The sequence below is a fragment of the Capricornis sumatraensis genome, chromosome 23, assembly GCF_032405125.1.
Source record: "Capricornis sumatraensis isolate serow.1 chromosome 23, serow.2, whole genome shotgun sequence".
NCBI lineage: Eukaryota > Metazoa > Chordata > Mammalia > Artiodactyla > Bovidae > Capricornis > Capricornis sumatraensis.
In genome coordinates, this window is record NC_091091.1 from 14,607,889 (window position 1) to 14,664,274 (window position 56,386).

Genomic DNA, 56,386 nt, shown 5'->3' on the forward strand with positions numbered 1-56,386 from the left:
AATTAAAAGAACTTTAAAAACACATTTTAATGTAAAGAAAAATCAAACATCTTGCGGCAGAAATTAGGCATAATCAGGGGAAAACTACCAAACGTTCTACCAATCACAGCACTAGAGAACGCCACAGGTCGTCAAAAGACTCCTTCCTTTTAGCCAACAGTTCTTTTCCTCCCGCCAAAGCTGTCCCTAGAGCATCAGAGAATAACTTCAACGAGCGATTTATGATTTTTTCCTTTTGATCTCTCCTGCACACACATCCACCTGCTTGGAGGTGTCAAGGCGACTAGAAATGGTTAACACTGACCAGCAGCAGACAGAGAAACAAACACCCCTGACAACCCACAGCTGAGTAAGCAAGAGCTGTTTATTCACGACCATGTTCCATTTGGAGACTATTGGCGAGCCCTTGAAAGCCCAGGCACATTTTAGAAGGTTCCTAGAGAGGGAGGGAATAATCTCCCCCCGACACACACACACGCACACACGCACACACACACATACACCCCCCACCCCTCTCCCCCCGCCCTGAGAAACATACACCGAGAGGTTCAGGTGGGAACCATCTGGTCAAGGCAGCCCCTGCCCTTCCGACCCCTCAGGAATAACCTCACGCACTAGAGCATCCGACCCCTTGCAGGGGTTGTGTAACTCCCCAAAATGGGCTCAGACGCCGCAGAGGCTGGCCCCAGCGCTGAGGGCTTCCGAAGACGCTTTCTGCCACCCCCACCCCCTCCACGGCCCACCCCGACGCCGCGTCCGGGACTGGAGACCCTGCCGAGAAATGGCCCTTTAGATCCCACCCCTCACCTGGCTCGGTCCCACCTGAGCAGCAGAGCTGAGAGAAAACAGGCAGGGAGAGCTGACCTTGATGCTACTGACAGTGGAGCGGCACATCCTGCTGCTTCCTGGAAAGCGGCCCGCAGGACATTTTTCCCCCTCGAGGAAGGAAACGGGAGGGCGCCGGCCGGGCGGCGGCGGGCGCGGCGGCGGTGGTCCGGGCGGGCTGTGCAGCCTCTAGCGGGGACGGTCCGAGGACTACATCTCCCAGGCTGCTCTGGGCCGCCTTGCGTCGTGACCCCAGCGCGCACAGAGGCGGTGACTCTTACCTCACAGAGGTAGCTCCTCCGCCGGCAGCAACTCGGCGCCCGCGGTCCATGGACCGGAACCCCGGGCCGACGGGCAGGAACCCCGGCCGCGATTGCCGTCTCCCCGCCCTAGGCTCCTCCTCCTCGCTCCCCACTGCCTCCTCCGGACGCCCGCGGGCCGCGCAACGCCACCGCCGGGCTCGCGGAGCCGCCCCGGGAGGCTGGGTGGCGGGTTCGCGGCTGCCGCCGGACTGAGGCCTACTCCGCCGCCTCTCAGTGCTATTGTCCTGGGCCCGGCCCTGACCGGGCTCACCGGAGAGGCGAGTGCGCCGGCTCCGCCGAAGATGCCGGACCAAGCCCTACAGCAGATGCTGGACAGGTACGGGCAGCCTTTGGGGAGGACGCGAGCAGCTGATCCTCGTTCCGGCCCTGCCGCGCCCGGCCTCGGGGCTCTTCGGAGCGGAGCCCAGCATGCCGGGAGGAGTTCTACGGCCTGGGGGCCGGGCGAGGGGCCGAAAGTTTGGAGTCCGTACTTGCGGGAGGACGGAGCGGGCGGCCTGGATGCGTAGACTTAAAGCGAAACTTAGTTAAGGAGTGGCGTCTAGCTTCGTCGGAACGCCTTTGCGAAGTGAGAGGGGCTTCTATGAACCCAGAGAATTAGTTTCTTTTTCTCACTCTTCTCCTCCCCTCCCCCCAAACTGTGTTGTAACGTGTTTGTCCGAGATGTCACTGGCAAGAAGAGCCAAACTAATTTTCTGAGGAATGATCCTCCTCCAATTTTAACTCTTTCCAAAAGCCGAGGAAAAATAAGCATTCGTTTGGAAAGCTTCATAGGCAAACTTCATTCTTCCTTCCTCCGCATCCCCAACCCCAAACTATAAGATCAAGAGTATCCGCAAGGGACTTTAACGGTCAGACCAGAGTAGAAGTTATGGGAAACACATAAATCCAACCCTGAACATTTCGTGTATTTTACCATGCGTTAAGTTCCCTGAGAAAGTTTCATCTTGTCATGGGGCAAGTTCCTGGGGGCGGGGGCGGGGGGGGGGGGTCCGGTCGGTAAAACTTTATGTGAAATCGGCTGCAGAGCCCTCTGCTGTTGCAATTCTAGTCTCTGGGTTCTACCACGAGTTTCTGGAGACCCCTACTCCACATTTTCCACTAAGGACATAACTTCCTGGCAACGCCAATGCTATTGGGTAATGTATGTTTTCGTTGCCTACAACTCTCAGTAGACCACTCGCTACCCACTTCAGCGTGTGATATAGCTCTATACTGAGAACAAATCCAACTGGAAAGTGTTAAATGAAGAGGCTCCCGTAAATGAAATTATACCCAATGAAATTATGCTTGGATCACACCCAGAACACAAATCACTCAAGAGTACCTCTTCTTTCAAAGTGACAGACATTTCCTTTGGAGCTTAGAATTTTGGGACGTTTGCTGCTGCTGCTGCTGCTAAGTCGCTTCAGTCGTGTATGACTCTGTGCGACCCCATAGACGGCAGCCCACCAGGCTCCCCCATCCCTGGGATTCTCCAGGCAAGAACACTGGAGTGGGTTGCCATTTCCTTCTCCAGTGCATGAAAGTGAAAAGTGAAAGTGAAGTCGCTCAGTCGTGTCTGACTCTGCGACCCCCTCGACTGTAGCCTACCAGGCTCCCCCGTCTAGAAATCATGGTACTGACTTTTTTCAGTTGGGGTGACCCAGTGATTAATCCAACCCTTGTTCTAGGAGAGCATTCAGATCAAGTTGTATTGACTACTCCCTTTTTATATAAGTAGTTTACAAGCTCCTGAAAGGCAGAAGTCATTATTTCAAATTCTACAACCCCCTGTACAAAGCAAGTCATCAGTAAATACTTTCATGAACAAATGCATGAACTTCTTTGTCATTCTCTCCAGTTCTGTAGTGGTCTAATAATTTACCATACTGGCAAGTTACATAGGACAACTGAAATATGCCCAGAGGAGACCATTTTCTGCCACTGCCAATTCCAATCAAAGACCCTATTTTGGTGCTGGGTATATTGTAACTAATTTTTACCCTCTCTGAGGGCCTACTGCTTTCCACTTATATGTAGTTGACTTTTGTGTCCAAAAGCTGATCTGGCTTTGGAGATTTCCATAAAAGTAAAAAACCCAAGGAGTGCCAGCAAGACATTTACAATTGTCTCAACAGAAACTTGGAAATTCTGGCTGCATATACTGAAACAGGTGACTATAATACTGGCTTCCCTCATCTTCTCTACCTTTTTGACATATCTCTTTAAGATGATATTCAAAGATCATTTTGCAACCTGGCCCCCTGTTGGAATCACCTGAGGAGTATTTTAACATATGGATAGATGCCTGACTGTACCCACGACCAATTAGTTCACAGATTTCTGGAGAATAGGGCCTGAGCATGGGTATTTTCAAAAGCTTTTCAGATGTTTGTTGTGGTTGAAAATCACTTTTAAAGGGTTTGTTTGTTTGTTTGTTTGTTTGTTTTTAGTAGTGCCACATGGCTTGAGGGATCTTAGTTCCCCAACTAGGGATTGAATCTGGGCCTCCTGCAGTGGAAGCAGAGTTCTAACCACTGGACCACCAGGGAATTCCCACTACCCTAAACCCTAAGTGATTATTTCATGATAAGGGATAGTACTTTTTAGTGAGGTAAGCTTGGACAGAAATCTTGAAATTCTCTTTGCCACTTACCGGCTATATGACTTTGGATTTAAATTCTGAGGTTCTACATCATCTTTAAAAAATGATAATGTCCTACTTTACAGGAGTATATAAATGAGAACAAGTATAAGTACTTTGTTGTTGTTCTTGTACAGGCTCTCTGTTGTATTTTATACAACAATAAAATACCATTCGTATGTTAGGCACACAGAAGGTACTTAAGATCCTGGTATAACCGGGATTTCCCTGGTGGTGCAGTGATTGGGAGTTTGCCTTACAGCGCAGGGGACGTGTGTTTGATCTCTGTTGGGGAAACTTAAGATCCCACATGCCACAGGGCAAGGAAGCCTGAGTGCCGGAACTAGAGAGAAGCCTGTGTGCATTGTGCTAAGACCCAATCCAGCCAAATAAATTAATATTTTTAAAAAAAATTCTAATGTAACCAATCAATTAGCAATTTACACACACACACACACACACACCCCTCCCTCATCTCCTTTCTATTTACTATCATCTTAATCTGGGCTAGCCCCCCTGCAAGTTGAACACAAAGATACTTGATGGGTTCATTTGAGGAATACTGACAAGTTCAAGAGACTAAAATATGTCAACCTGTTAGGACCCAGAATTCTTGCTTGAATTTGGCTCCCCCCAGCTTGGTCTTTGGGTGGCAATTTTTGAGCTACAGAATTTACTTCAGAAACTTGCCTTTATATTTATTTCTTCAGTACAAGTTCTATCCTTGAGAAGATGAAGGAAATGTATATAACATATATTGTTTCACTTCTGGGTTAAGATTAGGTATATTTTAATAGTTTATTAAATTAGTATTCACTGAACTGATTTGATAAATATTGATCCATTTGCCCAGTACCATTCTAAGCCCTCAGTATATGGTGGTAGTGAACATAAGCAGAAATACTCGTGTGGAGCTTTAATTCTAGTGAGGTTTGTGTTCCACAAATGTCAAATAAAATAAAGATTATATTTACAAATATGATGGTATGTTCAGTTTATACATTCAGTCTTCCATGGTTTTTTAATTAATAGCAGCTTACTAAGAGCTGAAGTTCAATTGCTTGTCCTTTGTGAATAAGTCTAGTTTAGCAGTTGTTTACTTAATAAATTTTATTCTTGCCATATTTGCAGCTGGAAAGAGTATATATAGATACATATTTTGATTGCCTTTCATTTTTATAAACAGTAAGCAGCTCTTATATGTAAATTTATCATTTGAACCTTTTAAATTGAGAGTGGTGGAAAGGGGGTAGTTTTCTAATATCATGAATGATTGGGGATCACAGATCATTGGCCTGAAATTATAACCATTCATAAATTCAAACCCTTTACATCAGGCTCTCTGAATCTTATTTTCTATTCTTTCCCTTCATTGCCATACTTTTTTAAGAAGTCTGTTATGTCTACTCTGTCACTATTATACTTTCTCATTTTCTCTTTTACTTCTCAAAATGAGGGTTAAATGTATAGAGAATACAAAGAATACTATAAACAAACGGCAGGAATGGACCTCAAGTTTAAAGCCTGGTGAGAGATGCTTCTGGAAACTTGACTTTTGTGTACCCCTTTCATATTGAACACTTAGGAATTTGTTGAGGTTGTTTTGCATCACTTAATTGCACATGGTGAGTAGGCAAGGAACAGAGCCATTCTCGCCGGAACAGTCAGATGGAAAGAACAATGGAAGAATAATCTGCTCCTCAGAGGCCTCCTGCAATAGCAAGTGAGTTAGAACCCCATCTCACAGGATGTTACCGACCATATGGACATCTCTTTAGAGGTTGTAGATGTCCTCATAGGACCGAGCTGTATTACCTTCTGAGTTATAAACTGTCTCTAGCTTCCACTGAAGCACCTTGTCACTCTCTTTGGCATCTTTCCTCAATCATATTACAATCCCATTTTGACATTTACAGAACAATACCTGGAGTTAAGAACCATTAGCAATTAGTTGTATTTGTTTCCCTCTCTATATAAAAAGCAGAAACATTACAGATAAAGTCCCCTTTGGGCATTATCCCCCAGTCCCATATCTTCTCCCATACCCAGTTCACTATCATATAAGTGGGTTTATGTTCTTCCAGTCTCTGTTTAATGCTTTTATATATACTATATGTAATTCACAGTTCTGTTTTTGTTTCTAAAATTTAAACATATCAGTCTACAGTTTACTTTTTAAAATGCTGAGTTCTGTGATATTCAGCAATTAAAGAGTATACATATATAATCTATTGTATTAACATACTACTTGTACTATGAGTATGGATACTCGTAGTATGGATCATCGAAAAAGCAAGACAGTTCCAGAAAAACATCTATTTCTGCTTTATTGACTACGCCAAAGCCTTTGACTGTGTGGATCACAATAAACTGTGGAAAATTCTGAAAGAGATGGGAATACCAGACCACCTGACCTGCCTCCTGAGAAACCTATATGCAGGTCAGGAAGCAACAGTTAGAACTGGACATGGAACAACAGACTCGTTCCAAATAGCAAAAGGAGTACATCAAGGCTGTATATTGTTACCCTGCTTATTTAACTTCTGTGCAGAGTACATCATGAGAAACACTGGGCTGGATGAAGCACAAGCTGGAATCAAGATTGCCAGGAGAAATAAAAATAACCTCAGATATGCAGATGACACCACCCTTATGGCAGAAAGTGAAGAGGAACTAAAGAGCCTCTTGATGAAAGTGAAAGAGGAGAGTGAAAAAGTTGACTTAAAGCTCAGCGTTCAGAAAACGAAGATCATGGCATCTGGTCCCATCACTTCATGGCAAATAGATGGGGAAACAGTGAGAGACTGTATTTTTTTGGGTTCCAGAATCGCTGCAAATGGTGACTGCAGCCATGAGATAAAAAGACGCTTACTCCTTGAAAGAAAAGTTATGACCAACCTAGACAGCATATTGAAAAGCAGAGACATTGCTATGTCAACAAAGGTCTGTCAAGTCACGGCTATGGTTTTTCCATTAGTCATGTATGGATGTGAGAGTTGGACTGTGAAGAAAGCTGAGCACTGAAGAATTGATGCTTTTGAACTGTGGTGTTGGAGAAGACTCTTGAGAGTCCCTTGGACTGCAAGGAGATCCAGCCAGTCCAGCCTAAAGGAGATCAGTCCTGAATGTTCATTGGAAGGACTGATGTTGAAGCTGAAACTCCAATACTTTGGCCACCTGATGCAAGGAACTGACTCCTTTGAAAAGACCCTGATGCTGGGAAAGATTGAAGGTGGGAGGAAAGGGGGACGACAGGATGAGATGGTTGGATGGCATCACCAACTCAGTGGACGTGAGTTTGAGTAAACTCCAGGAGTTGAGGATGGACAGGGAGGTCTGGCGTGCTGCAGTCCATTGGGTTGCAAAGAGTCAGACATGACTGAGCAACTGAACTGAAATACACTAGTGACATTTAGGTTCTTATTATCTTGTTATAATTTGACTTTCACCCACCTTTCTTATCCGTGGCTCTACTAAAAGTATATTAAATGCTACTAATAATTTCTTAATCGGTAAACCTAATGACTTTTTCCTTTGTCCTCATGTCCTTGACATGTATGTAATGAAGCCGAAACTGGTGACCTCCACTCCCTAACTTGAAACTGTGTTCTAGTCTACTACATTATTTGTCTGTCTGTCTTTTTCCCCCTCTTACATATCACCTTATCCTTACTCTCTTCAATCACTTAAGTATGGTTCAATTCTCAGCCCTTATTCTTTGAAAAGTAGACACTTTTATCACTTACCATCTCACTTTCACCTTTGAATGACTCCCAAATGTCTGTTTTTATTCTTGGCCTCTTTCCCGCATTTTAGTGTCTGCTCTCCAGCTCCTCAGTAGACAGTTCCATTTGTGTATACACGGTATTACTAGTGTCTTCACGTATCTAAAGCTAAACAACTGCCATTTCCCTGGTTTTTACTTATCTTGGCTTCCCAGTTTCTGGCCCATTCTTCTAATCCACCAGCCATAAAACCTACATCTTTTTTTTTTGCTTTTTGCTTTTTGCTTTTTTTCCCCCCTCTAAATCCACCTGCTTATCAAATACTATAGATTCTTCATCTGACTCCAGTTTTTCTCTTCCAGTTTGACGTACAGAGTGGTACCAGAATTGGCTAGAGCACAATTATAATCATGTCATTCCCATGCTTTAAAACATGCCAGCCTCTACATTGCCAATAGGATAAATTCTCAACTTTCAAGACTTTGTGAAGAGACTTAGCTCTATTAATCCAATCCAGCCCTAACCTACTTTAACCATACTCTTCTGTACTGCACTTCATTGTCCTCTGAATATATCCTGCTGTGCATCTTATTTTTTGCTTTAGAGTCCTTCCTCCCTTTTGACACCTGGCTGACTCTGAACCATCTTTAGAATTCAGCTCAAATATCACTTTGAAGCATTGTACATCTCCTTCGGGCAGTGAGTTACTTCTTCCAAAATTTCCAAAGAATCGCTTTCAATAGAACTCATTATAGTACATCGCTCTTAATTGTAATTTTTTTTCAATGCATCAATCCCGTGTCTCAGAGCCTTTATCACCACCACCATGCACATTCAAGTGGGAGTTCACTGAGAACAGAAGCTGTTCCATTTCTTGAGAAGGGGAATGTACATTGCAACACTGTTGAATTGGAACAGTGTTGGAATTGGAAACACTGCCGTCTTTTCACTATTTATGACATATCACTACTTAAAATAATCTTGCTGAAGCACCATTTTAAAAATATCTCATTTGTTCAAAACCTGTATTTTTTTATTGCTTACTAAGCTTAAGTTCAAAATTTTTTAACTTGGCCTTCAAGACCCTCCATCAGTTCAGTTCAGTTCAGTCGCTCAGTCGTGTCCGCTCTGTGACCCCATGAATCGCAGCATGCCAGGCCTCCCTGTCCATCACCATCTCCCGGAGTTCACTCAAACTCACGTCCATCGAGTCAGTGATGCCATCCAGCCGTCTCATCCTCTGTCGTCCCCTTTTCCTCCTGCTGCCAATCCCTCCCAGCATCAGAGTCTTTTTCCAATGAGTCAACTCTTCACATGAGGTGGCCAAAGTACTGGAGTTTCAGCTTTAGCATCATTCCTTCCAAAGAGGATCACTCTCCTTTAGAATGGACTGGTTGGATCTCCTTGCAGTCCAAGGGACTCTCAAGAGTCTTCTCCAACACCACAGTTCAAAAGCATCAATTCTTCGACACTCAGCCTTCTTCACAGTCCAACTCTCTCATCCATACATGCATGACCACTGGAAAAACCATAGCCTTGACTAGATGGACCTTTGTTGACATAGCAATGTCTCTGCTTTTCAATATGCTGTCTAGGTTGGTCATAACTTTTCTTTCAAGGAGTAAGCGTCTTTTAATTTCCTGGCTGCAGTCACCATCTGCAGTGATTTTGGAGCCCAGAAAAATAAAGTTTGACATTGTTTCCAGTGTTTCCCCATCTATTTGCCATGAAGTGATGGGACCGGATGCCATGATCTTCATTTTGTGAATGTTGAGCTTTAAGTCAGCTTTTTCACTCTCCTCTTTCACTTTCATCAAGAGGCTTTTTAGTTCCTCTTCACTTTCTGCCATAAGGGTGGTGTCATCTGCATATCTGAGGTTATTTTTATTTCTCCTGGCAATCTTGATTCCAGCTTGTGCTTCTTCCAGCCCAGCGTTTCTCATGATGTACTCTGCACAGAAGTTAAATAAGCAGGGTGACAATATACAGCCTTGAAGTACTCCTTTTGCTATTTGGAACGAGTCTGTTGTTCCATGTCCAGTTCTAACTTGCTTCCTGACCTGCATATAGGTTTCTCAAGAGACAGGTCAGGTGGTCTGGTATTCCCATCTCTTTCGGAATTTTTCACAGTTTATTGTGATCCACACAGTCAAAGGCTTTGGCATAGTCAATAAAGCAGTCAATAAAAGCAGGAACTGTCTTGCTTTTTCAGTGATCCAGTGGATATTGGCAATTTGATCTCTGGTTCCTCTGCCATTTCTAAAACCAGGTTGAATATCTGGAATTTCATGGTTCACGTATTGCTGAAGCCTGGCTTGGAGAATTTTGAGCATTACTTTACTAGTGTGTGAGATGAGTGCAGTTGTGTGGTAATTTGAGCATTCTTTGGCATTGCCTTTCTTTGGGATTAGAACGAAAACTGACCTTTTCCAGTCAGACCCTCCATAGTCATATTTATTATGCTCTCTATTATGTTTAAGACACAGAATACATGGCTGGCACTAGGTACCTTCTTAAAGCTCTGCTTCTGTTTAAAAATGAGTATGTGAGTATACATCTTTTGCCCAGGCCAGCTTGATATGCACACTGTCCCCTATTCTTTTCAGCATCTTGTCTTTCAAAATTCTACTTACTCTTCAAGATCCAGTTTAGTTTCTGCCTCATTTATAAAGCTTTTCTGACTATTTCAGCCAGAAATATTTCCCACTGTTCTCCAGACTCCTATAGCAGTTGTTTACATACCGTATATGCATACATGCCTCCCAGTTCCTTATATGCCATAGTTATAAGATGAGAGGTAGTAACACTTATATGGCACATTAGGGAACACTGGAAGAGGTTTAGATTTCTAGTGAAAGCTCCTTATGGCTGCTTAAAGGTACCCTAGCAAAAATGAAACACATAATGACTTGCACTAACCATAATTTCCTTAAAAATGAGAAATGGAAAATTTTCTCAGAATACACTATCCATAAGGCAGCATGGTGCAGTGAAAAAAGCCGATTTTTTTTTTTAATGGCATATAATTTACAAAAATCTGATGTTTAAGAGTTGAGGCCTAGGTTGCATTCATGCCTTTCTATTTAACCATGAAGCCTTGGGCAGACTGTTTAACCTTTCTGGGCTTTTGTTTCCTTATTTAAGGGGGGAAATAATTATGTTTGCAGACTTTATGAAGATCTGAGATAAAGAGCATGGCATGAATATATGCTCAATAAATGATTGCTTTCACTGTGGTATATTTCTCTTCCTCTCTTTCATAATGTATTAATAATTATGGTAACTCTTTGATAAATTCAGGTACTTTTTAACTTCTATTCCACTTGGGTGGACAGACATATAAAGAGGTTTTTAGTCTTGATGGTATAGTTTTTGTTTAAGAATACATAGGATATGATACTTTAAATCCTGAGACAAAGCAAACAATTTGCAGTTTTTTTCCATTGTTAAATTTAGGCATTCCTCGCATTAACCAGAGCATGGTTCGCTAAACATGTTTTGAATTAAGGACATGTTCTCTTTCCTTAAAACACTCATGCAGATACATTGGTAAGACACCATATATAATAACAACAATAACAATTTAAAGCCTGTTTCATTCCTCTCACTCCTGTATTCTGGAACTCTTCTGTTCTGCTACCCTCCATTTTTCATCAAAGTAATCTCTAGGGCAGAGTTTCCAGATCTTTCTGATAATCCAAGATAAACACCTGCAGTCTAAATCTGCAAAGATAGACTTTACTGTCAGCTGTTTTATTAGATAACCATACTGGTTAATTTATGTGCCAGTGAAAAAGTATTCTATTGATAAGTAAAGTTTGCTCCCCCTTTTTCCCCATATACTTTTTAAATAATTAACTTAACCATATAAACTGGTTTAGTCACATATGAACCCTATGAAGTAGGTTACCTTTGTCATCCATCCTGTCCCAACTGGTTTGTAATATCTAGCTTTATTTTAAAACTTTTCTGCTCCAATTACATTGGTTTTCTCATGGTCCATGGCCATATGCTCATTTCTGTCTCTAAGCTTGGTTATGCTGCTTTCTTACTTCAGATACCCTTGTTCTTTTCATTCCCTAATTGTCATCTCAATTGTAGTTCTGCCTTTTCATGAAACCCTCTCAGCTGTTTCATCCTGTGTTTCTTATGGTCATCATCACATTTCTGCATTAGCTGGACACTTAATGCTCTGTATGGTTGTTTTTATGTGATTCTTCTATGCGTATATTTGTTCCTTAACTAGACTGTAAGTTCCTTAAATGTATTTCTTCTGACATCAAATAGTGAACATACTTAGTACGTTCAAGTTAATCTCGGAGAAATCTTGAATACACTTAAATTTAAGACAAACTAGATATGTATTCCTCAAACTGTTTATAAGTTTTGCTATCAAGAAGGACTTATAATTGGAAAATGTTTAAATTTAAATTTAAAACCCCATAGAATTAACTTTTTTTAAATAAAGAGAGCCATGTTATGCATATAGATCAGTAATATTACCAGTACCAATAAGGCCATGCATTTATTTTAAGGAATAAGTAATAGACTTTAGAGTTGTCTACTTTAGTTCTTTCTCATGTCTTCATAGTATAATAGTGATTTGTTCTTTGATCTCTGAACCAGTTGTGATAATTCCTAGACCTCCTTTTAATCTGTAAACCGATGAGCCTCAGCTTGGCTGGTAGAAAGGTGTGGAAGTATTATAAATTGTGAGTGTAAATTGCTGATATCAGCAAGCAAGAAGCATTTACAAAACCTAGTGGAAGGAAAAAAAAGGATGGAAGAAAGTGAAATGTGGCTTTGAATGAATATCTTACTCAATGGTGTTGGCCTACTGAAAAACTAAAGAATGGTTAGGAATCCAGGACTTTTCCCACTGAATACCAGGGTGCCAGGCAGAACTATTTTATGAGCTGATTTAGGTAAGAAAATGCATCCATAAAATCTAGGCATAGCTATAAAGTTGATAGCATCTTTCTTGTCTATCCGTGGCATTATTGCTACTATTCATTTGGTGGTTATATATATGCCAGGCAATTGAGCTGTTTCAAAATCACTTGTTTAATCCTTTACAATAGAGAATCTTTTTTTAATTTACTTTATTGAAGTATAGTTAATTTACAATGTTGTGTTAATTTCTGATGTTCAGCAGAGTGCCTGAGCCACACACCTACATACAGTCTCCTTTTTCTAGCACAGATTACTGAACATAGTTCCCCGTACTATACAGTAGGGTCTTTATTGTTTATCCATTCTGAATATATATCAGTTTGCATCTGCTAGTCCCAGACTCCTAATGCATCCCTCCCCCTTGGCAACCACAAGTCTGTTCTCTATGTCTGAGTCTGTTTCTACTTTTTTTATAGGTAAATTCATTTGTGTCATTTTAGATTCCACATGTAAGTGATGTTATTATGGTATTTGTCTTTCTCTTTCTGACTTACTTAGTATGATAATCTCAGTCCATCCATGTTGCTGCAAATGGCATTATTTCATTTTTTATGGCTGAATAGTATTCATTAGATAACCATACTAGTCAATTTATGTGCCAGTGAGAAACTATTCTATTGATGTGTGTGTGTGTGTGTGTGTGTGTGTCCATGTACATGTGTACACATATCACATCTTTATCCATTCATCTGTCAGTAGACATTTAGGTTATTCCCATGTCTTGGCTATTGTAAATAGTGCTGCAATGAACATAAGGGTACATGTATCTTTTTTAAATTATGGTTTTGTCAGGAAACATACCCAGGAGTGGGATTGCTGGATCATAGGTCAACTCTGTTTTTAGTTTTTTGAGGACCCTCTATACTGTTTTCCATAGTTGCTGCACCAATTTAATTCCCACCAACAGAGTAGGGGAGGTTCTACAATAGGGAATTTTAACATAAAACCTTTTTTTATCCTGAGAACTACTTTGGCAGTAGTTATGTTTAGTTATGCATATGAGTTCCTTCTCAGAATGTTTTGAAAGAATAAAACAAAATAGGTCAGAAATGAACCAATTATGTAGAAATACACCTGACAAAATATTAAAAATCTGATGTAGTAATAGGAGCTTTAACACAAATGCAAGATCTATTATTGGTGACTCTTGATAATTAATTTCAGATTAGTGATGGGTTAAATGTTATTTGGGGACCTGGACAGCTATAATATGAAAATTACTGGTCACTGTTCTAATTTCTAATTTCTGTACTGCTGATATTACTATGATTTACTTAGATTCATAATTGAAAGAAAATTGAATATCATTCATTGGTTAGTGAAAATTTTTAAAATGTTATTTTTGTCCCCATCCAAATTTACTAACCCCATAAATTTTTTGTGGACCCCAGATTAAGAACCCCCCAACTTAAAGAAGTCCTGAAAGAGACTGTCATTAAACCTAAAATAAGCAGTAAGTAGGGAATTTGAACTCAAACAGTCTGGCTCCAAAGCCCAAATTCTTTAACCAGTTAGAATATCCTGAACTCACAAAATCTTTTTCCCAAATTTAGCTAGCTTTTTTCCTTTAGAATAAAGAAAGATCTGAAGCATTTTGTTTACTTTTTAAGTTAAAACCCATTTACATTGCATATAAAATCAGATTTCATTTTTCTATTATGGTGAGTTGAGAAAATTTACAAAGGGAAGAAATATGGAAAAAGGAAGAATGACCAAAGCAGAGGTTCTCAAACTTTAGGTCTCACAATCAGTCACATGAAGGGTTTGTTAAAGTACAACATTGATGACTCCTCAAAAAGTTAAAAATAGAAATACTATATGATTTAGCAATTTCACTTTCTGGGTATATATCCAAAAAAATTAAAAACAGGATCACAAAGAAATACTTGTACACCCAGGTTCATAACAGCATTATTCACAATAACTAAAACCTGGGAGCAGCCCTACTATCTATGACTGAGATAAGCAAATGTGGTGTGTATACATACAGTAGAATAGCATTCAGCCTCAAAAAGGAAAGATAATCTGCAGATTAGCTGCTACAATGTGGATGAACGTGGAAGACATAAAAAGACGAATACTGGATGATTCCACTTGTGTGAAGTTCTTAGAATAGTCGAAGTTATAAAGACAGAAAACATAAGGGTAACTGTCAGGGGCTTGGGGAGTTTAATAAGAACAGAATTTGTTTTACCAGATGAAAAGAGTTATATGGGGATGGGTGGTGGTAATGGTAGCACAACCTGTAAATGTGTTTAATGCCACTGAATTGTGCACTTAAAGGTAATTAAGATGGAAATTTTATATGTTCTACCAAAATCAAAAAAGAAAAATAATTTTTGAAGAAATTTAAAATAAATAATTGTTTTTAATGTGGGGTCCCATCAGAGTTTCTGATTCTGCAGGTCTTGGGTGGGACCTGAAAATCTGCGTTTCTAGCAAGGTCTCAGATGATGCTTGTACATCACACTGATCGCTGCTTTCTGAGAGATGGAGGATTGAAGAGAACAAGGGTAGGAAATGACTCAAAGAGAAGCTCTTAATTAGAGTTTTGTCAGAAATTACAACCTCTCCTTGGGTGTGGACTTGAAAAGTTGTTGGCTTTGTCTTTTGAAATCACAAATAGCCAATTGTTCTCTTTTTTTTTTAATTATTAAAATCCAGTGCTCAAATTTATTAAGATAATAATGGGGGAGGGGGGTAGGGAGGAGAGGAGGTGTGCCTCAGAGCAGTTGTTCTTACTTTTAAGGGTATTAAAATTGCCACCCCATAAATTATAACATTAAAATATAACTTAAAGTAAAATTATAGTTAAATTGATCCTGCAGTGGAAATATTATAGCGCTGTCAGTAAGAATTTTTAATTTCTTAAAAATGTTTGGTTTTATCTTTGTTGTCTGTTTCTAAGAAATGACCTGATCTAATGACCAGAATCAGGAGTGTATTTTTGCTGTGTGAGAAACAGAAAAACTTGCACGACTCAGAGTACTTGGCAGTGGAAATCAGATTTATTTAAGTCTTTCCTGCTCAAGTCTGGTCAGTAGGAAATAAAGCCATTGACAAAAATACCTGTGTGTTATTATAAAAGCTGTTTAGGAGTTCACATCATATAATTGTTCAGGGCTATCTCTTTATTTCCAATTTCTCACACTCTATAACAAGATTGTTTGGGTTATACCTGAAAGATCGCCCCCAAACAGGTTAAACCAGGAAAAAAAAAAAAAAACTATGGGTTTATGTAAGTGAACAGTGCAAGGGTATATTTAGCTTTAAGCACAGCTTGATCCATGTCTCAGACAAAGTCATCAGTTTCTATCTTTTAGCTTCCTCTGGGTTCTTCAGGCTCCACGTTGTGGCTTTCCTGGCAGCAAAGCCTCAGACTCCTTTAGCTCCTCATTTTTCCTGCCTTCAAGCCCAGTGGAAAAGAAAGTCTGAGTACCAACGTTCCCAGCAAAAATTCTGAAGTGCACTCTAATAAAACCAGCTTTATGGGCCCAGACTTGTCACTGTAATCTAGGATGTGGGATACTCCCCTTAAACCAATCTAAGGATTACTCTTCCTGGAGCTGGGGATGTGGGACTAACTGCCTAAAGAAACCACACACATGGCTGATGCTGGAGGGAAGAGTGATTTTCCTTAAAAAGTGTGGGATACTTTTTGCTCCTAAAAAAGAGAAATCATGCTGTACATTAAACCACAAATTTCTATTTTCCTAAGATGCTGAGAAACTATAAACCCATCATTTTCAAACAACCTCTTTTCTCCTTAAATGGAAGAAGGAAAGGAATTGGGGAATATATAGCTGAAATAGATTGCATCAAGGAGAGGGTAGGGTATGGGGAAGCAGAGAGTGAAAGCATAAAACCTTCTTAGGTGATATTCCTGGTCAGACTATTATAAGTCTTTTTTTTAATGAGGGAAGAAAAGATTTCTATACAGACATTGTTCCCTCCCCTCATTTCCAGCCCTAAAGACTAATAACTGTCTTATAGGCTGTCTGCCCATGTGACCATTTTTATACTCTTTAAGTTAATTTCCCACATACCTGGCCCTTATTTCACAGACTAATGTTCTTTCCATAGTAGGTTAAACTCATAAACCTATTAAGGTGGTGTATCAGTTAATAAATTCTTTAGAACTTAACATTTTCTGTATTGTTATTTATATTAAAAATATGTACTCATCAGAAGCTATTATTTCTACCTTAAGTAAGTCCAATAATTATCCCTTTCACACAGTTTGCTTTCTGCAGTCTCTTTGCTTTTTTTTAACCTGCCATTTTTCTGTACTAGTGGTTCCCAAACTTTATTTAATACCATGTCACCTTGAGGGTTTGTTAAAACACGGATTTCTAGGCCCTTTTCCTCCTGAGTTTCTTATTTACTAGGTCTGGAGTAGAGCCAGAGAATTTGCAGGTTTCCTAGTGATTCTGAACTGCTCATCTCAGAGAACTGTGTTTTGAGAATCCCTATGATAAAATCACTTGCTCCTGCAAATTTCTACTGTCAGGCCTTCCTGAAGCCTTCTCTGATCTATCCAGATTGATCCATCCTTCCTTAAAATAGGGAAGGATATAGCTATGGTAATTTCACTAGAACTTTAAATATCTTTTATTTACTAGATGTAGCCTGAATTAATTTACAGAGTTTTCCAGATGGGTACAATCTTCCATTTATTTTGTTTATGCAGCTTCATGGAACCAGTGAAACTACATGGAATCAGTGAATACACAGTGTATGTTACTGACAATTTCTTTAGTTTTCAGTTGCTTGCTTGTTTTGTACTATTAAGTTACAAGTCTTGATTTCATACTTATTTGCATCTAAATTATAATTTTTAGATGCATTAATTTGGTGGTGTTAGAAATTTACACATTGTGGGCAATACTATTTGGTCTCAGATGACCATCATCAGATGTAATGTTAAGTGATTAGAATAAATGGAAAATGTATGTGGTAAGTTAGTAGATGTTGAAAATCAGCAAACCTTTTGGGCGTATTGTTATCAATAAGGGTTCTTTTTTTAAGTATCCGCTCTATAGAATAATTTCAGTTAATCTCTAACAAGCATTACCTTAAAAATCCAAATTTTTAAGCTGTATACTATCACTATGAATTAAACAATGTACCTAATAAGTTCACTGTAAATCATGGTTCAACTGTCTTATCTACCATAGCCGTAAAATTAGAAAAAAATCCAGAAGTGCCTCTGACCTGAGTACCTTCTAAAAAGTAAAACTGTAAATGTGTTTAGGGGTGAAGTGCACTAATGTCTGAAATTTTGAAATGCATCAAAAAATAAGATTGGTGAAAGAATATGTAGCAAAATGATAGAATCTGGGTGTTAGGAATAAAGTTTGAAATTTTTCATATTAATTGAGGGGTGGTGGTGGTGCAGAAATAGGCTTATTCTTATCCAGAATTTGTAGGGATTATAGCTATACAAATATTCCCATTAGATTGATGTATGAAACTGCCATTTAAATAAAAGTTAAACACATAAATATAGGCAGTTTCATTTGGTTCAACCTAATTAATACTTCTACATTTTGTTTTTTCCTGATGACTGGAAATTGGCCTAATTTAAAGTTCAGTTTAATTTAGCTACATATATGTTCCATTGTTGATATGAAAAACTTACAAGAACCTAGAAGTCTACTTTCTAGATATTTCTGCCTATATTTTGTTACCAAAATAATACATCTCATTCTGTCAGCGATGTACAAATATATTTACAAAATTACCTTGGTTATGGGGAAATATATATACTGCTGTTGCTAAGTAACGTCAGTCATGTCTGACTCTGTGCGACCCCATAGACGGCAGCCCACCAGGCTACCCTGTCCCTGGGATTCTCCAGGCAAGAACACTGGAGTGGGTTGCCATTTCCTTCTCCAGTGCATGAAAGTGAAGTCGCTCAGTCGTGTCCGACCCTCAGCGACCCCATGGACTGCAACCTACCAGGCTCCTTTGTCCATGGGATTTTCCAGGCAAGAGTACTAGAGTAGGGTGCCGTTGCCTTCTCCAATATATATACAAATACCACAAATAACTGGGATATTTGCTCTATACTTGTCAACTGAATTTTTATGAAAAAAACTGGTTTAAACCCAGTCAGATCACAGGTAGTAGTGATGGTTGGACAGCAGTGTGAATGACTTAGTGCTGCTGAATTGTAGTCTTAAAAATGGTTAAAGTATTCAGTTTTATGTTATGTATATTTTACCACAATAAAGTTAAAAAAAATAAAGTGAGGAGGAGACATTTCTGTTTAACCATAAGATAGCACGAGGGCCCAGACAGCTTGGCTGAGGTGAGTCAGAGGGTCAAGCATGCTTAAACAAATGCTACCTCCCTCCAGTTTTACCTAGGTAGGTCATATGAAATCTGACTGATTTTGAAAGCTAAGTAAAAACACAATTTTGGATATTGTTACCATGTATTCAGTTCAGTTTTTTCCCCCTATTCTAAGAAGTTTTAATTGGTGCATGCGATTAAAATTCACGTTGATCTACAAAGACTGGAGACTTATCTACAGTACCTGACTATATAAGTCTTTCCCACTAAGCATAGTTAAGCTAGTTATTGTAACAGAAGCCAACTTATCTAATTAAAAGTGCACAGTAGGTGACAAGCTTTAATTAGCAGTTGTTTTCCTCTTGTGCAATGGTAGTAGAAGGGAGTGAATGGTGTCATTGAGTTTAATTGTAATATTTGCCCTAATGGAAATAGATGTCAAAACTTGTGTCAATAGGGAGGAAAAAATAAGGAATTGCAACCTAATTCCACAAGAACAAATTAGAGTTCATGAAGCACCCTTCAGAGCACAATAGGAAGAAGTTTAAAAATTAACCATCTCAATAAAGATTCTTTTTATAATATAGGCATCCCAGACTTGAGACTTCTAGGTTTCAAATATAATAAATATAATTTAATTCCCAGAAAAAAGGAAAGCCACTCATACCTATAATATCTCACTATCCAAAAACAATTTATCCTGATGTCTTCATCTGTTCTTTCCTTTGTGCTTTTAAATTTAATCATCTTTCTCTCTTATAGTCATACTTTACCAGGAAGAGAAATGACTGGATTTTTTCTCTCTCTCAGGTGAAAATTGAATGAGACCATATGTGAAATCATTTGTGTAATACTTTTGTTCTCCAAGTTCAAGAGGTTAAGAGATTAATGTTGTTGAAATGGGAGATACACTGAATTTCACATATTCCTGTACTTACCACTCCTCAAGAATTATTAGGTCTTATAAAAGCAGCTTGAGGATTGTCTCTTTGCATTCTGGTTCATTAGAGAAGGTGAAAAATTACTAGAAAGATTGAGGAAGTTATGTAAAAACAAAATTCAGAAAACACAAGACTCTGCAGAACACAAGGAAAAACAGAAAAAAGGAGAAGCTACTCTACTGGAAATGTGTTGGTTATTTTCCCCCTCAGTCTTTTAATATAGAATTAAAGGTTCTGTAATATAACATAGGAGGCTCATCCCATTAAGTGGAGCTGCAGTGAAGAGAAGGCTGGAGTGTTAATGATAATATCATTGTTTTCTCTCTTAATTTACAGAAGTTGCTGGGTGTGTTTTGCCACTGATGAAGATGATAGAACAGCTGAATGGGTGAGACCATGCAGATGCAGAGGATCTACGAAATGGGTTCACCAGGCTTGTCTACAGCGCTGGGTGGATGAAAAACAGAGAGGAAACAGTACAGCCAGAGTGGCGTGTCCTCAGTGCAATGCTGAATACTTAATAGTTTTTCCAAAGTTGGGTAAGAAGGCCCCTGAAACCAACACAGATATATATATGTACCATGTTCTTACATTGTATGTGACTCTAAGACCCTAGGTTTGTCTTTGAGTCATCTCTTTGCTTTTTTGTGAGTTTCTCTATTTCATTTCTGTTTTATATCTAAATGTCAGATATTTATTTGTTTTGCTAACAGTTTACCTTATCCTTAATATATTCCCAAATCTATCCATTTGTGTATTAAATGTTTTCTTTTGGTTGACGGATAAAGAACTTGGATATCTAATTATGTAGATAAAATCAAGTAACACAACTATAATAAAAAGCTAAGGAGCCTCATTCTCTAGAAACCAATGGTGTGGGAGAAAGAAAACAATAGTTGTTCTAATATTTATTCTTCTTAATTTTTGTATTAAGGAATAAAAGTAAGGACATTAAATATTTAATAAAATGCAGTGTTAAATTAATCTTTGGAATCCAATTTATATGGCTGTCTTTCGTGAAAACTACTTTCCTTTCTCTGTGAATTGGCTGGCAAGAAATAACCAATAGTCTTTGAGAATGAGGCTAGAGTTGAAATAAGTGTAGCAGAATGTTTAAAGGAAGCTGTAAGTAACACTGATATTTAGTTAGCATGTTTCAATACAGCCATGTGATTATGAACTGGTATCATTCTCTGGTGGTTTTGCCATGCCATTAATAAAAATGTTATTAAACACTTTTAATATCATCCTTGACTACAATCAAGAAGTGTTTGAAAGCAGTTTGGTTTTTCAGAAGGTCCAAAGGAAAAAATGACTTTGTGGAGGAATGTTTGAAGGAGAAATTGGAAATTATTAGATATGTTATTTTTTTCTAGGTGCTGTACATATTGAAATCAGACCTTTTTTTTTTTAATAAAGCTACATAAATGCAGATGATGAAGTGCTTTTCTAATGTGAGAAGATTAATAATAAGGGCAATCAAAATTTCCGTAGTTGTCTATATTTCTCTAACATAATGCATAGGAAGAAGTGATAGTTTTCTATGAAAGAAAAATAGTGTAGTAGAGAAAGTACCCTTTTTTTTTGGACATTTAGCATTTGTGGATCTCATTGATGGGCCTTCTAAACATCATGAAAAGCAATTACTGCTGCAGTCTTTCACCACATTGATACCTGGCTCACTGAAGTCAAAGCTACAGTTTCTTGTCTTATTAATTCTGCTAAATCAGATAATCGCACTTTTCAACTATAGATTGTTGACTATTTCCAACAACCAAGTATAGGATGATTCAGCAGCAAGTATAAGACGATTCTTCTAGATGTTTCAGATATTCAGATGGATGAATACCAAAATTATTGCAAGAATTCTCACTGAAAACTACCTACAATATCTGAGTTGACAAATGCATGGCACTCAGCAATGAAGTTGAATATTTCAGTTTGGAAAGTGGCACTGGGTAAATCTGTCCTGGTGTATTTCAGTTCTATGAAATTCATTTTTTTAGGTCTAGTGTGGTAACTGAATAAATTTTTCTAAGTATACTAATAATAAGATACCCATTTCATTCTACAAGGATAGAGCTTGGCTAGATGTTGGAAAAGTCAAACTATGATTAAGCTGTGTGTATCATGATTTGGTCTTTGTATTTTATCCTGAAGAATTTCAGCTATGATGGGTTCAAGCTATTCACTATACTATATGTCTCACAGAGATCTGCCACTTGAGTAAGCCACAGATAATCACAGAAATTTTTTACTGACCTTATCGGTGTCATGGGGTGGAAATGTATATTCTTCATTTGAACAGCTTTTGGTAGCATCTTTCCTCCTGACAAGCTAAAAAATCAGAGTGTTGTGCTTACTTCTTTTTTCCTGACATAACATGCCGAGGATATCTGCTCAGGGGCTGCAGTTGAATATATATTCACAATTTTCTATGCAATCTTTAATAGACTCAATGGAAAATTTAACTGTCAAACTCCAGCTGTTGTCTGTGAATGGAGCCTTGTGTGAATTGACTTTTAGGTGCCATAATGTTCCTGGGTACACACGACTAGTGCTTTTGGCTATGTTGATCCTAGTGTATATTTTCAAGTTAAGGTTCAAAGATAATTGTTGGTTAAAGAAAATCCCTTCTCTAAAGCATGTTTTCATTGATAATCAGAATTAAAGTTTTATTTACAGTTTATGTATATGCCAAGGGTTGGTTCATACTTCAAATACTAGTGGTTTCTTACAGTCATAAAACAAAATATTTAAGTGCATACACCTGTGATACTAACTGTTCTTACTCACTGAATATGACACCTGTTATATAATGTCCAGTAGTGTCATCTGATACAGAAATATACCAGTAGATTGTTTTCTCTCTGAGCATATTTGTCATTAATTTTGCAGCTGACTGTAGTTACACTTGATTTTGTTAAAATAAGTTAAAGTTCCTTTACAGTTTTTAATCTTTGCTGTCAATGACAAAATTTGTAATGCAGGTGTCAGTTGGTTTACTAGAGTGGTTGAAAATTATATGAAGACTTCAATGGCTTTGTGGTTGAAAATTATTTGAAGACTTCAGTGGCTTCTTATTACTGTTTCATGATGATTTAGACCCTGTTTTAAAATGTGTTGTGCTGTGATGGGAATAAGGAGTTCCCCTAGGACAGACTAATAACTTGTAATTCACTGGTCACAGCCCACTCTAAGGTCCTACTGCTTTCACTCGGTAAGATCATACTATTTATCATTTCGAGTCAAGTATATCTTCATCATTTCTACTCTTCATTGAATGCTTTTGAGGCAGTTATTACTTAGATTAGAGACTTACCACGCTGATAAGAACAACAATAAAATAATATATTTAGCCAATGTAAACAACTCATGATGTCGAAGTTTGTTAGCTGAGTCAGTCTCTTCTTAACCTTGTAAAGCATATGTGACCCTTGGAACATAACAGTTAAGAACCTAAAAGAATTTCCTTGAAAGTCATAATTAATCTTCAATTTATGAAATGTTTGTGATCAAAGCTTTTATCACTTTTCGTTTAAACCAAATTGTCTATAGTAAACCAGATGATTGCCAGGGACCACCATTGGTCCCCCAAAGACACTTAGGAGACACTGGCCAAAAGAAGAAATAAGAGACAGGAGAAAAGATGCAGAGAGGAAGAGCTGATGGTTAACATTCTGTGAGATGGTCTTTGTGTAGCGGGTATTAAAAAAGAGTTTTCATATGGATTTAGCTGCAGTCTGTTTGACTAGCTGGCCAAAGTCTGCATCTTCTCTGGTACTTAGTGGTGACCATGGTGAAGGATGCTGGCAAAGGTCTGTTCTCAATTGTCAGTAGGGAATGTATCGTACCTGGCTATGGAAAACTTAGAGACAGTCCATCAGACTTTCACTCCTCTCATTCGCTTTTTTCTAGTGAAGTAGGACAGTTGTGTGTAACTACAGGCACTTAAAAACTACTCTAAATATGGTCTCAGAACCAGCAACATTAAAATCATCTGAGAGCTGTTAAGGATGAAAAACCTGGTGAATTCCCTGGTGATACAGTGCCTAAGACTCCGTGCTCCCAATGCAGGGGGCTGGGGTTCAATCCCTGGTCAGGGAACTAGATTCCACATGCCACAGCTAAGATCCCACATGCCTTATCAAAGATCCCGTGTGCCACAACTAAGGCTGGTTACAGCTAAATGAGTAATTAATTAAAAGAATAAAGAATGTTAACTCCACCCCTCATTGTAATTAATGATCTGTGTTTTCATGGAATCATTAGTTTATGTGCATGTTAAAGTTAAGAAGCATAGATTTAAAACAGGAAAAGAACACCAGCTGAGAACAGTTTGTCTCCTATTAAAAATAAAATATTTCAAAAAAATAATGAAATATTTATATGCAGCTTAAGACCAGATAGTTATTTTGTTTAGCTAAACAAAAGGATCCAGGGACAGTATGTTTGTGGTGTACAGGTCTCTTCATTTGTTAAATTTATTCATAAGTATTTCATTCATTCATTATTTTAAGTTACAGATACACAGTATAGTGATTGATGACTTTTAAAGGTTATTCTCTATTTATAGTTATTATAAAATACTGGCTGTATTCCATGTTGTATCCTTATAGGTTATTTTATACCTAGTAGTCTATACCTTACTCCCCAAAATTTGTTTTGTTAAATTTATTTCTATCATTCTTTCTGATGGTATTTTCAGTGCAGTTGTTTTCTTAATTTTATTTTCAGATTGCTTATTGCAAGTGTGTAGTATACAGTTGATTTTTGTATTTTTATCTCATATCCTACAACCATGCTGTTCTCATTTAATAGTTCTAACAGTATTTTAGTGCATTGCTTAGGATTTCCTATATATAATATCATGTCATCTGGAATAGAAACAGTTTTGCTTCATCTTTTCCAGTCTAGCTGCTTTTATTTCATTCCCTTGCCTAGCTGCCCTGAGCTTCCCTGGTGGCTCAGACGGTAAAGAATCCACCTGCAATGCGGGAGACCTGGGTTCGATCCCTGGGTTGGGAAGAGTCCCTGGAGGAGGGCATGGCAACCCACTCCAGTATTCTTGCCTGGTGAATCCCCATGGACAGAGGAGCCTGGTGGGCTACAGTCCATGGGGTCACAAAGAGTGGGACATGACTGAGCAACTAAGCATAGCACAACACAGTTGCCCTGGCTGTAAACTCCAAAACAATGTTAAATGGAAGTGGTAAGGACATCTTTATCTCATTTTTGATCTTAGAGCAAAAACAGTCTTTCACCGTGAAGTATGTTATCTCTGGGTTTTTCATAGATAATTTCTATCAAATTGAAGATTTTCCCTTCTAGTTTGTTGAGTGTTTTTTTACCATAATAGGGTGTTATATTTTGTCAGATGTCTTTTCTGAGTCTGTCGAAGTGATCATGTGGGTTTTGTCCTTTATGCTACTGATATATGGTATATTGCACTAACCAGTGTTGCCTTTCTGGGATAAATTCTACTTGATATTGATGTATAATCCATTTTAGATATTGCTGAATTTGGTTTGCTAGTATTTTGAGAATTTTTCTATCTGTAGATATTGGTCTTTAATTTTTTTTTTGATGTTTCTCAATGGTTCAAGAATTAGGTGATACTGGTCTCATAAAATGAGTTGGGAAGTGATCTTTTCTTTCACATTTTTGGGAAGGAGATTGTGAAGGATTGGTGTTAATTCTTTAAATGTTTGGTGATAGTGAATCCATCTGGTCCTGAGCTTTTCATTTTTTGATTTCTGTAAGGTTAATATTAATGTCTCCTCTTTCATTCATGACTTTATTTTAGTAATATGACTCTTACCTCTTTTTTCTTGGCCAGTCTAGCTAAAGATTTGTTAATTTTGTTGATCTTTTCAAAGAATGAACTTACAGTTTGTTTGTTTGTTTCTCTCTTTCTATTTCATTTAGTTCCACTTTAGTCTTTCTTATTTCTTTCTACTTGGTTTGGATTTAATTTGATTTTCTAGTTTCTTAAAGTATAAGGATAGATTAAGGGTTTGAGATCTTTTTTAAAACAGATGTTGCATTTGAGAACAGTTCACAGGAAAATTGAGAGGAAGATACAGAAACAGCCCATATACTCCCTGCCTCTTTACGTGCTCAGTCACTTCCTGTCCCAGTTCTTCTGCGACCCTATGGACTGTAACCCACCAGGCTTCTCTGTCCATGGGTTTTGGCCTCCTGCATTAATTAATGTGTTTCGCCAGGGTGATACATTTCTACAACTGATGAACCTATATTGACACATTACTACCCAAAGTCCAAAGTTTACATTAGGGTTCACTCTTGGTATTGTACATTCTATGGGTGTGGACAAATATATAATGATGTGTATTCACTATTATAGTATAATACATAGTATTTCACTGCACTGAAAATCCATCTATTATTCATCCCATCCTCTTCCTTAAACCGTGATAACCACTGATCTTTTCACTGTTTTCATATGCCTTTTTCAGGATGCCATGTAGTTGGAATCATACGGTATGTAGCCTTAGTTTCTGTATTCCTTTTACAGTTCGATAATTCATTTCTTGTGAGCACTGAATAATATCCCAGTATCTGGACTTATCACAGCTTATTTTTCCATTCACCTACTGAAGGACATTTTGTTGCTTCCAGGTTTTGGCAATTATAGATAAAGCTATAGTACACAGCTATGTGCAAGGTTTTGTGTGGACATATATTTTCAGCTTATTTACATAAATAACAGGGAGTGTAATTGCTGGATCATATGGTAAGAGTATTTTTAATTTTGTGAGAAACTACCAAATTATATTTCAGAATGGCTGTACATTTTGCATTCTGACAAGTTCCTGTTTCTCTATATCCTTGTTGGCACTTATTGTTTTCCATTTTGGGGATTTTAGCCATTTATATCGTATTGTTTGAATTTGCAGTTCCCTAATGATGTAGATATTAAATGTCTTTTCATATGCTTATTAGCAGTCATATCTTCTTTGCTAAGATGTCATAATTGGTAATGTCTTTTGATCATTTTTTCCCTATTGTTGAGTTTTAAATGTTCTTTCTATCTTTTGGATAACAGTTCTTTATCAGGAATATCTTTTGTAAATATTTTTACCCCAGTCTATAGCTTGGCTTTTCATTCTCTTGACCTTTCTTATTTTTCAATGTAGTCATTTACATCTATAAATTTCTCTAAGCAATATTTGGATTTCTTCTTTGACCTGTTGATTATTTAGGAGTGTGTGGTTTAATTTTAACATACTTATAAATTTCCCAAATGCCGTTCTTTTATTGATTCTAATTTCATTCCATTGTGATCAAAGAACATACTTTGATATCTGTTCTTTTAAATGATTAAGGCTTGTTTTATGTTCTAGCAGGCTTTATCCTGGCAAATATTCCATGTACTTAAGAAGATGTGTATTCTGTTTAGTGGTTGTGGTAGAGTGTGATATAAATATCTAGTTGACTCATAAATTTTTGAAATCTTCTGTTTCCTTGTTGGTCTTTTACCTATTCATCGTTAAAACTGAGCTGTTAAAGTCTAAGCTATTGTTGAATTGTCTGTTTCTCCAGTTCTGTCCATTTTTGTTTTATTTTACACTCTATTGTTAGGTGCATAAATGTTCCTAATTTGTTATGTTTTTCTGATGGACTGTCCCTTTTACCATTATAAAATGTCCTTCTTTGTTTCTAGTAACAATTTTTGCCTTTAAGTTGATTTCAACTGATATCAGTGTTGCCACTTTCACTCTTTTATGTAAATTCTTAGATTACTTTCAATTTAATTTTTATCACAGCTTTGTTTTCTATTTCTGTATTTTATTGTTCTCAACTAAGCATGAATTCAAACTTCTGTGTAAAGTTGAAAATAACTAACAATACCCTCAAAAACTGGTTGTCAAATGTTAGGTGGCCTGTAACGCTTAAAAGGAAAAGTATTCTCTAGCGATGATAGGAATGATTCCTGGGAGAAAACTTTCCTAGAGAAACTAGCAAATAAAATTAATAGTTATTACTATTTTATAATGTTTTCTTTTAATAATATTAACAGTGATATCAGTAGCTATCACTTGCTAACAGACCCTGACTATTTGCCAGGCACTGTGTTGATTGTGTTAGCTCTCACAGTAGATATTGTCCTTACTCTACAGTTAAGGAAACAGACTCAGCATATTTTTTTTAATGGAAGTGCATGGGTTTCTAGCAAGTAAGGAGCCAGGATTTTAAATTGCTGAATTTTATGTTACTTGCAGCCAGTGAGTCAGTTATCAGGCCTTATATGGATAAGTAGTAGTTTCATGTACTATAACAATAGAGAGACTGGGAATTTGCATTAATTTGAGATAATGTTAATAAATTACTTTTTATACGTAAACAAAGATTTTCTGTGATTTGATGCTATTGGAATCAAAGCATGTATTTTCCTTCTAGATAATATATTTTACATGGACCAAGATTCAAAGTAGGGTATTTAATGAAAAGTCTTTTTACCATGTCCGCCAATCACAGTGCCACGTAAATTTCCTCCCTTGGCGGCAACCACTGTTATAGATCTCTGGTGTTCCATTCCAAAGTGCTTCTCTTTTTCTTTCTTATCCTTTCTTCCCCTTCCTTCTCATTTCTCTTTCTCTCCCTTGTCTCTCTCTCTCTCCCCCCATCCCATGCCTTCCTTCTTTTCCCCTTCCTCCCTAAACATGCACACACGCATGCACAAAATCTATAAACATTAGGGTAGAGTTAAAGGAACAAAAGGGATAGAGAAATACTCAGTGACTGGCAACTATGAAAACCATTTACATTCCTAGGTCTGAAGGTATAAGGCAGGGGATCTGTTAACAGAACTTGCCAAGAGCTTTGGCTGCTCAACAGGACCTGTGCTCTTAGAGAAAGGCAGGCTGCATACAGCCAAGGTGCCAGGGTGGGGAAATTGCCTTAACGCTGTTACCACTCTCTGATTTCCTAGCCTTTCCACTCATTGTTTGAACACATGAGAAGGAAACGGGCAAGGTTACCTAGAGGATGCAGTTTGTTTGGTCAGCTTCCCAATACTCAAAGCAGGTTGGAGAAAGAGGAGGAGTGAGCTTGGAGAGGCAAACAGAACATGGAGCACACGGTGACATGGAGCACAGCAGGTAGTAGACTATACATCGTGTTCTGTGCTTGCCTTTTTTTTTCTTAGCAATATATGGCAGATATTAGTGTATGAAGAGCTTTTATATTAGTGTATAAAGAGCTTTCTTTCTCTTTGTAGTTGTATAGTATTGTTACATAGATGTATGATTATATAACCAGGCTCCTTACAATGGACATACAGACTTTGTTGTATAATCTTTTACTACTACAAAGAGTGCTGTCATAAACAGCTATGTAAAATAATTTTACATGTGCAAATATTTCTGTAAGATAAATGACTAGAGTGGAATAGCTGTAAGTCAGAGTATGTGCAGTTATAACATTAATAGATACCATCAAACTGGCTTTTGTAGAGATTATGTCTATTTAATCTTCCCAACAGTGTATTGGAGTGCCTGCTTTTTCATTGCCTTTGCCAACACGCTGCTATCAATACAGAACTAATTATATCTGCTGCCTTAGCATTTATCAAAACTCAGCAGAATGTTCACTTAGGTACATTTTTAATGATAAAATTTTATTTGCTGAGAAAGAATATATCATAAATACCTATGAGGGATAATGACTAATAAACTGTCATTCATTTACCTATCCCTCAGGTTTAGAAATAAAATACCCTGGTGAGCTCAACTTTTTATCATTAAGGACTGTTTTATCTATAAGAATTTTTTTGTTTAATACATAATATAGATATGATAATACAGTTGCCCCTTGGTATCCATAGGAGGTTGGTTCCAGGACCCCTGCAGAAACCAAAATCCATGGATGCTCAAGTCCCTTTTTAAGAAATTGCATAGTATTTACATATAATTGATGTACATTGTACTATATTCTTTAAATCATCTCTATATTACTCAAAATATCTAATACAAAGTAAATGGTAAGTAATGAGTTGCCATTGTGCAGCAAATTTGAGTTTTGATTTGGGGAACTCTGGAAATTTTTTCCCCAGATATTTTCCATGTGCAGATGGTTGAATACAGAGATGCAGAACCCTTGGATATGGAGGACCAACTCTAGAATGAAAATATAGTTACACAGCTTTTTAAAAAATTGATTTGTTGTTATTTTAGGACAATTTTTGATTTACAGAAAAGTTGCAAAGGTAGTATGGAGAGCTTGCATATATACCATATGTAGTTTTCCTCTTGTTATTAACACTGTGTATTATGGTACATTTGTCATTCAGTTCAGTTCAGTCGCTCAGTCGTGTCCGACTCTTTGTGACACCTCCCTGTCCATCACCAACTCCTGGAGTCGACTCAAACTCGTGTTCATAGAGTCAGTGATGCCATCCAGCCATCTCACCCTCTGTCGTCCCCTTCTCCTCCTGCCCCCAACCCCTCCCAGCATCAGGGTCTTTTCCAACGAGTCAACTCTTCATCAGGTGGCCAAAGTACTGGAGTTTCAGCTTCAGCATCAGTCCTTCCAATGAACACCCAGGACTGATCTCCTTTAGGATGGACTGGTTGGACCTTGCAGTCCAAGGGACCCTCAAGAGTCTTTTCCAACACCACAGTTCAAAAGCACCGATCCTTCGGCGCTCAGCTTTCTTCACAGTCCAACTCTCACATCCATACATGACCACTGGAAAAACCATAGCCTTGACTAGATGGACCTTTGTTGGCAAAGTAATGTCTCTACTTTTTAATATGCTATCTAATTGGTCATAACTTTCTTTCCAAGGAGTGAGCATCTTTTAATTTCATGGCTGCAGTCACCATCTGCAGTGATTTTGTTATTAGGTTGGTGCAAACATAATTTTGGTTTAAAACTGTGAATTTTAAATCATTATAACTAGATTCAAACACATCTTTATTAATCAAAATAGCCATTACAATCAACACATTTTTGCCAGTAAGAAACATTTATTTCTGTAGTGTCCAACCACTGAGCTGGTTGTCACTGGCTGTCATTGTGTAAAATCCATTTCTCAACCTAATTGAGAAAAGGCTTGTTGTCGTTGCACAGAATAAGAGAAGATGACTCTTCAAAACAATTTTTTTGTTAAATTTTCAGTCAGCTCATGAGGCACCCACTTACTGAGCTTTTTCACCTTTCCAGTTTGCTTCAAATACCGAATAACTGTAGAATGGTCAACATTGAGTTCTTCAGCAACTTCTCATGTAGTTTTAAGAGGCTCAGCTTCAATGATGCTCTCAGTTGGTCATTGTCAACTTCTGATGGCTGGCCACTATACTCTTCATCTTCAAGGCTCTTGATCTCTCTTTGTGAACCACCACCGCACTATACATTCATTAGCAGTTCCTGGGCCAAATGTATTGATGTTGTGAGTGGTCTCTGCTGCTTACAACCCATTTTGAACTCAAATAAGAAAATCGCTTGAATTTGCTTTTTGTCTAACATTATTTCCATAGTCCAAAATAAATATACACAGCAAGTAATAAGTCATTAGCAAGAAAAACAAAGTGAGATATGCACATTAAAGTGATGTATAATATAACCACATTTATATAAGAATGGATTCTAATATCAAATGGCAAAGTTCAACAGTGCAAAACTGCAATTACTTTTGCACCAACCTAATATAATTAATGCACCAATACTGCTATTATTATTAACTTAAGCCCATACTTTATTCAGGTTTTCTTAATTTTCCCCTAATGTCTGTATTCTGTTCCAGGATCCTGTTTGGGATATTACATTACATTTAATCATGTCTCCTTAATGCTCCTCTTGACTGTAACAGTTTCTCAGACTTTCCTTGTTTTTGGTGACCTTGAAAGTTTTGAGGAATACTGATTACATGTTTTATATAACATCTCAGTCAGGATCTATCTCATGTTTTTTCCATCATCTACTGGGGTTATGAGTTTTAGGGTACAAGACCACAGAGATGAAGTACCGTTTTCATCATGTTGCCGACTCTCAGTTACCTATCACCTGTGATACTGACCTTGATCGTCTCAGTAAGGTTGTGTTTGTCAGGTTTATTCACTGAAAAGTTACTCTTTTTCCCCCTCTCATACCACCTTTTTTTTTTTTTAATGTTGTTGCATTTGCTTATCTTTTTTCATCCTTTTATTTTCAGCTCTTCTGAATTCTTTTTTACACTTACCGTGATACTCATATAGTTGGATTTTTACTACCAAATTTAATGCATTCTATTTCTCCTTTTCTCTTCCTCTTTAGTTGATCATCATCTGGACTGAAATGGCTTTTCCTCTCATACTAAATTTTCCCCTGTACTTGTTACTAAGTTTTATATCTTACTTTGCTTTTAAGTGACTATCTTTGAAAAGTCTTAGCTTTGTCTCTTCAAATATTGCTTCTCCCACATTCTCTCTGTTCTCATATTCTAGAACTCTGATGAGAGTTCTGTTAGACATTTTATTTTTCATGTCTCTTCTGTGTTTTTCATCTTTTCGTCTCTGCTGTAGCATTATAATTTCTTCGTAACAGTTACCCTTTTCTCAGATTCTTTCTTGAGCAGTGTCTGATCGGGGGGATGTGAGGTTCCCACTATAAGTTCTAATTGTTTCTTAAATGTGCCTGATCATTTTTTTAATAGTCTCTCGCTTCTTGTTCATTTAGAATTATTTGTTGTTTTTTTTTTTTTTATGATCAGATTGATAGTTCCATTATTTAGCCTTTGGTAGCCTGATTTGTTTTCTTCTGGCTCTTGCCCATGATGCTTGATTTCTCTTAAGAGGGAACTGTGTTTATATTTGTAGGCTATGCATATCCTGAAGGTGAAGGAACTCTAGACTGATTGCATTTGCTGTTGGTAGATGCCAAGGGATGTTGCTAATATGGGATCACTTTAATGTGAGTTTGGGTTTTCTCCCATAGCACAGACAGATTTCTAACCTGAAATCAGCATGCTAATTGACTATGTTTACAAATTCTTAGAAGAAACTCTCCTCCTTATTGTACTTTTCACCTTTTGAAAATAAGACAAAGTTTTCTTTGTTGGCTCATTTTATTGTCCTGTGGATTTTTTTCTAGCTTATTACCCTTTCATTCAGGGTTTATATAACCCTTTTGAGGGTTTGAGGGTAAACTCTGGCTTTGTATGGAGCCAAGACCTAGTGCGACTTGTAAAACTGAGTATTTTACTTTTCCTTGTAATTTTTCCATTGAATAAAAAGATCATCTGTTATCAAGAATTTCCCATTTGGGGGTTTTGTTATTACGCATACCAAGAATATGTCAGTAATATATTGCTTTATTCTTTGCATTTCTTATATACTGGTTAGATCTCATTGATGGGGTTGCTGTGATTTTTTTCTTCAAGAATATTTCATAGATGTTTCTGTGTACTTCTTTTACATCACAACATGAGGTACGTATGTGTACTTGTCTTTCAAAGAGGAAACATTATAACTGACACTTCCAAAATACAAAGGATCTTAACACATTATTAACCGGGGGATTTTTATAGAAACTAATGCCTGTGGCCAACAATTTGTTATGTAAGTAAATATAGAAACATCTCTGGTCAATAACCTTCAGGTAACAAGACATAATACATCTCTGGTCAATAATATGTTAAGAAAGTACTGTGCGCAGCTGTATGCCAACAAATTGGATAAACTAAAAGTAAAGATAAATTCCTAGAACCACAAACGTACAAAAAGTGAATCATGAAAAATAAAAAATGTGAACAGATGAATAAAAAGAAAGGAGATTATAAAGCTCCCAACAAAGAAAAGACCAAGACTAGATGGTTTCACTGGTGAATTCTGGCAAACACGTAAAGAAGAATTAGTACCAATCCTTCTCAAACTCTTTAAATAGGATGGATTCCCAGACTCATTTTATGAAGCCAGCATTATCCTGATACCAAAGCCAGATACAGACACTGTAAGAAAACTACAAGCCAATATCCTTGATGAATACAGATGTTAAAATTCACAACAAAACATTAACAAACCAAATTCAACAGCATATTGAAAGATCGTACACCATGATCAAGTGGGATTTATCCCTGAGGTGTAAGGATGTTTCAATATCTGCATATCAATCAGTGTGGTATACCACATTAATAGAATGAAAGATAAAATCTTAGTATCTCAATGAATGCAGAAAAGTATTTGACAGAATCCAACATCCTTTCATGATAAAAACTCCCAACAAATTGGGTATAGAAGGGTGTACCTCAACATAATAAAAGCTGTATTTGACAAACCCACAGCTAATATCATACGCAACATACCCACTAAGATCAGGAGCAAGACAGGGGTATCTGTTCTCACCACTCCTGTGTAACATAATACTAGAAGTTCTACCCAGAACAGTTAGTCAAGAAAAAGAAAGAAAAGACATCTGAATTGAAAGGAGCCGACTTGCCACCGCCGCTGAAGCCTGTGCGCCACGCGATGGGAAGCCTGTCCGCTGCAGCTGGAGAGCAGCCTCCTCGCCGCAGCCAGAGGAGAGCCCGCAGCAGTGAGGACCCAGCACAGCCAAAGAGAATTTAGATTTTGTTTAAAAATCTCCATTTCAAAAAATAAGACACAAGTGAGTGGGAAGGTATCTCTTTACTCATGGATTGGAACAGTTAACACTGTTAAAATGTCCATACTACCCAAAGCCATCTATATTGTCAGTGTAATCCCTTCAGGTTCAAGGGCATTTTTCACAAAAGTAGAGAAATTAATCCTAAAACTGTATGGAAATACAAAAGATCCTAAATAGCCAAAGCAGTCCTGAGAAAGAAGAACAGAGTAGGTGACATCATATTTACTGATTTAAACTTTATTACAAAGCTATTGTAAAGCAACATGGTACCTCAAAATGGATTAGAGATTCAGTTTCTTTTTTTTTGTCTTCACTGGCTCTTCACTGTGGCATGTGGGCTTATTTGCTCCATGGCATGTAGGATCTTAATTCCCCAACCAGGGATCAAACCCATGTCCCCTGCATTGGAAGATGGATTCTTAACCTCTGAACCACCAGGAAGTCCCTAGAGGTTTAAATTTAAGACCAGAAAGTGTGAAAGTTTGAGAATAAAACATCAGAAAGTTTCCTTGACATTGGTCTTGGCAATTATTTTTTTTGAATAATTGGATATCTATTATAATTATTTTTTGGATTTTTTTTCTTCATAAGCAACAGAAACAAAAATAAACAGATTGGACTATATCAAACTAACATATTTCTCCACAGCAAAAAGAAACAGCAAAATAAAAAGATAAACCATGGAATGAGAAAATATTTGTAAATCATTCTAAAGCCTCTATCTTATAGGGGATTACTATCCAAAATATATAAGAAATTCATACAACTCAATGTATGTATGTGTGCATGTCTGACTCTTTGCAGCCCTTTGGACTGTAGTCCACCAGGTTCCTCTGTCCGTGAGGTTTTTCAGGCAAGAATGCTGGATTGGATTGCTACTTCCTCCTCCAGGAGATATTCCCAACCCAGGGATTGAACCCGCATTTCATACATTACAGGCAGATTCTTTACCCTCTGAGCCATCAGGGAAGCCCCCATACAACTCAACATCCAAAAACAAAACCCACACACAATCTGATTTAAAAATGGATGAAGATCTTGAAAATTTTCTGTATAAGACATACAAATTGTCAGCTGATGTATGAAAAGATACTCAGCATCACTAATCATCAGGGAAATGAAATGTAAAAACCACAGTGAGATGTTGCTTCATGCCTGTGAGAATGACTGTTGACAAAAAGACAACAAATGTTAACAGGGTTGTGGAGAAAAGGATAGTGTGTTCGCTGTCTGTGGGAATACAAATTGGGACAGCCAGTATGGAAAACTATGGATATTACTAAAAATATATATTCTTTTAACTATCGTGTGATCCAGCAGCCCCACTTCTGAGTATGTATCTGAAGGAATGAAATCACTGTCTGGAAAGATAACCTACACCCACGCCCCACCCCCACCCCCGTTCACTGCAGCATTCTTCACAATAGCCAAGATACGGAAACAGCCTGAAGGTCCATCGACAGATGATGAAGAAAATGTGTGTGTATATGCAGTAGAATATTCGGCCATTTAAAAAAAAAAGGAAATGCTGCTTTTGCAACAACATGGCTGGATCTTAAGGTCATTGTGTTAAGCAAAATAAGTCAGAGAAAGAAAATACTATATCTTCTCACTCAGATGTGGACTCTAAAATACCCAAATTCAAATAGAATCATTGGGACTGGTGGTTGGGAAATAATGGGAGATATGGTCAAGGGGTACAAACTTCCATTTAAAAGCTGAATCAGTTCTAAGGATCAGTGTATGGTATGGTGACATAATTAACACTGTATTATATAAATGAAGGTTAAGAGAGTAGATCATAAGTGTTACCACCACAAAAATGTTAATTATGGAAGAGGATTGAAGTTTTAACTAACCTTATTGTGGTAATCATTTCTCAATAGATATTATCAAACTATAGCATTCTAAACCTTCAACTTGTATATGTTATGTTTCAGTAATATCTCAGTAAAGCTGGAAGAAAAGTGTAGTTGTCTTTTTTTTTATGATAAAACTGATCAGTGGACACAGGTGTTATCACCTGATCCATCCAGTAGTGTTCCCTGTCAGCTTCCACCTGCTGGTTTTAGCATTGACTGATAATTTTTTCACTCACTACCTCCAGATTTATTATTTCATTAGATGGTACAGAAGGATGATACTGTAATTCTCCATTTTTGTGTGTTTGTTAGCTTAGAATACTTATTAAAGATGAACTGAGAAAGGGTTGCTAAGTCAGAGTGTGAGCTGCACATACACTTTTGCTGGATATTACCAAATTCCCCTCCATAGGTACTATACCATTTTACATGTATCAGCAATGGATGAGTCTACCTGTTCGCCTATAGCTTTGCCAATAGAATGGCTAATGTTTTAGTTTGTCAGTATAATCTCTAAGATAAGAAAAGCTTTTATTTCACAGTTTTAACTTAACATTTATGAGTGAGGTGGCTAAACCATTGGAAAGCCAAAAAGAATGTTGTTTGAAACAGGGTACTAAATATGCATTAAATATATTTTCCCCAAATTTAAAGAAGTTTTTCATGGCTTCAATTTAATAAGAATTTTATATTTTTAATGTTTTTCTAAGCTATCAGCTACTCTCTAATAGTCTGTACTGTTTCCTCTAATTCCACAGCCCTCTATTAATAAATCCAAGCCATTTACACCTGACTGCTCTCATAAAATATATTGTTGTCTTATTTCATTACTTGCAAACCAGTTTAGACTTAAGAATTCAAGTACTTTCTTCATATAAATATAATTAAGAGTTTCTAGTAATATTTACACTTGGCCATTAGAGAAGTGTTTTTGCTTTATATCTAAACTCCTATCAAAATGACAATTTAAAAACCGAAATCCTACTCCATAATGATTCAGGCTTTGAGTACCTTCTGGTGTTAAAGTTTGTAGTTAGCTACCTCATTATATCTTCTTTGGCCCTCATTCATATACCCTCTTATGAAGCAGATGACTAGTCTACCTTCAGTAAGGATTTCTTGTATTTATTGCTGGATCACTTCTAGCCTTATTCCCTAAGATTTAAATATAAATTTATTTTAATAAGTATCTTCCAACAGGGTAAACCTTTTTGGGTGTACCCTATGTATAAATACAGGTAACTGAATTATAGGTCCAAAACACAATTATAGAATCTTAAAATTTTTTTGACATAATTACTAATTATAGCGTAGTGTCTTCTCTTTCTCCATTCCCAGATTTCTTGGCTCCATGAATTTGCCTCTTCCTCCTTGTCCTAGACCTTTAGGCAAAAAAGATCTGTCCTTTATTTCTTACCTAAGGTTTTCCTGAAACAGTCTATTTTTATACCAGAACCTTATTCCATAAATTTTTCCTCAACATCCGTCTTGGATTATACCTCTATTCCAGAGTTCTATTATACTTAGTATGCCATTTTTGAAAGAACTAATATCTGACATTACAGCGTAACATTATGTCCTGTATTGAGTTTTATATGCATTAATTTTTCAGAAAAACTCTGAAGTAGATATTATTTTCATAATCATTACATATGTAGAAATTGAGGTCCAGAGATAGCATTTTGTCATAATTCACACTGTAGGCCCTACTGAATCCTCACCTACCTTGTCATTTTGCCTCCTAAGGAGCCTACTGTGAGTTTTTCATATAAAGGGGAAAAGAAAATTAAACAGTAATGTCAGGTTGACTTTCCTTGGGGTATGGTTACCTGAATTTTATGATAACCTTTTGTTATTCTCTAGAAAGTAGTTTTTCTTATTAATAAAACTATATTCCCATCATGGAAAATTTTTTAAATATGGATATGTTTAAAGAAGAAAAAAGAATATGTAATAACAGTTCCTTGGCATATATGTAGTGTGTGCATAATTAATATTGCCATCTGTTTTTATGTATTAATGATAATTGGTAGTGGTCTTTCTTTTGTCATGACTTAACTTTTTCAGCTTTTAAGTTTGAAATTCAAAGAATAATCCTTCAGGCATGGTTTCTCCTAAAAGCAGACAAAACATTTTTTCTCTAATAAGGTTTAATATTTATCATTTTTAACTCATCTCTCTTTTATATTAAGCTGATTTAATATAGAGAGAAAGATTGATGCTTTCTCTCTTTTTCTATACTTACTTTGGATACAAAATCTTGTGGATTCTATTCTGGCTTATTCTGACTTTAAATATTCTTAGTTTTCCTAAAAGATCATATTCACTTTAGCATGTCTTTCACCAGAGACTCCCACCTATTGTGTCATGTTTTCAAAGATCCAGCCAACTTTGTATCAGTAACTCTTGATAGCAACTAGCTGTTTAAAAAATATATAAGCCCTTTGAATAAAATCTTTTATCTCTAGTTAGAAAGTCTTTTAGCATAGACTTTTCAGATCAAAGACTTCAAGGTCAAGATGCACTTTTCTTGATTAGTACATACATACATACATACATACATACAAAACTCCTTGTATCCTTACCCTCTCTATAATCTTAAAATTTTGTTGACATGTATCTGTATAGTTTGTATGATACTATCTTAAATTTGTCAGTTTTCTATAAAGTTTTCCAGTTGTTTAATGAGTATTTATTGTTTGTCCCTAACTAGATTGTAGCTCCTTGGAGGCAGAGGCTAGTGTATTAAATTTTGTTTACATTTTAATGCATAGTAAAATTCTGTGTGTACAATAGGTGCTTAATAAGTACTTAGTAGTTGACTTTATAGCCCTCATATATTCTATGGGCTATTCTATTCTAATGAGGAAGAATTTAAGCTTTCCCTTGGCACAAACTATGTACTCCAAACTACTTTGATGGTCTTTAGTTACTTTTCTTAGTCATACACTATATATATTCACACACACATATATACACACACACAAATACACTGAGACCATGGTACTCATCTCCTTTGACTCTGAATCTTTTTTCAGTGTTGCTTATTTTGAGGGATTTGGGGTCAGTTATTATTAGTTTGGTTCAATAAATAATTGTCCAAAATATATCCTTCTGTTTACAATCTAATGACTAACTTTTTGTTATTAGGCAAAGTAACTTACAGCCTGAGTTTGCAGGATGTTTGTTTTAACATTAAAAAAATAGCAATTAAAGATGAAACTTACATAAGCTTGTCTGAGGCTCCTAGATCTTGCCTCTGGCGTGTTAGTGTTGGAAACAGATGAACGCTAGAGAAAGAGTTAAAGCTCTTTACTATTCCATCAAAATTCCCACGTATTTTTAACTCTTAGTTGAATTGGTGGTTGTGATACTGTTTCTTAACAATGGATAGAGTCAAATACTTGCCACAGAGTGCTGCAGCTAGCTCCTCTGCCATTACATTCTAATGCCCTGTAGAACAGGCCAAAGTGCCCTGATGTACTGCCAAGTACCATGTGCTGAAGATAGCTGGCACTTAGAGTCCCTCAGAGTGGTACCAATCATCATTAAAGAGCATTTTTTAAGCACCTATCTGTACATGGTTCTATCCTAGGCACTGTACAAAACGAGTTAAACAGATATGGCCCCTGCCCCCTGGGAGTTTTCAATCTAAGATGATGCTGACATGGACAGACATAAAGGATACTGAGACAACTGAACAAACACTGAACAAGAACATAAAGTACTAACATTATGCACAAGCAAAGGGGTAAGTGCATTCTGTGGGATAGTGTGTGAAGGAAGCTTCGTGAAACATGAACAGGGTGGGGTAGAGCAGTTAGTCCACTTCTATCAGGTTAGGGTAGTTTTCATTGGGAAGTGGGATTTTCATACAGATTTAGTCAGAGTAGGGGCAGTACATTCTGGAAATAGTGTGCAAGGAAAGAAGTTTAGAACTATATTGTTAAGACTCTTGGTGGCATCCAAAATCTGCAATTCTGGATACTTCTGAACCTGAAAGTGGGGTTGATCATTTGGCTTAATGTTGGCATTTGAGTTGGATCTGAATCAAAGCTAATTCTCTGCAATCTCTCTTATAAATTTGGCTACTTAATAGAAACCTTGGAGTTCATGGAAGCTGTTACCTTCTCAGGAGCTTATAAAAGGTTACCTTGCGAAGCATTAAATTATGTTTTGTGCAGCATTTAAAAATTATTTTTCAAGAATTGGTCAGAGATGTTTTTGAGGATACCTTTCTTCCCCAAGAACGGGCCTGGGAATTCTGGGTATGACTATAAACAGTGCCGGGAGATTTTGAACACTAAGTATTACCTGTCCTTCAGTCATTAATTCATAAATTTAATAACCTTGCATACACAGACTTGAATTTAAATCACAACACAACAATTACAATATATCTACTTTTGCGGTGTCTGCCAGATAAAACTGATTATTTCTTTTCAGTAGACTTGGACTTAGGAGTTTCCCCAATAGTTTTCAGCTCAGTTTGATGTCACTCAAATCTGAAATGTGAAAATCTGAACTTACCCAAAACATTAGGTATAGTTATTTTCTTTACAAAAGCTTTTTAGCTTTATTGTACAAAAGAATTCACAATAGATTTTCTTTTAATTCATGTTTCCCTAGCGACCTTTTATTCAACAATTAAATTGTTGAATTTTCAAAACTTGTATTTATACATAGCTTCTCCAATTGCCATTGATTATATAAATACAGTACTGTTGGAACTTAAGTGATGAAGCCAACTGAGGTATTAAAAATTCATTAATGCCTTCTTAAAATACTAAAACTTTTTTATGCCCTTACATATTTAACTTGTGATTTACATTTAATCATACTTCTTCCTCTCCATTAGAATTGAGGTTTTCAAGGGCAAGAGTCTTGGCTTTCCTCATTTCCTGCAACTGTTTGCGCTGTAATCTTAACAATGAGAAGAATCTAGTGACTGTTACAGTTTTCCTTTTATGACCTGAAGTCATGGCATAGTAACACATGATAAGCTTCCTAATAAGAAAAGTATTATTGCGGGACTGCATCCGGAGGATTTTGGTGATTATTCTTATTCATCAAATAAGATATTCCTAGATAATCTTTAGCTGTCAGAAAGAAATACCTGGCAGTTTATATTTCTTTGGTAATGTTTACCACTAGGCGTTTACTCTGCTTTAAAATACTAAACTAATCTTGTACTAGTCTGTCTGAAAGAGACTTGAGAGGTTTAGGCAAAAAAAAACTTAAGACAAAAGCCTAGACAGAATTTTGTCAGAAAAACTGGAAATAGGAATTATAAAATGCAGCTACTGTCTTCATTTAATCCAGCATATCTATTGCATATGACACAAGGGATGAGTAAAAAATTTCCAGAAGGAAGTATGAGTGTTTGTTTGTTTAGTTTGTACAGAAAGAATTCATATCTAATGATTTAGAAGAAAATTGAAAACCGAGCTTATTGTTTTGAAACCTTCTGAGATATTTAAAGGAAAGAATTCAAACATCTCTGTATTGTCCGTGTTCATAGCAGATAAAACTGGTAGTGGTGAATTACTTCTTAGGAACTACGTTTTCATTTAAATGACCTATCACTTTGCTCCATCAGTAGATCTTCCCAAGCGCCCTTTTTGAAAAGATAGGGTGTGGGAGGAGGTCAGTTGGAAGCAGGTAAAATACCTTCTCTTCCAATACATTCTGATTCTGACTATGTAGAAAATAGTGTCATCATGACTTGAAGTCTCATCACTTCATACAAAATAATGAAAAAGGAAGACCTAGAGATTTTTGTACCATAGTTTAAGTACCTCAGTAGAAAGTTAAGCAAATTTTTGAGAATCATAGGAATTTGGGATTCATCAATAAGCAAAATAAAAAGGTTACTTTAACTTTGGATCTTGTGTTCTAGTTCAGGAGCCAGAACACTTTTTCTGTTAAAAAACAGTAAATACAACTGACCCTTGAACAGTGTACGGGGAAGGGTTGCCAACCCTCTGTGTGGTTGAAAGTCCACATATAAACTTATAGTCCTCTATCCACAGCTCCTCCATATCCCTCCGAATCCACAGAGTCAACCAATAGAGGGTTATATAGAACTGTAGTATTTGCTGTTGAAAAAAATCTTAGTATCAGTGGATCCATGCACTTCAAACTCGTGTTGTTCAAGAGTCAACTAACTGTATTGTAGGCTTTGCATGTCACCATTTTGCAATAAAACATTATTTACAAAAACAGCAAGGTGGATTCAGCCCAGGGCCATAGTTCCTCAATCCCTATTCTAGTAGGTAGAAACAATAAGGAAATTAGAGTATGTTAAGTGATAGATGCTTTGGTAAAAAGAAAAGTAGAGCTGAGTAATCAAATATGGAGTATGAAGAAGTAGAAGGTGATGGGATGGGCCTCACTGAGGTCAAGAAAAAGAGGAGGAACCAGGAAAGGAGACTGAAAAGTTAGTGACTGGTGAAATAGAAAGAAAACCAAGAGATGGTGAAGTCCTGGAGATGCCATGAAGAACCATATATTGGGAAAAGGGGAACATCTGTCAGATGGTGGTGGTATGCCAAATAAGAGGAAGGCTGAGATTAGACCACTGGATTTAGCTGTGTGTAGCTTGTCAGTGACCTTGAGGAGCAGTTTGGATGGAGTGCTTTCGAGAGAGGATTGAAGGAGAAAAAATGGAAACTGAAAAGTCTTTTGAGTAACTTTGTTGTAAAGGGAGCAAATAAATGGAGCAATGGGAAGAAAGGATCAAGAAAAGAAGTGCTTGTTTGTTTTTTAAGTAAAAGAAATAATGACATGTTTGATGACAATAATCCAATACAGGGTAGGGGAGAAATGCTGTAGGAGGGGAGGAGTGAATTGCTGGAGCCATGTCTTTGAGTTGGTGAGGGGACGGGATCTAGAGTGAAGGTACTGACTTCAGATAGGATAGTTGTGATGCTGGTAGGTGGAAATGTGCTGTAAAGAGACTGTAGTTGTTCTCTTGTGGTTTCAATTTTCTGATTAAAGAATTATCAGTAGAGAATATGAAAGCTGAAGTTTTGAAGTTTTATGTATACCCATTGGCTTTAACTTTTGGTACTAGCATTTCAGGGATCTTTGAAGACTCACTAAAATTTTTTTTATTGTGCCTTCTGAGTTATAAACTTTACCCAGCAAATTTGTGTGTTTTAAGGGTTAAATCCTACATTATGAGGCTGATTAATGATACATGTAATGAATGTGTCACACAATGCCTACTGTCATGTAGAATGTAGAGTCAGTATGCACTGCACTAGGCTTACTTTTTGTCTTTGGTCCCGAAAGATAACTTGTCATGATTTTAAATGTTATGTAAGTTAGACTTTAACAATAGTAAGTTTATATGCTGAGTTTAAATCATAGGTCCCTTTGACATCTCTCCTAGTGTCCTTTCTTCTTTACAATATGGTCTCTTTGTATACAGTGATGAGTGATATTACTGGCTCCAGAAATCAGGAACTATAAATTAGAGCTCCGTAGATGGATACTTGTTCTTGTAGTGATTTTATCATCATATTGCTGTGTGAATTTCTTTGTACACTGAAAAATATATTGGCTTTGTATACAGCATTCTCTTAGAGATTGCAAGCCCTCAGGGGTAGATACAGCTCTTAAATATTTCTGAGAAAATGTATATAGAGAGCATTCAACAAATATGATGGTTACTAAGTCAAGATTTTTATGATATCTTAGTTAAACTTAGATATTCAGTTCTTTAGGCCTTGCTCTAAATCAGTTCTGGGGCTTCTCTGCTATTCTAGGAGATTCTGGAGCTAAATTATATCAGGCTTAATGGCAGTTATTAGACTTCCTCCAAGTGTAGTTATTCCAGATAACTACCAGAGGAGGTAGTAACCAGAGTTCGCTTAGTAAACACATAATAATAGAGGTATAATTGGCACATCAGCTGTTAGAATGCCACAAAACTGGCATGATCATTAAAAGTTGATTGTTAAGAGAATAACGCTCCACTAAATTGGATATCAAAGTAAGATAGACTTGTGTAACTACAGGAAAATAGCCTTGGTTACCTTTACACACTATCAAGGAAGTAGTAAGTGAAGTAAAAAAAGTGACACTCTGACCAAGTATGTGGCCAATCTAACTGTGGCCGGGAACTGTTTATGGAGAGCAGGTAGAAACGCTATGTCAGTCTATAGTCTTCAGTGTCACTAAGAGAAACAAGAGAACGATTTTCCTTTATAAAAATCAGCTGTGTTTGAGGCTTTACTCTTAGGTTTACTAGGTTTACTATTAAAGATAAAAATTTGAAGAGGTATTTCCTAGGGTTTAGGAAGTGAAACAACTATTCATGCAAATGACTAAGAAATTCTAAATCTATTAAATCTAGGTTATAACTGTTATAATAAAAGTGATTTCTAAAGCATCAGTGCATTCAACTTCATAAAAATATTTTGTATCTGTGGACACTGAACAGGTCTTTTTTTAAAATCTGTCTTATGTTGAAACTCTGTTTTCTTTATATTATAGGTCCAGTTGTTTATGTCTTGGATCTTGCAGATAGACTGATCTCAAAAGCCTGTCCATTTGCTGCAGCAGGAATAATGGTTGGCTCCATCTATTGGACAGCTGTGACTTACGGAGCGGTGACAGTGATGCAGGTTCACTTTTATTCTATCAGATGATGTTACTTTTGATATGAAAATCTACTAAATAGATTTTTGTTAGGAGTTTTAAAAATTATTATTTTGACCAAGGAATAATATTCTCATGGCTTAAAAATAAGAAAATATTTTAAAAGCTCTCTAGGGGAAAGTCTTCTTACTCCTGTCCTTCACTTGCCCAGGTTCCCCTCTCCCCAGGTAGCCACTGCCTAACCCAAACCTTCTTCCAGACTTTATTTGTGCATATGTAAGAATAAATATGTTCTCACATACACTATTCTTTTCCTCGCAAAAGAAAACATTAGAGCTGAATCCCAGTGAATTTTACAGATCTTTTCACAAAATATGGAGAAATCTGAATAGCATTGTTTGTATAGAATTTCAGCAGTTCAACAGCCAGTCTCTTGTTGATCAGTCACTTAGTTACTTGTTTTTTGCTATTACAAAACAAAGCTACAGTCATTGTTGATAGAAATTAGAGACTTAAATTTGAAGATTTACTTAGTCCCAAGCCCTTGACTCTTCTCTCTTTATACCTTTTCCTTAAAGATTTCTACCTATCTTAACCATGAGTTTTGTGTTCAGTTTTGTCTTTCATCTTAATATTTTCATAAAATCAGTCCTATAACAGCAGCATGGCCTTTCTCCTTAAATGACTTCTTATGACTTCACACCTACTATTGAAATCAAACTTGTCTTTTCCTCAGTTTGAAGTCTAAATTTATTCCCTGTTATATTTTCCTGTCTTTGATTCTTACAGTTATTTTCCCTTCTGCTCAATAAATAGCCTACATTCTTAGGATTACCTTTATTTTTAACTCTTTCTGTTGCATAGCCCTATATTCAGTCCACTAACCAAGTCCAGGCAATTTCCATTTTGATATGTCTTAACATCTGTGACTTTCTTTCCACTGTCTTTAATGCCTGACTTACTATCAGTTCCCCCACCCCACCCCCATCATACCTGGATGGCTAACGGAGCCTCTTGATTGTTTTCTTTAACTTCATTGTTTTTGTCAATCCAACCTTCTAAATGAATCTTCCTAAAATAATACCTTTCAATATCTTTCCTCAAAGCTTAATATCACCTCTAACTTAAGTGATCAAATGATTGTTTCATAACTAATTCAGTAAGATATAACTTGCCTTTCTTTAATATAAATTAAAGAGTATGTGAAAGAAAAAGGGATCAAGAGATTATCTGTAGTATTCTAGAAACTGCACGTAACCTATCTATGCCTGGTCAAGAGTGAGCAGCCCTTCTGGTTGCTACATTAATAATCATGATGAGATGGGATTTGCAATGCTTCTTTATAAAATGTTGATGACACCTCAGAAATCTGGATATAGTCACTGGAATGAATCACAAATCATTTGTCACAGGATAGTGGATAAAGATTGAGGCTCACTGACTTGAAAAAGATTTCATTTCTTTAACGTGATTTGTTATGCAGTGTTCTCCACAATCTTAACTTGGAGGCCTATTGGGCTGCCTCCTCCAAGGCATTCTAAGTTATTTAATTTTTGCTGTATTCAGGCCTTGCTCTTCCTATTAACAGGTATTTTTCTTGAGAAAGTAGAGACTATCTGATATCTAGGTATCCCCTATATAGTATATATGCAGATATTAACTTTAAAAGCTTTCATAAATAATTATTTTTTTAATATGACCAGTTCTGCCAGGTAATAACAGGTTTGTCTGGCTGATACTTGCTCTGCAATAATTTATTAAACTCCAGTAATGAGAATTAGTATATCAGTAGATCAAGGAAGTTCAGGACCATTCACTCGGACTGACAAAGACCTGAAAACTTAGGAGATTATACATTGTTTAATGTACAAATACATTATATAGACATATATGCAGATGAGGAAGTTAAGGCCCTTTTAGACTGAGTGATTTCTCTTTAAGGCCTAACTGACTATAAGTGGGATGGCTCTCTTTTTTTTTTTTTGAGGAAAAGTTTTTAGGCTAGCATAGTCTTAAAAAATTATAGTAATTGACGAGACACTTCAACAACAGGAGCCAATTAAAGGATACAGTTTGTATCCCCTAAAAAGGGCTATCAGCTATATTTTGGCATTTTGAAGCATATTGGTATGATTCATTCAAAAAATAACACAGATCCATAAAATACCGAACAAATTGAAAGACTGAACAAATTGAAAGCCCTGATCCGCAGCCTCATGGAATACAGCCTGAAGCAAAGTGTACCTAAGTGAGCAGCTGGCAAACAGTAATAAGGTTAGATAAACAAATGGGAAGAATGCAAAAGCCTCATTAACAGTATTTTAATTCTGTAAAGGTGAGAGGCTGTTTGAAGTTATGAAAAAAGTCTTGAGCTAACTCTTGAAGAATAATTTGGACTGGTATAAGGGGAAATGATGTGAGCAAGGAGACAAAAATGAACATGTTAATGGTGACAGAAAAGAGCTAAAATGATAATACATACATACACGTGTGTGCGTGTAAAACGTGTTATACCATTCAGAAGTAACCTTCACGTGTACTGTCTCACTTGAAAAGATTTTTTTTTAGCCCAGAGAGAGATCAGCTGTGATAGTAGGTAGATACTGTTGTGCAATTTAAGAGTATTTTTAAGGCTTTTTATCTTTCATCAGAGTATTTGGTAGCAATCATGCCCCCTACTCCATCAGCAGAATTTGAGATTTTCTTTTTAACACTTAACTATTTTTTTTGTTGTTGTTCTCTGACTGCTCTGAAGTTCAAGTAAATCAGATTAAGGAATCAGATCATTATTTTTTCCCCCATTCATTCGCATTTATTTCTTCATGAACCAGAACCAATCCTAGGTTCAATCCCTGTTCATCGTAAAGACCTTGAATAGCCCCTTCAACTTAAATTTCTGTCAAAAAGAGAACATGATAGTTAACTTCCCCCCCACCCCCCCGGCACCTGGCTGAGCACCTTCCAAGCACTGATGCACATAATTCTTGCAATAGTCTTGTGATAAAGATACTATCAGTTATTCCTGATTTACAAATTCAGAGAGCCTATATATGTCCAATACCACACAACAGGGTAGAAGCATTAGGACCGCTGTCCCTAATCTAGGGCTCCTTAAGGGAAACTTGGTTCTAAAAGCACAAACATTTTTCCTGAAACAATGGAACCTTAATATCCACCCTAGGTCCACAATGACTTCTTGTGACTTCACACTCATTATTATTGAAACCAAACTTTCTTTTCCTCAGTTTGAAGCCTAAATTTATTCCCTGTTATAATCTCCTATGTCTTTGATTCCTACAGTTATTTTCCCATCTACTCAATACATAGCCTACATTCTTAGGATTACCTTTATTTTTAACTCTTTCTTTGAGACTTGCTGACCAAGTCCAAGCAATTTCTGTTTTGATATGTTTTAACATCTCTGGCTTCCTTTCCACTGTCTTTAGTGCCTGACCTACTGTCGTTCCCCCAACCCAGCCCCATCATGCCTGGACGGCTAGCGGAGCCTCTTGATTGTTTTAACTTCATTCTCTTTGTCAATCCAACCAATCTGCCTCTAGTGTAGAACCCCCACAGGATTGACTGTTCTTAATTATGTTACATTTAATTATCCTTAATGCTAAGAAGACTTTTTAGTTCATCACTGTTCCATCCTGCTGTTTAAAAGTAGGGTTCTGTAGGAGGTGCTTTAAAGGATCAGACCTTAATTAAAACTCTTAGCTTTTCACCTTTGATTAACTGCAGGCCTGGCTGACTATGGAGACTAGCCTACAGTTTCTCTAAACCACAGGCCTTGATTTTATATATGGATAAGAAATTCTTAGCAAAGGCATTCTATCATTCCTGAATCTAACCTCAAAATTTAAGTCTTGAAAATAATCTCTTTTTCTATCTTAGGGCATAAAACCAGAATGTACATGATTCTACACAAGGTTTGCTGGTTTCGTTTTGACCAAAGTTAAATCAGCCCCATTGCTTAATTCAGCTTTCGTTTATTACCCTTGACTCTGACCTGTGGTAGCGGGTAGTATGACACTGCAGATGTTACACTAGTTCCTTAACATCTGCGTTTGTACACTTGTTTGATTTGGTTGTCTGTCACCTCCAAAAGATGTCTCTTTAGTTCACTTTTTATTTCCCAGCACCGAGTTCTGTGTCTGGCACATAATCAATATTCAGTTGAATGAATGCATGCGAGTATGCATGTAATAGTCAGCCTCAACTTCATGCACAAAGCATGCCTCTTGAGCACACATGGGAAAATGGACTTTTGCTCACTATTTGCCCTGTTTCCTTTTTTATTTCCTCATCCTTAGACACCTGTTTAGAAGATTTTTACTGATACCCCCGATGCATAATAAATTTTCCTTTACTATATATAGCCCATACCTGAATACACACTCTGCTTTATATTTTTAAAACCTAAATTCTAAAAAGAAAACATAACCCAACAAAGGAATTTTTCAGTTTTCCGAGTTTATTTGCTAACACTGCAGAAGTATTTATATCACATTTAGTTATAAAGTGATCATAATGTTAAAAATAACAAAATGATATAAAAAATGATGTCATGGAGCAAGCACTATAGGTAAGGACAGTCTGGGCTAATTCACTTTTGCCCTCAATGTGTGGGATATGTGTTTATGAAATATTGTGAACCAGACTAATTCACTTTAGGGCAGCTCTACCTGGAGACACAGAAGAATATTAGATACTGACACCGTGGGTTTTGAGCATGTGGAAGAGGCTGGTCCCTACTCTTCAGTGTTACATCTTGGTTAGATAAATCAGTCATGTACAAAAGTCTGGGCTGAAGCTTTAATAATGCCCACTTTGGTCCACTCCACATGGTTTCATAAACTATTTCTACCTGAATCAGATCTGTTGCCTAGAATTTCAGTTTTCCCTGATCATTGTCAGCTTCCTTATTTCACATCTTGAAGTCCACCTTTAAAAAAAATCTGCTATAATAGCTGACATAAAGGTCATCTCATTTAAAAAAAAAAAAAAAAGATCCAATTTACTTTTTCATGAGTTTGTTTTCCCAAGTAAATGTTGTCTGTAGGGCTTTTAGTCTTCCCTGCCTTCTTTCTTCCCTTCTCTCCTTGCATTTCCTTCCTTTTCCCTCATCCTTCTCAGAGATATAGACAGATAAAGATATAGATAGTCTGTATCAACAGTTCTTTCTTCACCATTTAATCCTCACGTGTATACAGAAAAACTATATAGAATCCTTCATAATACTGTCCTCATATCAACCTATGATATCTGGATGGCCTCAAACTCTGAAACTCTGAAATAGTCTTCCCCTGTCATAACTGCCAAGAATAATCCTTCAGAGAAATACATTTAATTTGTGAGCAGTTGGGACTTTTGGCTAAAGGAAGGTCATTTGAGACCTGTGAAAGAGAATCCAGGGACACATTCTAATTAAAAGTAAGACACTCACCAGCAGAATGGCCATGTTGAGAGACGTGTAAAAGCCGAGACTGATGAGCAAGTGAAAAGAATTCTGCCAGGAGGGCAAGTGTGGAGATTCACAGATGAGAATTCATTCATGTCCTTCTTGGCTTCTCAGATCTTAAACAACTGAGAAATAACCCCAAGACCCAGATGAGAGGAAAAGGATTGTTTTAGCTTTACAACCTGATAGAAAAGCACCCTTGGGTTCCTGGATTAGAAAAAGTGACTGGAACCTATAGCCAAAACTGGACCTCCTATTGCATTCCCCCAAATCTAGACCTTGGAATTGCATTTTTGAGTTTGGTCTGCATTTTTGAGCCAGCATTTACCCAGCCAGAGAAATTACACTCAGTCTCACTGAGCAGGGAGAAAGCCTAAGAGAAATGAGGTTTCAGGCCATCTCCTGAGGACTAGTCCCACCCCTTGGCTGGCTGTGCTTACCTCCTGGTAGGAAGAGCAGGAAAACAGATGCTCTTGGGAAGATACATGGGAACCTAAAATTATAACCCAAGCTAACCAAATCAAGTAAGAGGAACATAAGCAAGAAGCGGAAATCCCCTTCCCTCCATTGAAACGTAATCAATGTGAGTTTTAAAGCTTTTATTCCAATTTAATATGAAACAGCTTTATTTTTTTAAACTTTGTTTCTAAATTTAGTAGTATTCTCTAAAATGAATTGCACTCAAGCATGCAACCCTTCATTAGACAAGGCAATGATTGGAGCAAATGCTGTCTGTTTCACAGGTTGTAGGCCATAAAGAAGGTCTGGATGTTATGGAGAGAGCTGATCCTTTATTCCTTTTAATTGGACTTCCTACTATTCCTGTCATGCTGATATTAGGCAAGATGATTCGCTGGGAGGACTATGTGCTTAGACTCTGGCGCAAATACTCAAATAAACTACAAATTTTGAATAGTATATTCCCAGGTAAGGCCCTAAATTATGGTGGTAATGAACATACCACATCAATCTTGTGGACGAATCCTACCATGCAAGGATATTTTAGCTTCTGATTTATTAGCACTAATACCCTCCATCTTTTTCTCTAGGGATTGGTTGTCCTGTTCCTCGAATTCCAGCTGAGGCTAATCCTTTAGCAGATCATGTCTCTGCCACCCGAATTTTGTGTGGAGCCCTTGTTTTTCCTACTATTGCGACAATAGTTGGTAAACTAATGTTCAGTAGTGTTAACTCTAATTTACAAAGGACAATCTTGGTAAGATGGCTTTAATGCTACTTTTTTCAAGTGACTGTACAAAGAGAATGCACTATATATTTGTTTCAAAAAAAAAAAAAAAGAATGGGACTATATAAACATTTATACTGTTGCTCCTGTGCCTCAAGCCTCTGTTTGATCCCCACTGTCATCCAACAGCAACAGAAAGAGGAGGAGCCACTATAGTAGCTCTGGTCTTCTGGAACTATGCTGTGGGTGATTTCTCTCCTCGATTAGGCACAGAGCATCACTCCCAAAAGATACTGGTGAAGAGCTTCTGCTCTAGGGTCAGAATGCCCAGTTCAAATCCTATCAGAGACATTGCCTTGCTGAGAAACCTAAATAAAATTGCTTGACTTCTCTGTGCTTGTAGAATGGAAATAGTCGTGGTAGCTACCTCAGAATTATTATGAGGGTTAAATGAGATCATACATTTGAAATGTTACCACAGAGTAATAAATAAGCCTTTATGTTGTTTGATGTCATTATTATTATTCCTACTTCTCTCTGGAGATAGCCTGCATATAATGCCTGAGCATTAGAACTAAGGAGAAGGAAGATTACTCAGAGATGATAGAGGCATCTCTGACCTGTTGGGCTTCCCGGTGGTTCAGATGGTAAAGAATCTGCCTTTAGAATCTCTGCAATGCAGGAGACCTGAGTTTGATCCCTGGGTCAGGAAGATCCTCTGGAGAAGAAAATGGCAACCCACTCCAGTATTCTTGTCTGGACAGTTCCATGGACAGAGGTCCATGGGGTCGCAAAAAGTCAAACATATCTGAGCAACTGACACTCACTTTTTTCACGGACGTATTACCTGCAGTGTCTGTCTCCATATCTCACTCTGATTAAAAAAAAGAAAAAGAGTACTGTTTCGTTTGCAGCCATCTGAATTAGCAACAGTAACAATGTCTTTTGTGATAGAAGTAAAATGATTTTTATTTCCTATAAATTGCATTATAAAAAGCTAATATTTCTTTTTTTTTTAGGGTGGAATTGCTTTTGTTGCCATTAAAGGAGCATTCAAGGTTTACTTCAAACAGCAGCAATATTTACGTCAGGCACACCGCAAAATTCTAAATTATCCAGAGCAAGAAGAAGCATAAAACTGTGGCTTCCCGTTGTTCTGCAGCCCTCTCATTCTTATGAACCTGTTGTGTTGTTCTGACTCCATCATTGATGCACAGTAGTGGAGGCTTGTAATAAGCTGCTGCTCTCATATTTTTAAGAAATATAATAAAGCACTTAGGGCAGGGGAACCCTCTCAGTAATCACGGAACCTGAGGATGTGATTTGTTTTCATTGTTTTATATGTACTTCTTCCATGGCGGTCATCTGAACCATTATCTTAGCATGGTGAACCTGAGTTTGGCTCATATCTTCCTCAAGACAGAAATGTAAAGATCAAACTGTGCAAATATTTAAAAATACACATGCTGTTTTATTCAAACGCCTCTTTTGTACATGTTCATGTTCAGTGTTTTCTTAGAATTAGCAACTCAATGAAGGTACTGTGAGGATTTTTCTCACTGGCATAATTTGATTACAAGCTAAGCAGAAGTATATGTTAATATGAGGAAATGTAAATTAGTTATAAATAATTAACAAACCAAAAATGTATGTAAACATTCAAATGATTATCTGAACAAATGCAATTTTGTTGTGTTTTTCTTAACCCATGTGATGTCCTCCAAAATGTGTAGGGTAAAAATTCACAGGGCTTCCAGATCACTTTTTCACTATTAAATTTTATTTATATAATGTTGACATCTCATACTTCATGATGTAATTGACTCATGCAGTCTTAATTACTGTGTGCGTGCATGTGTATGTGTGTGAGAGAGAGAGAGAGAGAAACTGACACAGAGACACAGGAATCGGGTCCTTCCATCACTGGAGAAAGTTTTTAATTCATATTTCTAGAAAATAGAACTGACAGTTTATCGTAGTTTGAGCACAGAGAACGATTTGCAGAAAATCAATCGTTATTTCACTCTCCTCTCATCGATTCAGTTATCCAGGTATTTTTGATCACCTCCTGCTTCCCCAGGCGCTGTGCAAAGTGCTGTGTGGGATACAGTGGTGAGCACAACAGACTGGGGTCCTGCTTTTATGTAGTTTACAGTCTAATTTCAACAGACAGAAAACCAGCAGTGAGTATACCTAGGTGAGGCCTTGAGCTCTTTGTTTTTATACCAGTCAGTGAGGAATAATTATGAAAACAAGAAGTCTTGAGCAAATATTAAGGTCATTGTTTTTGTGAGATTATTATGAGGAAAAAAATATACTAATGTTTTTAAATTTAAATTGCTTGTCATATTGAGGAGGCTAGCACCTTAATAATCACTGTAGAACTAGTTTTATATTCATTTTTCAAAAGCAGTTATTTATTTTAAGCTGTTCAGTAGTGGCCCTTTTAATGTTCAGCGATCTGAATGGTCTTGGAGTTATTTTCAGGAATTAATATTAAATTTTTTAAAGATAGTTTCAAAAACCCTATTTATTTTCTAATTCACAGTATCTAATGCATGACAGTATGAATGTTCCCCTTACCGATTAAGTGGCCACTTTTCTTTAGGATTGTAGCAACTATAGATTGAGCTTTGTTAGATTGCAATGATGTATGCTAATTTAGTAATTTAAGACTGGTACCTTTCTATAGTATGAATGTCTTAATTTTGAGTGATAACATGAACTTTATGTGAATGACTATTGAACATTCAAAGTTGTATTTACTTAGGAAGGGAATATTTGACTGACAGCCTTATTAAGAACCCTGCTACACTTCTGAAGGGGAAATATAAAAATCTATGATTATATATAAAAATAGCAGATTATTAGCTATAATTATAAAATATATTGGCTTTTCTTTAATTTTCAATATTAAAAGACTGGATATTTCCTGCATAATTTTGTTATATAGAACAGCTTCTAGCAGCCTTTGCTAAAGTTATACAGGCACACAGTTCTCCATTTAATACTTTATGCCCAAAATGGGGGAGTAACTGCTTGGGTTTGTTTGGCATCAGGGCTTGTGAGGCCAGAGGAGCAACTCTAATCCTTTGGAGGCAGGGAGAAGAAGTTTCTAGGGCTCTGGGGGGAATTGCAAGTTCCTGGGGACCGGAGGAGCCTCAGCCTCGGGATGGAACATTTGGAAATCTAAAGAGCCTTAGCTCAAGAAGTACCATGTACCAGCCTCTTCAGAAAGTGCCCCACACCACCCTGAAGCAACAAAATCATAGGCTAACTAAAGTTGGGTGGACCTGGGTTGAAATCCTAATTCTGCTTTTAATAATTACAGGTATGACTTTGATCAAGCAACTTACCTCTTAGCCACGGTTTTCTTCATCTCTGAAATATGAGTAATACTTTATTTCAGAAGACTGTTTCTAGGGTTAACTGAGAAATTAAAGGAACAGAGGCACTTTAAGCTCAAAATAGCCCCTACAGAGTAGCAGTGTCTCAATTGCTGAACTCTAGGACGAGGGAATGAGGTAGTAAGAGAAACACCAGGGGACAGATTAAAGGAATGCTCTAGACTTTGGGGATGGGTGGGTATATTTGTGTTTTCCAATTTATTTTCACATTGCTTCACTGTGTTATTTCTATAAATGTTAATGTTTTAAACCTCTTTTATAAAGTTCAGTGATAACTAGTAGAATTCTCTTGTTTGCAGAAATTAACTTAACTCAAAAGTGGCAGAAAATATTGTTCATCATTACCTGATTATCAAATGACTGTGAAGAATATAAAATTAAACTGAGTGACTTAATTAGTCACTGCCTTGCTAACTGTGCTGTAATTTTTTTAAATGTCTTGTTTTTAACATAGACTATCTCAACACTGGCTGGATTAGGTTAAATAAAGAATTTTTATGTTCTCTAGGTGTACTTTGTCTGTTGAACAACTTCCATAACATAATTTGTTTATTCCATACCTACATAATTCTTTTTAAATCATAGTAATTGAGATACTAGTGACATCTGCTCTTAATACAAGTAATCTGTATTTTTGAGAACTATAAAGAAATTTATCTTAATTTTATAAGCAAGCCAGTCTAAATTCCAAGTATGCTCTAATTTTAAAAATGAAACCCCCCTCACCCACCCTCAGAGCCACTTGGACTATGATTAGATGAGATCTGTGGGTGGTCTTATGCCATGAAGATTAGAATCTTCTAGAATGAGTACATCAAATACTCCCGTCCATAGGAATTGTGTCTAAATCATTTCACTGCTACCATCTGAGAGACAGGCTAGCCAAGAAACTTCTGTACTGGATGCATATTACAGTTGATGTTTAATTAATTGTAGGGTAAATTACCTTTCAGATGACCCTCAACTTCCTCATCAATAAGGTGAAGATTATAAAAGATATTTCCTGGGTTATTTGAGAATTAAGTGAGAACACTTTGATACACAGAGAAACTAAATGTATGCCAATTTGTTGTTCAGTCACTCAGTAGTGTCCAACTCTGCAACCCCATGGACTGCAGCAAGCCAGGCTTCCCTGTCCTTCACTGTCTCCTGGAGTTTGCTCAAATTCATATTCATTGAGTCAGTGATGCCATCCAACTATCTCATCCTCTGTCATAGCTGTCTCCTCCTGCCTTCAATCTTTCCCAGCATCAGGGTGTTTTCCAGTGAGTCTACTTTTCCCATCAGGTGGCCAAAGTGTTGGAGCTTCAACTTCTGCATTAGTCCTTCCAATGAATATTAGGACTGATTTCCTGTAGGGTTGACTGGCTTGATCTCCTTGCCAGTTGTGCCAATTTAGAGGTTCTTTTGCCCATAACCTTTCTTTGGTTCCCTGGGATCTCAAGGTTGCCTCTTCTCTGCAACCTGCCACCCACATACCTATTAGAAATGGTGGAGTGATGAAATGTCTTGTTTAATTGCCTTCCTGGAACGAAGAGCAAAGGGAAGAGATGTGTTTGCAGCTGA

The 56,386-nt window shown here is 37.1% G+C and overlaps 1 protein-coding gene across 1 annotated transcript; it reads left to right on the forward strand.

Moving 5' to 3' along the window:
- The first annotated feature begins 1,295 nt into the window (after nt 1–1,295).
- MARCHF5 (membrane associated ring-CH-type finger 5) lies at nt 1,296–55,275 on the forward strand. The gene is made up of 6 exons (XM_068961392.1): nt 1,296–1,464; nt 20,024–20,226; nt 44,659–44,789; nt 50,971–51,154; nt 51,277–51,443; nt 52,433–55,275. Exons 1-6 carry the CDS (start codon nt 1,430–1,432, stop codon nt 52,547–52,549), a joined length of 837 nt encoding a protein of 278 aa, XP_068817493.1. The 5' UTR covers nt 1,296–1,429; the 3' UTR covers nt 52,550–55,275.
- The last annotated feature ends 1,111 nt before the right edge of the window (nt 55,276–56,386 follow it).

What these genes read in the sequence shown, in the direction of transcription:
- MARCHF5 (XM_068961392.1), top strand. Translation starts at nt 1,430, where the DNA reads ATGCCGGACCAAGCCCTACAGCAGATGCTGGACAG. An exon ending in AATAGTTTTTCCAAAGTTGG is followed by an intron (nt 20,227 to 44,658) that starts GTAAGAAGGCCC and finishes TTTATATTATAG; the next exon opens with GTCCAGTTGTTTATGTCTTG. An exon ending in GAGCGGTGACAGTGATGCAG is followed by an intron (nt 44,790 to 50,970) that starts GTTCACTTTTAT and finishes TCTGTTTCACAG; the next exon opens with GTTGTAGGCCATAAAGAAGG.